General features: G+C 46.1%; 2 protein-coding genes and 1 pseudogene across 3 annotated transcripts; 1 reads left to right on the top strand and 2 right to left on the bottom strand.

Moving 5' to 3' along the window:
• Positions 1-22037: 22037 nt before the first annotated feature.
• Positions 22038-32435, bottom strand: LOC308163827 (tudor domain-containing protein 5-like; the record flags this gene model as incomplete). The annotated part of the gene is made up of 10 exons (XM_080538014.1): positions 22038-22220; positions 25713-25802; positions 26189-26293; positions 26469-26573; positions 26695-26895; positions 27135-27201; positions 27712-27921; positions 28339-28532; positions 31587-32086; positions 32207-32435. 10 exons carry the CDS (start codon positions 32433-32435, stop codon positions 22038-22040), a joined length of 1884 nt encoding a protein of 627 aa, XP_080394140.1.
• Positions 32436-38430: 5995 nt separating this feature from the next.
• On the top strand, positions 38431-46839 carry LOC308163826 (lysine-specific demethylase 4A-like; annotated as a pseudogene). The gene is made up of 10 exons: positions 38431-38469; positions 40900-41093; positions 41988-42102; positions 42266-42459; positions 42573-42622; positions 42741-42845; positions 43001-43138; positions 43230-43462; positions 43565-43702; positions 46710-46839. The product of its transcript is annotated as a lysine-specific demethylase 4A-like (transcript).
• A 6990-nt stretch (positions 46840-53829) lies between these two features.
• LOC308163653 (elastase-1-like) lies at positions 53830-58902 on the bottom strand. The gene is made up of 8 exons (XM_080537828.1): positions 58854-58902; positions 58632-58741; positions 58225-58331; positions 55299-55427; positions 54995-55131; positions 54663-54808; positions 54313-54462; positions 53830-53883 (listed from the first exon to the last, which is right to left on the bottom strand). The coding sequence occupies exons 1-8, from the start codon at positions 58885-58887 to the stop codon at positions 53866-53868; spliced, it is 831 nt and encodes a 276-aa protein (XP_080393954.1). The 5' UTR covers positions 58888-58902; the 3' UTR covers positions 53830-53865.
• Between the last annotated feature and the right edge of the window lie 13187 nt (positions 58903-72089).

Raw genomic sequence — 72089 nt, 5'->3', positions numbered from 1 at the left:
CGACTACATGCCGAGTGCATTATCCCGCTAATAGAATACAGTTCCAGTAATAACACTTTTATCTCTATATTGTAATCATTCTCTTCATCTGTTTTTAAATGTTGATCTACTTATATCGATCTATTCTTGCCAATTCCTTATTACCAGTGGAAAGGGGGAAGGCTAAAACACTTTGAATGGAATAGATAGGACTTTCCGTTCAACGGAGGAATTTATGGAACACATGAGCATGATACTCGCACATGAGAGTTCATCTCGCATTTCCCCCGTTGATGTGACGCTATAGCGGCACGTATTAAACGAAAACAACCCGCAATCTAATCCAAGCAGTTGTTATTATGTAATATTATCGATGGGTGTGCCATTTTTGATGGAGAGCAGTGAGCGGATGACTGGATGTGAGCATGTTGACTAATGCCATGAACGCCATAAAAATACATCTGCGCTAGAACTAGAACTACTAGATCGACTAGAACTGAAAGCGACAAGTAACAGGCAATTAACGTTACATGTTTTAAGGCTGATCTGTGCATGATAGTGCTGCATTTTGACATAATTCTTAGCGCATTTCCCCCCGTTGAGCTGTATAACGGCACTTATTACAGTGAAGTGCTCTAATGACACGTAACTCCTCCTACAGTCCCGGGTCGCTCCGGGTCTGTTGTGTATAGTGGAGAACGTATCCTACCCGAACCTATATGGAACTTTTCAAATGCATGCCGAAGCGAGCCGAGCCGAGCCGAGCCGAACCGGTCTGGTCAATGGAAAAGCGCCATTCAAGAGACTTCTCACCTCAGAGCTGCCTCTCCCGCCGGGCCACACAGAGCCTCTTCCTGCCAGACAAAGAGCCCAGTATCCCTGGATAACAGGCCTGACAGGCCTAACCCTAACCCTGACACAGGATCAAGGCCAGGCTTTGTGTCAGAGCCACACAGAGTCAACACACACAGCATGAGTCCTCTCCCGACCCAGAGAGAGAGAGAGAGAGATGGGGAGAGAGAGACGGAGAGAAAGAGAGAGACAGAAAGATAGAGAGAGAGAGAGACACAGAGAGAGAGAGACAGAGAGAGAGAGAGAGACAGAGAGAGAGAGAGAGAGATAGAGAGAGAGAGACAGATAGAAAGAGCTGGGGGTTTCCTCCTCAGCACTGAAGCCATCCAGGACGTGTGAGAGTAATCACATAGACAAACGGAGAGAACAGACTAACTAATTAACTTAGTTAGACCCTGAGAGAGAGAATAGACAAACTCTCCTAACTCGGTTAGACCCTGAGAGAGAGAATAGACAAACTAACTAACTCAGTTAGACCCTGAGAGAGAGAACAGACAAACTAACTAACTTAGTTAGGCTGAGAGAGAGAGAGAACAGGCAGCTCAGTCAGTCAGTCAGATGGTTTTGACGAAGGCAGTAAAATTAGAAGGTTTCTAGAAGCTTTACTTCCCTGGTTGACTGTTTCAACTGGTGTTCTGTTCTCATCTCCTTCACTGAGGAAGCAAGAGTCTTCACGCCTCCCTCCCTCCCTCCGTCCATTGTCTTCACGCCTCCCTCCCTCTCCCCCTCCCTCCATCCATTGTCTTCACGCCTCCCTCCCTCCCTCCCTCAATAGTCTTCACGCCTCCCTCCCTCCCTCCCAGGGATAAACATGTATTAGGGTGCAAGAGAACTAGGGAGGGAGAGAATGGCCGAGTGAAGGATGAGGGAGAGAGGGAAAGAAAGTATGGAGAGAGAGGGACGAGGAGAGAGAGAGGGGGGGGAGAGAGAGAGAGAGAGAGAGAGAGGGAGGGAGGGAGAGAGAGAGAGAGAGAGAGAGAGAGAGGGAGAGAGAGAGAGAGAGAGACAGAGGGAGGGAGAGGGAGGGAGAGAGAGAGAGAGAGAGGGAGAGAGAGAGAGAGAGAGAGAGAGAGAGAGAGAGAGAGTCTTCTCTGTGTGCCACTCACCCAGAGGGTCTGCCTTGCCATCCTTGTCTGGCACGGTGAACACGCCCACCACCTTGTGACCCTGCTTCCGGAGGCTGGAGTACACTTCCTGTCCAAACAGGCTCTGGCCAATCAGAGCGAGCTTCAGCTTGTTCTGGTAATAACGCTGTAACGAGAAGACAGGAGAGGACGGAGCGTGTGAGTTAGGATGGCAGGAGTCACACTCTCTGTCATATAAAACAGTTAATGTAACCAGGGAGTAGCTAAAGGACTGTAGAATTTTAGGAAGGGCTGGTTATCTAACTAACTCTGAGCTAAATCGGCAGTGTAGGAGGATAGAGGCAGGGGGCGCCAGCAACCCTTTAGACTAGCATATCACAGTTATATATATATCATATATTATAATACAAGCTATAACTCAGTTAATCACACTATAAGACAATACTTAAACCCAATACTAGATTTGCTGTTAAACTAAACAATACAGACAACTAAACACACAGCGATGTATCAAATATAAACAAACACATTTATTGATACAAATTATATATACATCCCAATATACTCCCTCCCCGCCGGCCACACACACACTCACTCACTCACTCACACACAGTACCTGGCCTGAAAAGGCTTAGAGTCCCGGACTGAAAATGAGCGCGTTGAGGCCTGGTTGGAGCTCGGATGTGATTCGAGGAAGGCAGCAGATAAGGGGGGGGAGTGACGTTGCAATTTGAAGGGAAAGGGGGGTCTTCGTAGCAAACGACGAGGTGTGAATGGTTCAGGTCCGGTGGTCCACGGTCAGCTCCGGTGGCGTTAGCGGTCGGTCGCAATCCACCTCGGAGGCGACGGCTCTGTTTGGCTTTGGTCTCGCTATGCGCCAACGTTAGCAGCCGGCGGCTAGCAAGGCTGGCTAACGGTGACACAGCTAAACTGGGCTAGCGCTGCTAACCCACTAAACTCCGAACTCCCGCGGTGATGCGGGTAGCTAGTGATTTAACTATTAACAGTCGATGTTAAAGGCAGGTCTCCTAGACAGCATCACACAGTACACAGTAATGAGTTCACCTTGACGAGGCTGAATTCAGCTATGCTTGGTCGACTTCGTGACCGACAGGAGTAACCTCTCATTCCTCTTCACTCCAACGCACAGACCACTTCCGTAGCTATAGATACCAACCGGACATACATCAAGTCACGTACGCCAATCAAAACCACGCCCACTAATCTGGCGCTTGCACAATACTGAACAAATCTAAGACAGAACTTATACAATTACAATAACAATACATACACATTCATGAAAACGTACATGAATAGTATGGAAAATAATTAAGGAAATAACAGGGGCAAAATAGGGCTGATTTGGGGAAACTAACTGGCTCTAAATTGTGGGCCTTCATAACAGCCGCCCCATGAAACCCTCGGTTTCATTTAACTATGGAAGGCACACTGGCTAGGCTGCTCTAGCAGCGTGAGGTATGAGGTGATAGTGTCCTTTGTAATTTGAGGGAGCTCAATCAGGCGTGCCACAGGTCGGGTGTAAGTGCGACCACCAACGTCCACGATGGCCGTCCGCACCCTTCCATCCGGACCCGGCAGGACCTTGGTCACTCTGCCTGTCTGCCAGGCGGCGCGTGGAAGGGACTGGTCGATCACCAGTACCACGGCACCTTCGGACAAGTTGTCTCTCTCCCTCGTCCACTTCTGCCTGACTTGCAGGGTCGGCAGGTAGTGCAGTATGAACTGCCTCCAAAACTGGTCCGCGAGCACCTGGCTGTGCCTCCACCATCTTCTTCCGGTGAGCTCTGCAGGGTCGTAGACTACCTGAGGCAGTGCAGAGTCTCGCCGCCCCATCAGCAAGAAGTTGGGCGTAATGGGATCCAGATCTGCTACATCACTGGAGGTATAGCCTAGGGGCCGGGAGTTCAAGATGCCCTCAATCTCTGCTAGTACAGTCTCGAGCACCTCATCGGTAGGCACCTTCTGTCCGAGAATGGTACGTAGGACGTTCTTTACTGAGCGAATCTCCCGCTCCCAGGCTCCCCCGAAGTGTGGAGCATTTGGGGGGTTGAACTCAAACTTCACTTGCTGGGAGGCGAGTCTGTCACGGGCCTCCTCAGTCATCGCAGCGTAGCTCGCCCTCAGCTCGGCCTCACCACCGACGAAGTTGGTGCCTCTGTCCGACCGGAGGGTCTTAGGGGTCCCTCGCCTGGAGGTGAACCTCTTGAAGGACATGAGGAAGCTGTCGCTTGTGAGCTGGTGCAGAACTTCAAGGTGCATTGCTCTCGTCGTCAGGCACGTGTAGATGATGCCCCACCGCTTTTCGGAGGCTCGCCGGTTTCGGACTAGGAGTGGCCCGAAACAGTCGACCCCAGTAGAGTGGAACGGAGCCTGTCTCAGTCGCAGCCGGTCCTCGGGCAGATCGGACATCATGGGCTGCGGCGGCGTGGCTCGCCACCTCTGGCAGTCCGAGCAGGACCTTTGATATCTCCGTACCGCCTCCCGTCCATGGAGTATCCAGAATCTCCGTCGTACCTCCGCGAAGACACGCTCTCCACCCGCGTGCTGCACTTTGTCATCATGGTGCTTGATGACCAATCTGGTGACCTGATGCTTAGTGGGAAGCACGATGGGATGCTTCGTGTCTAGGTCTAGATCTTGAGCGCGGCGCAGTCTGCCACCCACGCGAATGAGAACACCGTCGAGCTCTGGAGCTAAGCCGCGGAGTCTACTGTCAGAGGGGATCGGCTTCCCTTTCTCGAGACACTCCAGCTCTCGGGAGAAGGCATCCTGTTGGGCACTCTGCAGCACCAGGAGCTCCGCCGCGGTGTAATCTTCGGCGCTGAGCGTAGTATCTAGGGGTAGACCGGCCTTGGAGCAGAACATCCTCTTCTGCAGCTCTTCGAGCGTCTCACACTCCTCTCCCGGAGTAGTCTCAGGGTCTACGACCTGGGTGGCTCCGCAGAACAACGTCTTACGCAGCTCTTTGTCCTCTCTGTCTTCTGCTAACGCCGGCGTGGCTGGCCACTCTGACTCCCGCTCCTGTAGGAAGTCTGGTCCCGTGTGATACAGGTGGGGCTCAGCCAGATCCTGGAGAGTTGCCCCTCTCGTGATGACGTCAGCAGGGTTCCTCTTGGTGTCTACATAACGCCAGCAGTTCACCTCAGTCAACTCCAGAATCTCTGCGACTCGGGTGCCCACGAACACCTTATACCGACATGAGCTGGACTTCAACCACTGGAGGACGGTAGTTGAGTCTGACCACATGGTGACGCTCATCAGAGGTAGCTGGAGCTCGTCGAGCAGGAACCTTCCCAGTTGCGCGCCGTTCAGGGCAGCACACAGCTCCAGTCTTGGGATGGACTGTTGCTTTTTCGGCGCCACTCGGGAACGTGCCAGGACAAACGAGACGTGGACTTCACCTCCAAGCTCTGCCGCTCTGACGTATGCCACGGACCCGTACGCCATCTCCGAGGCGTCGCAGAATACATGTAGCGTGATGACACTCCTCTCTAGGTCCGTGGAGGGAGGGAAGTAGCTCCGCTGCAGCTTGATGTGCTGGAGAGTGGGAAGTTCCTGCTCCCAGGCCTTCCACTTCTCTTCTAGGTGACGAGGCAGAGGATCGTCCCATCCTCGTTCTTGGGCCCACAGCTCCCGGACAAGCACCTTGGCCATCGTCGTGAAGGGAGCGATATATCCCAGTGGGTCGTACTGGCTCGCTAGAGTGCTGTATATCGTTCTCATCGTGACGCGTTGGGGCTTGGCAGGCTTATTGCGATAGCGTAGAGTGTCGGTCTGGAACTGCCAGATAAGTCCGAGCGTCATCTCCTGAGCATCATCTGGTGAGTGAGAGACCCAAGCCTCGCTGCTGGTCGAGGTGGCCTCCTCCGGGAGGTCTCTGATGACTTGCGGGTCGTTGCTGGCCCACTGGCAGATCTCAAATCCACCCTCCTGGAGATGAGCACGCAGGTCCTGGACTAGCTGGCGGGCTTCCGTGGCTGTCTTCGAACTGTGGAGGCAGTTGTCCACGTAAAAGCTCTTATGGACGGCGTCAAACACTCCAGGAGGTGCCGTCTCCTGCGCGGCGTGAGTCTGTAGCGCATAGGTGGCGCAACAGGGGCTGCAGGTTGTCCCGAAGGGTAGCACCTCCCACTGGTAGATAGAGGGGTCGGGGTCGCTCGGGTCCTCTCTCCAGAGAAACCTCATGAGTGGCTTGTCTTCCTCCAACATCCTGACCTGGTGAAACATTCGCTTAATGTCACCACTGACTGCGATCGGCTGCTGACGGAATCGCACCAGAACTCCCAAGAGGGCTGGGGTCAAGGTTGGACCAGGGAGAAGATAGTGGTTGAGGTTGAGCTTCCCCACCTGGTAGCTACAGTTGAAGACCACTCGGTTCTTCCCGTTGTGGTGAACATTGTGGTGCGGGAGGTACCAAGACTCGGCACTCTGGTTCGCCTCGGCTGGCTCAAGCTTCTTCACCAGACCGGACTCCGTCAGTTTCTTCATCTCCGCTCTGTAAGAAGCAGCAAGGACCTCGTCCTTCCTCATACGCTTCTCAGTGCTGGTCAGACACTGTAGGACGGTTCGAGGGGATACTCGAAACTCTGGCATGGGTTCTCTTCGGAGTAGTGGTGTGACGTATCTCTTCACGCCCTGGACTTCGATACGCACTGTCTTTGCTTTAAGGAGGTCTATGGCGTAGACGTCCTCCTTTGACCGTACGTAGAGCTTCTCATTCTTGTAGGGCGCAACGTCTAGCGTCCACAGCTTCTGGACGTTGTCTAGTAGCGCCGCATTCATGGAGTCCACACTGGTGTGAAGGCAGTTGATGGTCTGCACTTCTTCGGTTCGGACATGGAGGGATGACGTAGCTCTCCCGTCTCTATCTCTCCACTCGGTAGCGCCTTGGAGGGCCCACCCAAGCGCAGTCTTAACAGCCATCGGGCAGCCTCGTGGTCCTCTCAGCGGAGGACGGAGCGACACGATCAGTGCAGCGTTGTCCGAGCCGATGAGAAGGGTTGGCTCCGCTCCTTCTATCGGATGTAGGTCTACTCGCCGTAGGTGGGAATATCTTGCGCGTAATCTCTCCAGGGGGTAGTCGTAGCGGGAGAGCGCTAGCTGGTCTGCGGTGAAGACATTCTGAAGCCGATATCTGTCCGACGGCCGCCCCGCCGGGGAGATAGAGAAGTTGATTCTCGCCCCGGTGACCTCTTTAAGGTCGCGACGTATCGTGCGCAGAGTCAGCTTCTCCTCAGTCCCTTGGAGCCCCAACTGGCGCACTGCCTCCTGGAGAAGGATGGTCCGTTCCGACCCGTCGTCTAGAACGGCGTACGTGTCGTACACAGCGTTGTTGTGGTGAAGTCGGACCTTCACCACCTTCAGTAGGACCTTGGAGCCGCTGCTCTGGGTTGGGTCTAGGTAGTAGACAGGTGTTTCCTCTTCCGGTGCGCTACCGGACCTAGGGCTTCTGGTGCCCTCCGTGGACCTGGCGAGGGAGACCTCGTGTAGGATGTTGAGGTGGACCTCCTCACAGCGGTTGCACTTTCTCCTCAAGGTGCAGTTCTTAGCCAGATGGTCGCGCCCACAGTTCCAGCACCTCTTGTTCTCCTCGAGCCACCTCTGCTTGGCCTCGGTACTCAGGTTGTTGAAGTCACTGCACTCATTGAACCAGTGCTCGCTGGTGCAGTACGGACATGGCGGTGGACCTCTCCGTCCCTTTTGAGGGGGTTGAGAGGAATCCTTTCCCTCAGGTCGGGCTTTCCTCTCTCTCCGAGGCTCCTCCTCCGTGTGCAGCACTCCTACTGGGCGTCCTCTGTTCGAGCTCGGCCTGTCCCAGCGGTCTCCCTTCTCCCTCTCCTCCTTCGGCTCAGCGTAACCCATGGCGTCTACGTTGGTGTCATGCACTTCCTCCAGTAGGAACTCCGCGAAGGCAGCCATGCTCAGACCCAACTTCCCGGGGTTACGAACGCGCTGCTGTCGCCGGAACCTCTCCTGCCGGAAGCGTGGGATCTTGCGGAGCAGCCGCTCTACGTTGGAGGTGCTGTTGATCTCGCTGGCGCCAGCTGGGCCCTGCGTCTTCAGCATTCCAACCAAGGTGTGCACGCGGAGCGCGAAGTCATCCAGCGCCCGTTCATCCTTGATGGGGGCCTGCTGTTCGAGGGCTTGCAGTTCAGCAAGGGCGTGGTTCCAGGGACGACCGTAGCGGGCATCCAAGTCGGCGAGCGCTCTGGTGTAAGGTGTCGGTGCGGAGGCATGGGCCAGAACCATGTTGTGGGCTCTGGGGTTCCTCACATGCTGAAGGAGAATCGCATATTTGTAGGACTCTGAGCAGGAGTCGTCCAAGAGCGTGTCTAGGCAGATGCGTAGTTCCACATACTGGCTCCTGTCCTCGTCCTTGAAGAAGGGGAACTTGGGTCCCTCCACCTGGGGAAACATCCTGTAGTGGATGATCGGGGCTGGAGTGACGGTCTGGGTGTCCGGCCTGCATGCCTTTTGGTTCACTGGAGGACCTAGGGGTGTGCTACGCTCTTGGGGAATGGCTCCCCTCCCGGGCAGCGACGCTGGCTCCCTCTGGGCCGCGTAGCGGTCGGGTCCCTGGTCCTCTTCCTTCAAGGTGGTCAGCTGGGCCTGTAGTTGGACAGTCATGGCGGGGGTCATGGAGCCATCGGCGGGGGGTTCAGGAGATGGCACTCGAGAGGGCCGTGCGGATGATGCTCTGGAGCTACGGGCCGACGGAGCTCTGCTGATGCACACGTCGCGCATGGTCTGCATCACTGCCTCCATCTTCTCCGCGTGCAGTTGCTCTCTCTCCATCTGGAGGCGGTCGCGCTCCATCTGGAGGCGTTCACGTTCTAGCGCCTCCTGGCGCTGCCTCTCCGCCGCGCGTTCCGCCCCCTCCATCTGGAGGCGCTCGCGCTCGAACTGGATGCGTTCCCTCTCTAACGCCTCCTGGCGCTGTCTCTCCGCCGCACGTTCCGCTCCTTCCATCTGGAGGCGTTCACGCTCGAACTGGAGGCGTTCCCGCTCTAACGCCATCTCGGCCTGTTGGCGCATACATTCTGACAGCGCGGCACTACTCCCTCTGGAGTGCATGCTATCCGCCCCAGAGGCAGAACTGCCCACGGAAATCCTGGACCGGGAGGAAGCCACTGAACGGCAGGAGCTAGGTCTCGAGCGCGCCGTACTGGGAGGCAGATCGTTAAGGCTGAGGCCCTCCCTCTTCCGCCCGCAGGCGCTGTGAGACCGGGCCTCTCCTTCCTGCTCTTCCGTTTCTACGGCAAAACCCTGCTGTTCTGCCATCTCATCCTCAGGCTGGTGCTCTTTGATGGCTGTCTCGGTGCTAGCCACCCGCGCGCCGGCGGACACCTCGGCCTCTCCGACCACTGTATCCCGTGGAGTGCGCTCCTCACTACCACTCAGTGAGCTTTCGAGCTCAAGCTCATACTCTTGTAACCTCTGAGGCAACCGCGGGACTCTCTGTGGTCGTGGCTCTGGCTCAGGGGGCGGAGAAGGGGGGGTAACTGTCTTGTCTGGTTGGCTGCGCTCAGCCATGCTATCACTACACAACCTATCCGGCTCGAAGGACCAAATTGTAACCAGGGAGTAGCTAAAGGACTGTAGAATTTTAGGAAGGGCTGGTTATCTAACTAACTCTGAGCTAAATCGGCAGTGTAGGAGGATAGAGGCAGGGGGCGCCAGCAACCCTTTAGACTAGCATATCACAGTTATATATATATCATATATTATAATACAAGCTATAACTCAGTTAATCACACTATAAGACAATACTTAAACCCAATACTAGATTTGCTGTTAAACTAAACAATACAGACAACTAAACACACAGCGATGTATCAAATATAAACAAACACATTTATTGATACAAATTATATATACATCCCAATATACTCCCTCCCCGCCGGCCACACACACACTCACTCACTCACTCACACACAGTACCTGGCCTGAAAAGGCTTAGAGTCCCGGACTGAAAATGAGCGCGTTGAGGCCTGGTTGGAGCTCGGATGTGATTCGAGGAAGGCAGCAGATAAGGGGGGGGAGTGACGTTGCAATTTGAAGGGAAAGGGGGGTCTTCGTAGCAAACGACGAGGTGTGAATGGTTCAGGTCCGGTGGTCCACGGTCAGCTCCGGTGGCGTTAGCGGTCGGTCGCAATCCACCTCGGAGGCGACGGCTCTGTTTGGCTTTGGTCTCGCTATGCGCCAACGTTAGCAGCCGGCGGCTAGCAAGGCTGGCTAACGGTGACACAGCTAAACTGGGCTAGCGCTGCTAACCCACTAAACTCCGAACTCCCGCGGTGATGCGGGTAGCTAGTGATTTAACTATTAACAGTCGATGTTAAAGGCAGGTCTCCTAGACAGCATCACACAGTACACAGTAATGAGTTCACCTTGACGAGGCTGAATTCAGCTATGCTTGGTCGACTTCGTGACCGACAGGAGTAACCTCTCATTCCTCTTCACTCCAACGCACAGACCACTTCCGTAGCTATAGATACCAACCGGACATACATCAAGTCACGTACGCCAATCAAAACCACGCCCACTAATCTGGCGCTTGCACAATACTGAACAAATCTAAGACAGAACTTATACAATTACAATAACAATACATACACATTCATGAAAACGTACATGAATAGTATGGAAAATAATTAAGGAAATAACAGGGGCAAAATAGGGCTGATTTGGGGAAACTAACTGGCTCTAAATTGTGGGCCTTCATAACAGTTAATAATAATAATAATAATAATAATAATAACAACTTTTTATTTGTATAGTGCTTTTCCTGCAAACGTTGCAGCTCAAAGTGCTCCAATCACTATATAATCATGATTTCATTATTTAGTCATTTAAAGGCAATATTAAAAAGATGGGTTTTTAGTCTTGACTTGAACATGTGCTGAGGTTGCATCCATAATGTAGTTAGACAAGGACCAGTCTATACTGGGCTAAACACACACACGTTTTCGAAGACCCATGACTAGTTCAGAGCCTCTAGTCCACATGGCTGTCTGCCATGGTGTAAAGCGTTTACGCTACTCTGTCCCTCCCCCTCCCTCTCTCAATGGCTTAACACCTCACTGTCTGTGAGAACTTCAACTCCCTGTTACAGAGTCAAATAGAAACATTCATCCCGAAGGTAGGACTTGTCATATTCTTATCCTGTTCGTTGTTTTTATTTGTTAAAAAAATCTGTTCTTAGATGTGGTCATCTTGTGGTCATCTTGTGGTCACGTTGTGGTCATGTTGTGGTCATGTTTTGGTCACCTTGTGGTCATGTTGTGGTCACCTTTTGGGCATGTCATGGTCATGTTGTGGTCACCTTGTGGTCATGTTGTGGTCATGTCATGGTCACCTTATGGTCATGTCGTGGTCATGTCGTGGTCATTTCGTGGTCACCTTGTGGTCATGTTGTGTTCATGTTGTGGTCATGTTGTAGTCACCTTGTGGTCATGTTGTGGTCATGTTGTAGTCACCTTGTGGTCATGTCCCTTCCCTGTCCCCCTCTTCTCCTGTCCGAGATCCAGCCCCTGCTCATCGACGGAGAGAGCGTGGAGAGTCTCAACCCTCCGATTCCTGGGACATCACATGCGGGATGACCTGACCTGGAAGGACAACACAAAAGGCACCATCAAGAGGGCACAACAGCGGCTATACACCCTGAGATGCCTCAGGAAAGAACACAACAAGCAGGAGATACTGGTGGCCTTCTACCGCGGCGCAGTGGAGAGCATCCTCACCTACGGCATCTGCAACTGGTTCTACAGCTGCACAACAGCGGAGAGAAATGCGCTACAGAGAGTCGTGAGAACAGCACAGAAGATCACCGGCGCCCCCCTCCCCTCTCTGGAAGAGCTGTACAACACACGCTGTCTCAGGAAGGCCTCCAAGATCTCCAGGGACCCGACCCACCCTGGGCACGTACACTTTATCAGGCTGCCCTCGAAAAGGAGGTACAGGACCCCGGCCGCTAAGACAAACAGACTGAAGAACTGCTTCTACCACAGGGCCGTCAAGGCCCTGAACACAGCAAAGGCCTAAGTTCTGGGCCCAGGACAGTCTGGACGGATTGTATGGCAGCTAGTGCTGAGGCACAAACATGTACATTTCAAGCCTGCAAACTGTGACACTTTAAATAACGTGAAAAAATACTTTTGTGCAATATGACAACCCTAGTTGACTATCTGTGCAGTATAGTACAGTGGATTGTGTACATAGCCTTTATTTATGTAAACCAGCTCCTTACCTTCTTGTGATTTTATTCTTTTTCTAAAAGTGTTTTTTTTTTCCCTTTCCTAACACCAGGGGAGCCACCCCTCCTAAATTTCGTTGTTTGGTACCTGTACTGTAGCAATGACAATAAAGTCCATTCATTCATTCATTCATTCATTCCTCCTCCCTCCCCATCACTCCCCCCTTCTCTTTTCTCCTCCTCCGTCAACCCCCTCCTGTCTTCCTGTCCCTGGGGGGGCGGGGGCGGGGGCGGGGCCTCGGGGGGCGGGGCCTGGGGGGCTGGTTAATGATCCAACACTCTGGAGCTGCTGAGAGATAGACAGATAAGGAGAGAGAGATAAGGAGAGAACAAGCCTGAGAAAGAGTACTGAGGTGGAGAGAGAGACAGAGAGGTAGAGAGAGGTAGAGAGGTAGAGAGAGAGAGAGAAAGATAGAGAGATAGAGAGATAGAGAGAGAGAGAGAGAGAGAGAGAGAGATAGAGAGAGGTAGAGAGAGAGAGACAGAGAGGCAGAGAGAGGTAGAGAGAGGTAGAGAGAGAGAGAGACAGAGAGGCAGAGAGAGGTAGAGAGAGGGAGACAGAGAGAGAGAGAGGTAGAGAGAGGTAGAGAGGTAGAGAGAGAGAGAGGTAGAGAGAGGTAGAGAGAGGTAGAGAGAGAGAGACAGAGAGAGAAAGAGAGAGAGAGAGAGAGAGAGAGAGAGAGAGAGAGAGAGAGAACAGCAGGAGTAGTGAGGTGGAGAGGAAGGTCAGAAGGCAGAGCAAGGTAAGACTTGTACTCCTTGTGAGGCAGAAAGACTGGCTTGCTGGGTTTGTGTGTGTGGTGTGTGTACTGGTGTGTGTACTGGTGTGTGTGGTGTGTGTAGTGTGTGTACTGGTGTGTGTGGTGTGTGTACTGGTGTGTGTGGTGTGTGTACTGGTGTGTGTACTGGTGTGTGTAGTGTGTGTGGTGTGTGTACTGGTGTGTGTGGTGTGTGTGGTGTGTGTGTAGTGTGTGTACTGGTGTGTGTGGTGTGTGTACTGGTGTGTGTGTGGTGTGTGTACTGGTGTGTGTGGTGTGTGTACTGGTGTGTGTACTGGTGTGTGTGGTGTGTGTACTGGTGTGTGTGGTGTGTGTGGTGTGTGTGGTGTGTGTAGTGTGTGTACTGGTGTGTGTACTGGTGTGTGTGGTGTGTGTGGTGTCTTCTGGTGTGTGTGGTGTGTGTAGTGTGTGTACTGGTGTGTGTGGTGTGTGTACTGGTGTGTGTGGTGTGTGTAGTGTGTGTGGTGTCTACTGGTGTGTGTAGTGTGTGTGTGGTGTGTGTACTGGTGTGTGTACTGGTGTGTGTGGTGTGTGTGTGTGGTGCGTGTAGTGTGTGTACTGGTGTGTGTACTGGTGTGTGTACTGGTGTGTGTGTGTGTGTGTGTACTGGTGTGTGTAGTGTGTGTAGTGTGTGTGGTGTGTGTAGTGTGTGTACTGGTGTGTGTACTGGTGTGTGGTGTGTGTAGTGTGTGTGGTGTGTGTGGTGTGTGTCTACTGGTGTGTGTAGTGTGTGTGGTGTGTGTAGTGTGTGTGGTGTGTGTGGTGTGTGTCTACTGGTGTGTGTGGTGTGTGTGGTGTGTGTCTACTGGTGTGTGTGTGGGGTGTGTGTACTGGTGTGTGTGGTGTGTGTGGTGTGTGTACTGGTGTGTGTGTGTGGTGTGTGTGTGGTGCGCCTACACTGCCAGGGCTAAACCCCCGTTAGGTAACTCCGACCACAATGTTGTCCAGCTAATTCCCACGTATAAATCTCTGCTTAAAAGTAGCAAACCCCAAGTTAAAACAGTTCATGTCTGGAATGATGATGGCATTGAAACCCTAAAAGGCTGCTTTTCCTGTACCGACTGGGACCTCTTTCACGGTCTGGACCTTGAAGAGGCTACTGACACTATTACAGATTATATAAAGTTTTGCAGAGATAACGTGTTACCCCTGAAATCTATAACTGTGTACCCTAACAACAAATCCCATATCACGAAGGAAATCAAAAAGTGCATAGTTCAGAAGAGAATTGCATTCAGGAATAAGGATCTTTTGGCCATGAGGAACATCCAAAAAGAACTGAATCACAAATTAAGGGGGGCCAAGAGGAAACAGAAAGAGACATTTGAATCCCACTGCTCTTCTATGAACACTAAAAAAACTATGGGACTCCATGAAACATATGACTAACATGGCCCCAGCTAAAAGGTGCCTTAGTGTCCTAAACGAGGGTGAAAAAGCCAATGAACTTAACCATTTTTATGCCAGGTTTGAGACTGCCGACTTCTCGATGGAGCAAACAGTGGCTCTTCAGGCGCTGCCTGAGTTGGAAGCAAGTATCACCATTGAGCAGCGCGAGGTACAGAGACTGTTCGCTAACACCCGCCCTAGAAAGTCCTCTGGACCGGATGGCATCTCTGGGCTCATGCTAAAGTCCTGCAGTGAGGAGCTGGCTGAGGCCTGGTGTCCTATCTTCCAGAAGTCTCTGGACTCTCACACTGTTCCGTTCATCTGGAAAGACGCTATCATTATTCCTGTTCCTAAGAAGGCTAGCTGCAAGGAAAATAATGACCTGCGACCAGTCGCTTTGACATCTGTTGTAATGAAATGCTTTGAAAAATTCATTATATGTAAAGTGAAAAATGCAGTCAGTTGCTCTCTGGATCCTTTTCAGTTTGCGTATAGATGTAATACAGGCACAGATGATGCAACCTCAGCCATGGTGCACTTCATATCTAAGCACTTAGAGGACCCTACCTACTATGTCCGACTCCTATTTGTTGATTTCAGTTCTGCTTTTAACACGATACAGCCGCACCTTTTAATTGAGAAGTTAAATGGGCTTAATGTCCCCCCCCTCATTATAAAATGGTATCACTCCTTTTTAACTAACCGCACACAGCGGGTCAGTGTTAATGGCACTCTTTCGGAACCCAGAACCATAAGCACTGGTGCTCCTCAGGGTATAGTCAGTTCCCCTGTGCTCTTTACTTTATACACAAACGAGTGCAGAAGCACCTACCCTAGCAACCGCATCATAACATTTTCGGATGACACTGCCATCCTTGCTTTAATAAAAAAGGACAGTGACCTAAATGACTATTATTCTGAAATCCAGAGGTTTGTTAAATGGTGTGATGTTAACTGCCTGGCTTAAGAAAACTGAGGAGATGGTGTTCGACCCCAGAGGTGTTGGGGACCACAGGCCTGTGGTCATCCACAAACAATCCATCTCTCAGGTCGCCTCCTACAAATATCTTGGGGTTTTCATTGATAACTCACTCACCTGGAGCACTCATGTAGACAGCCTGTGTAGCAGATTACAACAACGACTACACTTCCTACGCCGCCTTAGAGTTCATGGTGTTGACCCAAAATGTATGCTACTTTTCTACCAGTCTGTCTTAGAGAGTCTCATCAGATACGGCATTACATCTTGGTTTGGTAACCTATCTGTAAAACTAAGGTCCAAACTGGTCCGACTGATACAGACTGCATGGAAGATCATAGGGGTGAAAGACCACTCATCCCTGCAGTATATTTTTGAACAGGCTACTCTCAGACAGGCTAATAGAATTCTCATGAATCCCTCCATGTCCTACATGCAGAGTATGAACTGCTGCCCTCTGGGAGGAGGTTCAGAGTCCCTCGCGCTAGATTAAATAGATTTAAAAATTCTTTTATTCCCGTTTCTGTTAAACTTTTAAACTGCACCAGATTAATGTAACTTATCTTGCTATCATTTTTATTTCACTCTTGTTTTAATCAGGTCCGCCTTCTGTTTGTGTGCTAATATCCTGTATTGTCTGTTGCTCTTTGTTGGCTGCTGTGGGGTGTAAGCCCAATACAAATTTCCCAGTGATGGGACAATAAAGTGACTCTTGACTCTTGACTTGTGTGTGTACTGGTGTGTGTGGTGTGTGTGGTGTGTGGGTGTGTGTAGTGTGTGTGGTATGTGTACTGGTGTGTGTGGTGTGTGTAGTGTGTGTAGTGTGTGTAGTGTGTGTACTGGTGTGTGTACTGGTGTGTGTACTGAGTGTGTGTACTGGTGTGTGGTGTGTGTCTACTGGTGTGTGTGTGTGTGTACTGGTGTGTGTGGTGTCTACTGGTGTGTGTGGTGTGTGTACTGGTGTGTGTGGTGTCTACTGGTGTGTGTACTGGTGTGTGTAGTGTGTGTGGTGTGTGTACTGGTGTGTGGGGTGTGTGTACTAGTGTGTCATCTTTTGTATCACCTTTGCCACACAGTACCAGGGCAGAGTACCAGTACCAGGGTACCAGAGGTGATTCTGATATCAGACGTCATAAAACTGAACTTTCCTCCGAGCCGCGACCTTCTGCAGTCTACAGGTGAGTCTTACTTCCCTGATGCCCTGTAGCCTCAACCTACCCTACCCTACCCTACCCTACTGAGAGAGGAGGGAGAAAAGAGAGAGAGGGAGCAAAAGAGAGGAGGTAGGAAGGGAGAGAGAGAGAGAGAAAAGAGAGAGAGAGAGAAGGAGCGAAAGGGAGAGAATTTGAATTGACACCAGTCAATACAGAAAATGCATGCACCACAATTACATGATATTTAAAACATTTATAAGATAAAACCAATGACTCGATCACATGCTAAAATCCAAAAGATTCAGCACTAGCGGGAGAGAGAGGGATGGGAAGGTAGGCAAGCAGAAAGGAAGGAGCGTTTGGAAATTATTGTGTACATGAGAGTTTGGTGTTTGAATATTTGCGTAGTTTGTGTGAGTGAAAGGAGAGTCAGTGTGTAAGAGTTTATTCCCCCAGCAGCTTGCTGTTAGGGGGGATATTTTTGTTTTTTTGTTTTGTTTGTACACGGACGGCTCAACATGGTAAAAGAACTCGGAACGACAGACGATACGACTAAGAAAACGGACACCGGCATGGCGAAAGAAGGAGAGAGAGAGAGAGGAGATGGAGAGACAGAGGGAGAGATGAAGTGAGAGAGGAGAGAGAGAGAATAGCGAGGAAGCAGGCGGCGGAAGCGAGGGCGAATGCGGAGAGAGAGGAGAGAGTACCCCGGTGCAAGACATGATGGTAGGTGAGCGCTGATTGTTTATCTGGACTAGCTGATTTCTGTCACTGAGATATGAGTCCAACCATTTAAGGGCTGATGGCAAGAAGTTAAAGGCAGACAGCTTGGTGATAAGGACCTGGTGATTGACTGTGTCTAAGGCTTTGCGGAGATCTAAAAACACAGCACCTACAACACCTCCTCTATCAACCATACCTTTGACCTTTTCTAGGAAGTAGCAGTTGGCCGTTTCTGTAGAGTGTAGGGTCCTAAAGCCAAACTGCAGTTATTCTAGTTGGGCCATCTAGAAGTTGTTTAAACTCCAGACCGTCTGTGAGCTGCTTAAGAGGTTTCCTAATTGACTTGTCTAGCCACTTACAATTCAGGTCACCCCCCCAAGAGTAGTGGGGGGTGAGGAGGTCTGTACAGCAATAACATAATAACTTGCCTTCTTCTGCTTGTTAAAACTGTTTCCCCCCAAAGATACGTATACATATACTAGATAACATGAAATTAAGGGTTAGAGATTAAAATGTTTTGGCATTTAGCAGATGCCTTTATCCAAAGCGATTCACGACAAATACGCTTGTCTAAGCGTAAGTGAATCATCTATCTGTCAAGTCATCGCAAGAAAAGTAATCTCTCCTTGGGCCTGGGTTCCATTGGCAGTCATAATGCTGGAAGAAGGAAGAATTACTTTGTTTTCTTTGTTTGTTTTTTTACAGTAGAGAAACGGTACAGGGGGGGTAGAGGGGATGAAGAGGTCTGAAGGCCGGTTTAAAGTTCTGCGTAAAGTCGACGCCGTAGCCTTGCGTAGTCCCGCGTGGGCCCGCCTTGCCTACGGAGAGGGTTGACGTGCACATCTCCAAAATTTTAAGAACGCGTTCAGCGCGGTCAGTTTCTACGCAACAGTAAGCTCTGTGATTGGTCCGCTTGGTAGCACATGATTCCGACTCTCTCGTAGGCCAAAATGCGGAAGTCATGACAGAAATGTCATTCACTTTTTCTGTAATTACTTATTAATAAAGATTTGAAAAATTATGATAACCATCGTATTATCTTAGTTTAATGTCATTTCAATGCATCATAGAACTTTTATTTACAACAAGCATAACAACAAAAAGATCGCTATTATGCCGCTTTGAGCTTTGAGCTCCGTTGCGTTCCTAACCGGAAGAGGCACAGCACAGGGGCATAGAAAACACACTGCCACCTACGGTGTAATTGCAGCGCGGCCTACGCAGAAGTGTAAAGTGCGAGAGCCCTTACGTAGGGAACGTAAGCTACGCACGTAAATTCGATGCAGAACTTTAAATCGGCCTTTACTCTGCTTATATGGACGGCACGTCCCTGATTGGCTCAAAGAACTTTGAGAACCTGCTGCTTTTGCGGCTGAACAAAGCTTATTGGTAACTCTGATGCTGATGTAGATTGTGTGTATGTGTGTGTTTTTTCAGGAAATATTGAATCACTACTTTGTTATGGTTTGTATGGTTTTGCCCTCACAGTTCCAATAAAGGCTATTGACTTTTGACTTTTGACGTTTGACTTTTGACGTTTGACTTTTTGCACCATTACAATACTTAGGCAACTAGTCATCATATCTTCCGTGTTCACATGTTAATGCTCAGTAGTACACATATATGGTTCTTTAATGTATTTGCATTGTACTAAAATGTGTTCATTTTCAATGGGCATAAATGCGTCTGAAACAAGTGCATCCCAAATTTTTCAACATTAACATTTTAATAATAACATAATAGTCATTATGGCCTTTAGAAAGTTTTCTAATTTTTTTTAAAAATTTGGGGGGAGGTGGGGTAGTGCACTATAGGCCCCTCTGGCGTGGCCTAAGCTTTTGTCCTTAATGGCATTTTTTCCCCCTTACATTACTTTTACTTTTATACTTTAAGTAGTTTTGAAACCAGTACTTTTATACTTTTACTTGAGTAAAAAGCTTGAGTTGATACTTCAACTTCTACAGAAGTCTTTTTAAACCATAGTATCTATACTTCTACTTGAGTAATGAATGTGAATACTTTTGACACCTCTGAGACCAGACCTGTGTTTACCGTACAGTACAAGGAAGTGATGGTACATGCCTTTGAGAGGGCTGCATTCAAGGACCTCTCTCACGTTACTTCTGTTTCTAGCCCACAGATAAACAGTGCAAGCCTGTTGAACTTTTGAATACATGAAAGTGAAATATGAAATATCACGGTATGATCAAATATACATTCACTTTATTAGGAACACTATACTAACTATACACTATACTGGGTAGGGCCTCCCTTTGCTTTCAAAACAGCCCCAATTATTTGTTCCATTGATTCCACAAGCTGTTGGATACATTCCTTTGAGACTGGTCCATGTTGACATTCATGCAATTCTTACAGTCTTTTTCAGGTGCATATTCAAGCTGTGAATCTCCTGTTCTACCACATCCCAAAGGTGTTCTATTGGATTGAGATCTGGTGACTGGGAAGGCCACTGAAGAACACTGAACTCATTGTCATGTTGAAACCAGTTTGAGACAACTTTTGCAGTGTGAAATGGTGCATTATCATGCTGGAGGTATCCATTAGAAGATGTTACATTGTGGCTATGAAGGGATGCACAAGGTCAGCAACAATACTTAAATAGGGTGTGGCATTCAAGCGATGAATGATGGGCCCAAAGTGTGCCATGAAAACATTCACCACACTATTACACCACCTCCACCAGCTCGGACTGTTGACAGGTATAATAGATGTGTTCCTAATAAAGTGTTCAGTGGGTGTATGTTATAGCAAATGTTATGAATTTAAAAGATGGCTTCATGCAGTATTTTCATTAAAAACAACTGATATTCCAAAGTATTTTGTCAAATTGAATTGTACCCAGATAAATTCCACATATTTCATGGATCTTTCTGCTTTAAGGCATAATATTGTGATGATAATGTGATATGATAGTTCAATATATTCTTTTATTTGTTATATATTTTATTATGTCACAATGTGAGACTGAGCAGTGAATCTATTTCACAACGTAAAACAGGTACCTTACACAGGCGCTAAAGATACTAATCATACGAATGGGAAGAGAAAGTAAACAGAAATAATTTATGGAAATAAATAGATACTACATAATAGTGATCATAATGTCTACATATATAAACAGAGAAACATGTAGCCTCCTTTGCAAAAATGAATATGAATAAAGGAAATAATACACAAATACTACTACTACAAAAAAACTTTAATAGTTCTAAGTAAGATGTTATCTCTAAATCAAAGCTGTTGTTGTGAATAACAAGTGGATGTAGTGGATCGTGTGTCACATGTGGAGTTAACACTTTGAACCAAACCACTGATCACGTTTTATGGCGATGCCAGCCCCTTAGTCTGAGGAGTAACTTCTCTATAAAAAGAAATGGAGGAGAGAAGAGAGCATCAGTTTTGTGACTCGACCTTGAAGGCGAGGCTATACAACATACATCTATAGATATTGAGTTTAAGTTGTTAGACTTATCATTAAGATTGAGTGTTTCAATTCTTACATTTAGCAAGAAAAGGGGAAACATCGGTGAGTTACTTATACTGTACTGTATGTGTTTGCAATAAGAGAACAGTGATCAACATGTTTGATTGATAACTGATATGGTATCATGACAAGGTGCATATGTGGCTGTACAATGAGTATACTGCACTCTCTACTGAGACTTGTTTCAAGGGCCACATTAGTTGCTGTTTTTTCACTCCAGCAATGTCCACATCCCCATTTTACACCCAAAATAATATCTTCATTTAATCCTAACTTTTCATATACACAGTGTGTGAGGCATTCATGAGAAACGTCTCCTTATTATGCTCTGTAAGTCACGCCCACAGCATCTGGAATGAATTGGAAATAAGGGGAACATGCTCACATTTGTCTCTAGCGATCCTTTATTACTCCAGAACAACTGGTTCCATATGGTTCCTTCCTCTCATTCTAGCCTCAGTCCCCCACCCTCCCATTCTGGGAATGCTGTAGCTGCAGGCTGTAGGGTGATCCTATAACCAAACATGGATCAGCCAGAAAAGCCAGTAGATCAGGGGTGTTCAAACTACGACCCACGGGCCAACTGTGGCCCCTTGCCTGTTTTCTGAGGCCTGAATTTAAAAAAATAAAATGGATATGGCCGTTAGAAAATAGTCTTGCGGAAAACAAAATAAAAAAACCTTGATCAAAAAGAAAATAGTCTGAAAATGAGAATGAGAAACCTGGTATTCAAGACCAAATGTGGCCCCTGAGCCAAAAGGTTTGCCCACGCCTTCTGTAGGGTGATCCTATAAGCAAACACGTATCAGCCAGCAAAGCCGTACAGTAGATAATCTGGCTCAGTGGTTTAATATGTAGTATCAATTATTTCAAATTAGGAGCAGTTTGGAGATGCAATACATTTGATCATATGTATCTTCTCTAATAACATGCAGAGAATAAATCACATGAACACAATCTCTTTGTCATGGTTAGACCTGCAGCATGACATTGATACAACATTACCACCCAAACAGTCTCTATGCGTAATAGAAATCATGAACATTACAAACTCTTACCTGATTTTTATTACATTTTTATTAACATTATAATAAATTTAACAGAACTGGTTCCATGTGGTTCCTTCCTCTCATTCTAGCCTCAGAGTCGTCTACCTCACCCAGCTCTGTCTCTAATCTTCACTAGATGGGCCAGGCAGTCAGATGTGAGGCTAGATGGGACAGGCAGTCAGAAGATGTGAGGCTGGTCTAGATGGGCCAGGCAGTCAGATGCAGTGGATGCAGATGCAGTGGAGCGCTGCGTGTGCGGGGGGGGGTTCAGTCCATTTTGTAGGGGGACCAGTGGAGGAGGTGGGCCCCGGCCGCCAGGCGGGCAGATGGGCCCAGGCTGAAATGCCAGGGGTGACGGACATGGAGCACTTCCCCCGACCCGAAGAGAGGGAAGATGAAGCTGGATGAAGCTGGAGGCTGCCCAGAAGGCTGGGGCGGACACACACACACCTGGACAGGACATAAAAACCCCTTAGAGAGGACAGATCTCTTCAGTGTTAACATCAGTGGTAACCATCTACCACTGGGTTTGCAGGGTTGACATGTACATGCCCTTCATGAGGCTAACTTCAATGGGGTTTTCTAGCATCATTATGAATGAATGAATGGTCTTAATTGTCATTGCTATAGTACAGGTACCAAACAACGAAATTTGGGAGGGGTGGCTCCCCTGGTGCTAGGAAAGAAAAAAAAAAAAACTAAAAAGACAAGAAGGGAAAGGAGCACAGCAACAGTTGGCTATGCCAGCCTTTATTCAAGCAACAAAAACAGTACTCTGCAGTACTCAGTGACCAACTGGTTAAAACAATTTAGACAGCAGCATTCAGCATTGTAGAAAAAAAGAGTTACTGTCTGATTTCTAGTTTTAGTGCCTTCAGGTTTTTATTCTATTTATCTTCCCTTACAAATGGCAAATCAATTATAGGACCCTTTTTAAAAGTGTAGCCTAGTGACGCTGCTGGTGAGACCAGAAATCGAAGGGGTGTCAACAATGTCTGTTTTTCTTTTTTTTCAACTCAAGTACCCAGTCCATATAATAAAAAACAGTTATAATCTGTGGATTGGATTAACTATTCTCGTTTTTCGGAGGCTACCAGTAAGTGATAATGACTCTCGTTTTAGGACGTGTTCAAAAGCAAGGACTGTGTGTTCATCTAGTTATGTGTAGTTATGTGTTTTTAGCATGTCCATGTTCTCTCAGTATGTTGTGTGCTGATATAAAAACGCAGTTAGACGTTTGTAGCGATGTACCACTGTTAGCCGCTAGCAGCGTTTGTTGTTGTGGTTTGATCAGTCACTTTTCTCCTGTCGCATTCCCATTCGGTGCACCAACATTCAAATACTCATGTCACCTTGATTTTTTTCCCGATTTCAATGTATGACGCATCATTTGAAAGCTTACCATCTGTAGTTTCAGACTATGTAAATAACCGAAAAATTACTTAAGCAAATGGTTTATGATTTCACCAGCTAGCATCATGACATTGTCAGACTCATTACAAACAGGTAGCTACTAGCCAACTCTCCTGCATGTGACCACTGACTACTACTGTTGTCATCACGTGAGTGACACGCCAGATCGGCCATGCAGATCGAAGCCTATTTTTTTTCTGGTGCGATCTGCAATCCAGCATTCAGGACCAATATCGCAGCGATATGCCATATCGATATCGGATCGGGACATCCCTAGTTTTCAGCTGTGCTAACGTAATTGCCCAAGGGTTTTCAAGGTTTTTCTAATCTATTAGCTTTTTAACGCGATTAGCAAACACAATGTACCATTAGAACACTGGAGTGACGGTTGCTGGAAATGGGCCTCTGTAGATATTCCATTAAAAAACAGATGTTTGCAGCAGGGTTTCCGTTAGAAAAAATTGCCGTCGGACATCGTGTCCGGGAAGATTTCGATTTACCGGACAAACGTGATATATTCCGGTCATCATATTAAAATATAATAAAAAAACAATTTTCAAAATCATATATTTTTTCCCTTCAAATCTAATATAGCTGTTTGTCGCGGTGATTACTGTTGTGTAGCGGCCTATATATGCCATTTAATGTCTATTTCTCATCCGATACGATTAGATGCGAGCTATAATAATATAACATGATTCGCATGCGCGCTATGCCATTATGTCCAGCGCTGAACGGGCGCCTCACTGGGAACTGAACAGACAGCATCGATCAATGAACGGACTCCACATTACGTTAACTGAAGTTTGTTAAATTGTTTGGGATTAATGTGAGTTTTCTATTTTCTCTTTCCAGTTTTACCCTTTTTTTTATCAATAAAACAACGTCATTTCTATAACCAGGGGGGTGTTCCATCGACGTCGCTGGAGGAGGGTCTGGGCTTATTTCGTTAAGTCTCGCGAGACTCTTAAAAAGATCCAGGCATACCTTGATAGATCTCGCGAGACTTGTCGGGGTGAGCCTGGATTTTCATTTGGCGACGTTGATGGAATACCCCCCAGGTCTCGCTGGTTGGGAAGGCATTTCGTTTAGCTGCCTGTCAAATCATACTGTAGCGAACGGAGACTGGTAGTGTAACTCGCCCCATGCGGGAATCGAACCCAGATCTCCCGCATAACCGACGGCCGCGCTAACCATTAGACAGCTGTTAACGGGGCCTCATACAGGATCGTTACAATACTTAGGGGATAGCCCTGTAAGCTCATACGGGTCTGTATGTCGTCCTGAAGACCGGCTGTTAGATCATATCGCTGAAGTTTGTCTCCATCTTAGTGTAAATGTTGTCCGTTTCGTTTGTTATCCTTGTTATTGTGCGTTAAAGTTAAACCGAAGCTCCACTTCGGTTTACATCTCGCTTTCTTGATTTCCCATCTATGGGTGCGTTCGTAAACACGCTCTGGAAATCCGATCAGCACTCGCGGAACGCCTCTCGTCCAATCGAACGACTCGGTCGCTCTGTGACATCGAAGCCAGCGTGCGCTCCGGCGCTCTCAGAGCGTGTTTACGAACGCACCCCTAGAAGTTTCTAGCCAGCTAGCTGAAGCTGCTACACACACCAGAGCCATGGCGACCGAACGGCGAGTTAAACATACTATAAAAGTGACATTGTTTTACTCATTACTCATACATTTGTTGTCATTCAGCGGTGCTAATAGTCGCTTTCTTTTTAAATTTATTTTATTTATTTTATTTGAGCAGTTTCCCCGATATCTTCATAGAAGATAGCTTCCGCTCCGCTTCGCTTTACTTATAGGCTGGCTGGAGGGGGCGGGTCCTTCTCTCTCAGGCGGTGTTGTGTGTGTGTGTGTGGGTGTGTGTGTGTTTGGTGCTCAGCTGAAGATGGTGGCCCGAAGCCAATTTGAATACAAAATGTGAACTTTGCGAATTGTGTTCAAATTGTGCTTAGAGGGAATTATTTTCACCGGACATTTTGTCCGACGAGTTTTCAGTTTGTCGGACTTCAACTAATTTTACCGGACAAAGTCCGGGAATTACCAGTTAACGGAAACCCTGGTTTGCAGCTAGAATAATCATTTTCCACATTAACAATGTATAGAGTGTATTTCTGATTAATTTAATGTTATCTTCATTGAAAAAAACAGTGCTTTAAAAAAAAAAAAAAAAAGGACATTTCTAAGTGACCCCAAACGTTTGAACGGTAGTGTACATGCATAGACTGGGACAACTAAATGAGCTTTCTCATAACGACTGTTTGGAACTGGCTGGATTTAGTCTTGTTCAAAGAAAACCGAGAGAAATAGTGAAACCAGTCCATACACAAACCCTCAAATAAAAGCTGAGAATCTCTACTGTAACTTCATGGTTATTGTTTTTGATTTCCAATCCAAACTTTTGGAGTGTAGAGTCAAGAGACTAAAAAACACTTGACTGTCCCATTACTTAGGCAGGGAACGGTGTGTTTCATTTTAGGATATCACAGACTAAACACAGTCAAGCCTGTGTCCTTACCTCAGTTGTGTCTCCATGGTAACCCAGGTCTTGGGCTGCCTTGGGCTGTACCACCTCTGGGGTGGGGGGGTCCGGGGTCCACCCCTGGTCCTATTAACAAAATTAAAACATTACACACAATAGAACAGTTAAGGCATTGGATATGACGTCTGATAAGCCATCAGATACGCTACTGAGAAACAAGAGTAAAGGTATAATGCTATAATGGTAACTATAAAAAAAACGTTGTTCTAATTCACGTGAGCCAGTGTTTCCACGGCAATGCCAAGTATAAAACAGGGCAAACAATACCGAAAAAGTACTGTTGGGATTACTTTTTGTGCATTAAACAATACAACACCCTTTTAGAAGGTCGGAGTAATATTATAAAACTATAATAATCAAATTGATTTACTTTTAATAGACATGCATTATCTATTGTACACATTCACACTCTTGTTCAATCTGAGGGCGTGATACAGGGTCAGTGGTCCTACTTGGGCCTTGACGTTGACCTGTGTCACCTCGATGTACTCCAGCTCTGGGAGGTCAAGTAGCTCCTCCACTTCATCTTTGATCCCGACAGCAGGGTGGGTTGCAGCCTAAAACACACGTATCGCTCACCACATGCACCCTCACAGAAATAGCACATCTAACAATGATATGTTATATGAAGAAAGCTTGTATCTATTGTACGTGTGTGTGTGTGTGTGTGTGTGTGTGTGTGTGTGTGTGTGGTGTGAGTATTGTTAGAATGGGGAAAGGGGAGCTCTTCACCTGGGGTGTGTCAGGGGTTTGGTCCATGTCCATGTCTACTTCCATTCCTTCATCAAACACACCTTCTCCCAGATAGAGGGTCACAGCGTTGAACTGGTCACACAGCTGAAAGGAGAGATAAGAATATATCAGAATAAATGGATGAATGCAATGGATCATTGTTGTTGAATGGATATATAGAGTATGTGTATGCAAGTGTGTGTGTGTGTGTGTGTGCCTTACTGACCTCTGAGTTGACTGCAGGGGGACAGGAGATCCCGTGGCCCTGGCTCTGCAGGACACTGTGAATGTACACGTCCTCCTCTGTGTTTGTGTCACACAGGAAGACCTGCAGAAAGTCTGTGTGATAGCTGTCCAGGGCTCCCACCAGGGGGCGCTCACAGCACAGCTTCTGGAAGGAGCTGGTGGCGTTCTCACTCCAACTGCCCTGGAACACCAAAACACTGGCTTTTAATATTGTTAAGTAAGTAAAGTAAAGTAAAACTTTATTTATATGGCGCCTTTCGTACATGAATGCAACTCAAAGCGCTTTGAATGGGAGAGTGCTATCCTGAATGTAAATGTGGGTTATGGAAGTCAATGGGACTCTATGGGAACAGTACAGTGTTAAAAGCTTGGGGAGATTGGTGGTCAATAAGAGTGATATGAGATTGTGTGGAGCCTTACACCCATTGGCTTGATTCCAGTGAGCGATGAGGGGACTGCTTGTGCCGGGAGCTCAGAGTAACAAGACCTTGGGGTGAGAAACCAGAGAGATGGAGGGAGACGACAGCAACACAGACAAGGAGGTCTAAACACTTGTCATCAAAATGACCGTCACATTTACGCAACATTTACTTTACACTACAGTATGTGGCAAGAAGCAGTCTCCCACACTATGGTGTCGACCCAAACCATACGGACACAGTACGACATCGTTACGGGCCAGACTGCTTTCTTGTCACATACAGCTTCTCAACATCAGCTTTATTTTAGAGAGCCAAGCTACAATGAAACACAGAGTGAACACCTACACACAGAGCTGCCAAGTCTCACGCTTTGGTCGTGAGACACACGCATTCAGGACTGAAGCCGTAAGCCTTGTCTGTGAAACCGGCCCATTGACTTTCATTGATGCATACTGTCTGAACTGGACCAGAAGAACCCTACTTGTCTACATTGCTGTCTGTCTGTCTGAACTGGACCAGAACAAGCCTACTTGTCTACATTGCTGTCTGTCTGAACTGGACCAGAAGAAGCCTACTTGAGGAACTTGAGACTGGTCCTGTCCACAGTGGTGAGGTCCCCATAGTCCACGTAGTAGACCTCCACCTGGGTCTGGCTGAGGATGCGGTGGACGACGACGCGGTAGAACCACATGTCTCCGGGATCCACGCAGCACACCTGGCCCTGACGCACGAAGCCTGAGGGAAGGGCGTAGCGCTCCGCCACCTCAGGACAGGTGTAGCAGCTCCTAGGAGGAAGACATGGTCCCACAAACTCTGACAGCATAGGGCTACTTTACACCTCTATCCAAAGTGACTTCAAACAAATACATTTAAGTAAGTGAATAATCTATCCATCAGTCATTGTAAGAAAAAATCATCTATGCTAAGATCTATGCTAGGCCATTGGCAGTCGCAATGCTAGAAGAAGGAAGAATTATTATAATTAAATGTTTTATTCTATTCATGGTTCTATTTGACCAGTGAAGATGCAGTACTCTGATCTAACCATAGGGTTACGTTCCAGCTACTATGTCATTCATGTGGTTACCTGAGATATTAGACCTGATAAGAGATCTGATCATCTGCAGCATGACTACAACCAAGGCAACCATTAATTTCCTGTTCATGTTTCCTTCCCGGTCTGAGTGGCACCGTCTCCTCACCTCATCTTCATCATCATGTCCACCAGGGCGCGGGCCTCCTGGGTCTCGTTGAAGTGGATGTAGAAGTTGCTGGGTGACTCCACATGCTCCACCAGCACAGATATCAGCTCCCGGGGGCCCCTGCGCGTGGGAGCCCTCAAGCGCTGACCCCGCAGGGCGTCCAGAGGAACCACCTTCCCAGGACTGGACCGGACCTGGACACACACACACACACACACACACACACACTTGTGTTTTTACTTGTGTCACCACAAAGAGGCTTTGAGGACTGAATGAAGGTTCTCTAAGATTTACAATCTCTAAAGAAGATGTACAGGTGATCAGACATACAGGTGATCAGACAGACAGGTGATCAGACATACAGGTGATCAGACAGACAGGTGATCAGACATACAGGTGATCAGACATACAGGTGATCAGACAGACAGGTGATCAGACAGACAGGTGATCAGACATACAGGTGATCACAGACAGGTGATCACATCTATTCTTGTGAATGCATTTTGGTTTCAGCCTCAATTGTCTATGAATTTGTCCAGCTTTCATTGCAGAAGCTATGGATTACACCTTGAACAAAAGGGCAAGTAGGACATACCAGCTGCCCATGTCTTCTTAGACCGGAGTCAGACATACCAGCTGCCCATGTCTTCTTAGACCAGAAGAAGTCCATCTTAGAGTCAGATGGGTCTCTTCTCTCACCTGTTGGAAGGTCTTGGTGGTGAAGCGGAGGTCTGTCTCTGACTTCAAGTCTGTGTCATTGGAGGCAGAGTCCTCCTCCTCCTCGCCCTCCTCCTCCTCCTCCTCGCCGCCCTCCTCCTCCTCCTCCTCTCTCCGGCCCTCCCAGGGCAACGCCCCACAGCTGAGATGGCAGCCTTGGCTGGAGGGGTTCAGACCTTCACCCTGCTCAGCATCTGTGGGGCTGTCGGCCTCTACAGTCCCTGGCCAAAAACAGGGTGCTGCGTTTCTACAAGACCATGAGCTAGAAGATACAGTACTCAGTTCTGCTATAAGATACAGTACTCAGTTCTGCTATAAGATACAGTCCTCAGTTCAGCTATAAGATACAGTCCTCAGTTCAGCTATAAGATACAGTACTCAGTTCTGCTATAAGATACAGTACTCAGTTCTGCTATAAGATACAGAAGATACAGAACTCAGTTCTGCTATAAGATACAGTCCTCAGTTCAGCTATAAGATACAGTACTCAGTTCTGCTATAAGATACAGTCCTCAGTTCAGCTATAAGATACAGTACTCAGTTCTGCTATAAGATACAGTACTCAGTTCTGCTATAAGATACAGTACTCAGTTCTGCCCCTATCTTCACATGACCCTTCCCCCCGATGGGACACATGGCTCTCAAGAATGTGAGAATGCAGTGGGATTAGCTGAACAGAATCGATAGGATGCATTTTACTTTTTAACTATTTAGCAGACGCTTTTATCCAAAGCGACTTACAATTACAGATTATAGAGACACAGTAAATTAGGGCTAAGTGCCTTACTCAAGGGCCTACTAGTGGTGGTGTTCCCAGGTCTTACTCAAGGGCCTACTAGTGGTGGTGTTCCCAGGTGGGATTTGAACTCATGACCTTCTGATCACCAATCCAACTCACCATCCACTAAAACACCACACCCTCATGGCCATGTATAGTTAACGGTAGAAAACAGGGACACTGAATGAGCAGTATGGACACAAGTGCTAAACAATTGCAATATTGATAATTAGTGTTGTTCCGATACCGATACTAGTATCGGCATGGCCACCGATACGCACAAAAATGCTGGTATCGGTATCGGCGAGTACTAACAAATAATAACACCCGATACCAAACTTGTGATGCGCGTTTTGCACAGGCTGCATTCGTAATTCGCTCTTAGAACGCTGGAGCGCACAGTGGTATCAACGTCATAAAGGGACCAAGCAATTTGATTGGACAAGAGGCATTCCTTGAGTGGTGATCAGATTTCCAGAGCGAATTTACGAACGCACCCACAGCGTCCCGCAACTCGGTGAATGAATTGTCTCCGGTGACGGTGTGAAGACACGAGAAACATTCCATTTTTAAAGTTGAGCAAAGAAAATAGGATTTTACAAGTCCCGTTAACAAGTATATCATCACCTGTGATCGGCAAGCATGGCCCCTAAGGATTATGTGGCAGAGAAAGGTACGTTTTGTTTTACCGGCGTTACTCATACAGACAGTGTGTGGTTGAGTTGCTGCTACTGTTCAATGAACAGAACATGCAAAGCGACAGGCACTGCTGGGGATGAAGAGCTATGTAATGTTATACGCGTAACTAATAACTAGCTATCGTTCTTGACTTTTGATTTCAACAAGGGTGCCACGTTTGCCCACTTTTCACCAGGGTAACTAATTCTGTTGGCCAATGCATGGTAGCTAAAAAACCAACCCCGTTTCATGAAGCACACACCGGACTGTCAAAGTTATAAAAACCAGTGTCTAGAACTTTTAAGTCTACTTGCGTTTAGCTAGAAACTTTGCTAGGAGTCTCCGACTAGAATGTTTAAACCCTAGCAGCATTCTTTGCTTGTCAGGCTTCAAAACTACCCGGATGGAATAACTCGGAAGAAGTCCGGGCCAGTCTCCGTGTCAAACCTAGTCGAATATGGAAGTGATTTCACAAATTCATTGAACTGCACTTTGACAAATCGTGTGCCTTCACATATATTAGTACCTGGCCACATTCTTCTTTTGATGGGCGACACCGCCTTCACTCCCCAGTCCCACAGGCCGGCCCTGCTGTTATGATTAGTTACAGAACCAAATGGTACCTTGATTGAGTTGGTTAATTGATTTTTGTTGATACTTTTCACGATACCAAACACCCGATGCCAGACTAAGTGTTAGCAATAATTTTACATCGAGGTGAGTATGCGGCTCAAAAAACATGTTTTTTTGTTTTGTTTTTTTCAAACGCTGTGGTATCGGATCGGTACTCGGTATCGGCAAGTACTGCACGGTCAGGTATCGGTATCGGTATCAAAAAATGGTAGCGGAACAACACTATTGATAATGTATTCCTGCTTTCACATCAGGTGCTTGAAACGGATACATTGAGAGATGTTTTAAGAAATGTGAAGAAAAACCAATGTTGAACAGAAAACATACCATCTTATCTGTCTACACAGATATTCTGCACTATACTATACTACACTACACTATATATATACTATACTACACTATACTATATCCACTGCAGCATCAACCCACCTGTGTCTCCTACCGGCCTCCCTGGTGTGTCTGTTGAGGGGTTCTGCTGTGGTGGAGGTGGCTTTATCTGTCCCGTTCTCCCTGGTGTCACCCGTGGCGCCATCGACACCCCGACCTGCCCCGCCAGCGGCCCCTTGGCAGGCACCACCTTTAGGGTCAGCAGGAAGCCCGTCCGGTTCTGCTTGATCGCCACCAGGTCAGCCGCCGCCGCCAGCATCTCCGTGACGGAGAAGAAGCCGTAGTCGGTGACGCGCAGCGGGCGGCCGAAGCGTCGGGCGAAGCCAGCCTCCAGCTCTGACAGGCCAACGGGCCCCTGGGTGAGCAGCTGGCCGAGCTGGGCCCGGAGCTGAGCAGGCAGGGCCGGGGGCGCGGGGGCCCGCCGGGGCGGCGCCATGGAGGACGGCTTTCTGTAGCGCGGGGAGAAGAAGCCGCCCCTGCAGGGTTTCTTCATCTTGAGGTTGCGCTGCCTGGCCACCAGCTCCCCCATGCCTCTGGTGCTGTCGTCCACAACCGCTGCAGAGGGACCACGGGATGGGAGGAAAAAGAGAAGCAAAGGGATTGGATGGAATGAAGTCATTGTTTTTCATTTCATCCATGTGCTCTGTGCAGGTCAAAGTATAAGACTGGGCTTACCTTTCAACACCAAGCTGCCGTCTCTCAAATACCTCACGTTCACCACGTCAGGCATCGCCATCACCATGTCCAGCACATTGCTGAAGCCCAGGGCCTTCAGAGGCAGAGGGTGGCCCATCATGTTGATGTAGTCCTGTTTCAGTTGGTCCAGGGACCGGCCTAGCTTGCTTGATATGAGCAGGGAGCGCACATCCTTCTTCAGCCTCGAGACCTTCTGGTCTTGGGTCATCCTGCCTGTCAACTGTCAGACCAAGGAGAGATGAGGAGAACAGATACTTTAGTACAAACCTAACAACATTTCAAAATGTTATAGTGACAATCAAATTAAACCCATGTTTCTTAGGCTGCTAGTTACTCACGACCTGTTCTTTTCTTTTCTTTTTTAAGGTATTCTTTTTTAAGTCCAACCAAGTCAACTCGAATCTGCAAAGCAATTTAGAGAAGAAAGTTATCTATCCATTTTGTTGGCCAATAGTGTCTTCTATGGATGCAAAGCAACTTACTCACTACTTGAATAACAGTTCAGCCAAGTCGATTCACGAGAGAAAAGTCAAATAAAGACACGTATTGGCAGTGTTTTTTAAGTCGCTGTTCTCACACTTCAGCGAGTAACCTTATAACCGTAACCCTAACTAACCTAGGTTAACTAACCCTAACCAACCTAACCTAGGTTAACTAACCCTAACCAACCCTAACCAACCTAACCTAGGTTAACTAACCCTAACCAACCTAACCTAGGTTAACTAACCCTAACCAACCTAACCTAGGTTAACTAACCCTAACCCAGCATTGACATTGACTTCATAGCTAGCTAGCGACCATGGTACATCTGTCTTATCAACATTGTTGCACGACAGTTGCAGCTTCCAGAATATAATATAATAATATAATCTTTACCAGCCTCTATTCAGACACGGTTGTCCATGAGGGTTTGTGCACGTTCAAATAAGATTATTATTATTATTCATGAAACAGTACGTTCAAATAAGATTTTTTAAATGTTATGAAACAGTCCTCAGTCTTGAATCAGCAACGTGCAGGTGTTAATGAGACAGACAGCTGGCGTCATTATCACACTGACTTCAGTCATGAGTCATGACAGAATAACTATACTTATTATAACTATATATATATATATATATATTAACTACTATAACTTTGAGAATCACCTAAAAGGTTGCATCTGAAGGATATTAGATATTACTTACTAAAGGAAGGTCCTGAAGAAACTTTGTGGGCAAGCCTTATTTTGGTAGTTAGAGGGGAGATGGATAGATTCATAGATAGAGTGCTTAATGTTTAAAGAGCCTCAATAGTATCAAAAATATGTTTAGAAGTGGGGTCAGTCAGTACACATTTTAAAGTTGGATTGAGATTTCACCCTCAATAAACTGGTTAGGCTTCTGCTAGGCCTCAACCCTAGGACACATCTAACCGCTGCTCATTTTTTGAGCCTTGATTGGCTACGAGTAGTTGACAGAGTGCAGCAGCTTGCACTGGGCCTGGTCTTCAAGATACGCTACACCACAAAGACACCCAAGTACCTGTCAACATACTTCCAAAAAGTGAACAACGTCCACACATACAACACCAGAGGAAGCTCCACGAACCACGTTCAACCGCGTTGCACCACAAACAAGGGGTTAAACTCGTTTGCAAACTATGCAGTAAAAATGTGGAACGCCCTTCCTATAATCTTAAAGGAGTGCAAAACACTGCCCACCTTCAAAACCACTCTCAAAAAACATTTACAGGAGGCTGCAATCCGTAACTGGACCCTCTAAATCAAAAATCAGATTAAAAGACCCGAACTACCCACTGTACATACTTTGTGTTTTGTCCCCCGCCCCCACCTGTGGTGTATGTCCCCACCTGTCCTACCCGCTGTACATACCATATGTTTTGTTGTATTGTTCTTCCCATGATGGATGTGTGTTTATCTTGTAGATAGTAATAGTTATTTGTCTGTATTATCTTGTAGATAGTACTAGCTTTTTTGTCTGTCTTACATGTAACGATGAATTGAGAATCAAGGACCCCAATTGAAATAAGCCAGTGGCTTTCTTGGGTTTTTATCCTGTTAGTTGACCTTGTATGTAATATGTACTTTCATGTACCTACTTCTGCAAATCTTCTAATAAAGTTTTCAATCAATCAATCAATCAATGCATTGACCGATGAATGATCAGCACTAGCAGTAGCACCCTCTGGTGGTATTCAGCTGTAAATGTAGGAGTATGTTCTATTCAAGTGGTGTCAATGAAGCACACTGGTAATGTCCATGATTAAATCCAACTGGGAAATAAGAAAAGGAGGTCTTGAAGGGGTTACACAGCCCTGACAGCTGACACCCTCCAACTGAAGAGGGCTGCTAAAGACACACAGAGAGAAAGAGAGAGATTAAGAGATTAACTATATATAAACCCCTCAAAAAAAGTTCGGAAATGCTTTTTTGGTTGATTATTCCTCCCCTTTAATAATACCAATTGGTATTGTATTTTATATCGTTGGAAAGCCTGATTGGTCACCTTTACAATGAGGTACAACTTGTAAGGATCATACATTCATGGAATGAGTAACACAGCTAAACGTGTGGGTAGCGGCCCCAAAAAATGTGCCAACCGATCAACAACCATGACGTGCGCCGACACCCACCATCGTTTGTTCGGGAGGGGGGAAAGCTGAGGACTAGAATTTCAAGTCCTGATCTGGGCCCACTGAATGTGTGACCGATGACAGGACGCTGATGTGTACTTTAGGCACTTTTAATCTGTACAATGCACACAAAAATAATGCTGTAATGAAACGTCAATGTAGGTGTCTTCTCAGCACGAGTCAACCTAGCACAAAAAAGGACAACTGAAGCATTTCAGCTAACTGACGCGGAGAACAGTGATAAGCGCTAGCATACAGAAAAATGAACCACGAGGTTAGCTAAATTAAAGTCTCTAAAACGCTCATAACACCTATGTTTTCGATACAACATGACAGAATGTATGTGCACTCATTCTTAAATGCATGTACAACTTCTCATGTGCACTCAAATTAAAGTTATGACAAGTATATTACAAGTTTACATTGCACTGCTGTAGACACGTACCTCTCTCCGTCTCATAGAATGCAGAATGAGAGAGAAACGCGGAAATTAGGCAGAGGGTTGATTGGGAGTGGAGACAGGTGTGCTGGTTTGGCTGATAATCCAATTAGCGGGGACAAGCCTCACCTGCGGCGGAGAGCACGCTGTGCTCGAGCTGTGGGGGCGGGGGAGGGTGTGTGTGGAGGCCCAGCCGTAACACTCTGTCTCTCTGTCTCTCTCTCTCTTTCTGGTCCAGTGGTGGGCATGTTGCTGTATTCTGTGGTCCTGTTTTGGTCTTGTCTGACATGGTGGCGTCTAGGCTACTCTGATACAACTGTTGGCTCTATCATGTGGTTGCTGTGTCATTTGGAGCACTGCAGCTTGATTTGCATTGAGTGTGCCTCACAGGTGCACACGCACACACACACACACACACACACACACACACACACACACACACACACACACGCACACGCACACGCACACACTCACACTCACACACACACACACACACACACACACACACTATATGCTCTTCACTACTCTAGCATGGACTATATGCTCTTCACTACACTAGCAAGGTAGGAACAAGAGTTTTCATTCATTCATGCTGGTTGGAATGAAGCTTTGGCCCTAAAGCTGTTAGACACTCTCTCTCTCTCTCTCTCTCTCTCTCTCTCTCTCTCTCTCTCTCTCTCTCTCTCTCACTTTGGTCCAGTGGTGGGCATATTGCTGTATTCTGTGGCCCTGTTTTGGTCTTGTCTGGCATGGTGGCGTCTAGGCTACTCTGATACAACTAGGGGTGTAACGGATCACCTAACTCACGGATCGGATCGTGTCACGGATTTTGAGTCACGGATCGGATCATTTTTCGGATCAACACAAAACATATATATTTTTTAATAAAAACAACATTTTCCTTGAATTCTGTAAAAACACCACTTTTAATGTGTGAAACAAAAAAACAACATTCAAGATGTCAAAACTGATATATATCACATATATATATAACAACATATATATATAACATCACTGCTGCAAAGTAACTGAGTACTTTTTTTGTGTGTTTACACAATCACCCAGGCTGCTTAGCGGGTGATATGACGTGATATAATTGGAACAGAGATGAGTGAATGAATGTTGTTGTCAACTCAGTACACATGCAGAGAGTGAGAATAAAGCGCACATGATTGTTTTTCTACCGGTTACATTTGAATGAATGAATGGTCTTTATTGTCATTGCTACAGTACAGGTACCAAACAACGAAATTTAGGAGGGGTGGCTCCCCTGGTGTTAGGAAAGCAAACAAAAAAAAAAAAAAAAAAAAAAATTTTTGCTATTGATCCGCGGTACACATGCGTTCCGAACCGTGGAGGGCGATCCGAACGGATCACGGATTATCCGTGATCCGTTACACCCCTAGATACAACTGTTGGCTCTATCATGTGGTTGCTGTGTCATTAGGAGCACTGCAGCTTGATTTGCATTGAGTGTGCCTCACAGGTGCACACGCACACACACACACACACACACACACACACAGTCACACACACACACACACACACACACACACACACAACGGATGTTATCAAAATGATGTAATGTCCTGCTAATTTGTACAGTATTGTACACAGCAAATATTCAAGTTTTGTCTATCTGTCAGTGTCAAATGTAGCTGTCTGTCTTGCTACTGACATAGACAAGCTACTGTGTTGCTAACATAGACAAGCTACTGTGTTATTAACATAGACAAGCTGCTGTTACTAACATAGACAAGCTACTGTGTTACTAACATAAACAAGCACCTGTGTTAACATAGACAAGCTACTGTGTTACTAATATAGACAAGCTACTGTGTTACTAACATAAACAAGCACCTGTGTTAACATAGACAAGCTACTGTGTTACTAACATAAACAAGCACCTGTGTTAACATAGACAAGCTACTGTGTTACTAATATAGACAAGCTACTGTGTTACTAACATAAACAAGCACCTGTGTTAACATAGACAAGCTACTGTGTTACTAATATAGACAAGCTACTGTGTTACTAAAATAAACAAGCACCTGTGTTAACATAGACAAGCTACTGTGTTATTAACATAAACAAGCACCTGTGTTAATATAGACAAGCTACTGTGTTACTAACATAAACAAGCACCTGTGTTAACATAGACAAGCTACTGTGTTATTAACATAAACAAGCACCTGTGTTAATATAGACAAGCTACTGTGTTACTAACATAAACAAGCACCTGTGTTAACATAGACAAGCTACTGTGTTACTAACATAAACAAGCACCTGTGTTAACATAGACAAGCTACTGTGTTACTAATATAGACAAGCTACTGTGTTACTAAAATAAACAAGCACCTGTGTTAACATAGACAAGCTACTGTGTTATTAACATAAACAAGCACCTGTGTTAACATAGACAAGCTACTGTGTTACTAACATAAACAAGCACCTGTGTTAACATAGACAAGCTACTGTGTTATTAACATAAACAAGCACCTTTATTAACGTAGACAAATTACTGTGTTTTTAACAAAAACAAGCACCTGTGTTAATATAGACTAGCTACTGTGTTATTAAGTTATTAACATAAACAGCACCTGTATTAACATAGACAAGCTACTGTGTTATTAACATAAACAAGCACCTGTGTTGACATAGACAAGCTACTGTGTTACTAACATAAACAAGCACCTGTGTTAACATGGACAAGCTACTGTGTTACTACAGTTTTTTACGGTCGCTAAGTCACCATGTTCAATACTGAAACCACAGTTTCACAACTCTTCATACAGTCAGCAGAGCAGAAACCCATGTGAACAAAACTGTGACTCTTTCTCTGTGATTTGTGCATTGCTTTCATACAGAATGCATTCAATGACTACGTTCTGCAAATGCCATAACACTTCTCTCATTCAAACTCCCCCACTTGCAAAATACTATGTATTTGTAACACATATTTTCATTGCTAACATACTGTGTTCAAAACTCTGAAGAACACATTCAAAACTGAATTATTTGGTGCAATTTTGCAGTAATCATATTCCTATCATATATGATAGAAAGCTCGCAATAAACAGTTTTTTTGCACAGTGTTTGAGTGTGCAGATGCTGTTATTTTGCACTCTACATGGAATCACAGGGAGCACATAAAGCTGGGATGGCAAAGGTGGGTGATCTTTAATCCGTTACATTTATACATTACGCATTTTATATTACTATTATTATTATTAGGGCTGTCAATGTTAAGGCGTTAACGATCACGGTTAATTTGAAAATGAAACAATTGGCACGAATTAATCTTATTAGCATACATTCATATTACCATGAATCAGAACTTCTACTGACATGCGTGTCAAACGCATGTAGAGGGGTTTCAAGAGACAAACCTGTGTGTAGGCTGCTGAAGTAGAATGATTAGACAGTGGTTGGTTACATTCCTGACCACTTGTCATGTTAACATGTGTATAAACGCTAATCACCACCACTTTACAAGTGTTCTGTCCGTTGTCACAGATGAACGAACACCCTGTTTGTGATCAAATCGACACCCCTTTTTTCCCCCTTATACAGTATGGTGAATGAAGGCTTCATTATGTGGACCAATAATATATTTTCCCCTATATTACAGAGACTGGGACAGCGACACTAGCTTCAATAACAATAATTGATGAATTGAGTAGAGAGCTAGCTAGCCAGTCCTGAGCAAGGTCCAAAAGACAGACAGAGTTCTGATACACAGCCAGCCAGCTGTCATCCCTGCTACGGTGGTTAGATCCAGAACAGATCTGCCCCAGACAAGGTCCCGTGTTACAAACCAGTGTGAATAGGGAGTAGAACAACAAGATAGATAGATAGATAGACTTTATTTGTCATTGCTACAGTACAGGTACCAAACAACGAAATTTAGGAGGGGAGGCTCCCCTGGTGTTTAGGAAAGGAAAAAGAAACACATTTTAGAAAAAGCATAGATGCATAAAATCACAAGAAGGTAAGGAGCTGGTTTACATCAATAGAGGCTATGTACATAATCCACTGTACTATACTGCACAGATAGTCAACTAGGGTTGTCATATTTCACAAGAAAGTATTTTTTCACATTATTTTAAAGTGTCACAGTTTGCAGGCTTGAAAATGTACATGTTTGTGCCTCAGCACTAGCTGCCATACAATCCGTCCGGACTGTCCTGGGCCCAGAACTTAGGCCTTTTCTGTGTTCAGGGCCTTGACGGCCCTGTGGTAGAAGCTGTCCTTCAGTCTGTTTGTCTTAGCGGCCGGGGTCCTGTACCTCCAGCTTAAACAAGCAATTCAACCTGCAATTCAACCTGCTACTGTCGGTGTATAATAATGTTTATTGAAAGTAACAATCAGCACTTTGAAAAAGTTCAATTAACAAAGGTTAAGGCACAGATCGGTTTGAAGAAAGAAACTGTCATAAGCAAGACAAATTGTCAAACTCGAGCGCTTGGAGATGACTCTGTTTTTCTCTGCTTGTTGAACTGTAGTGAAAGTTGGAACAGCGCCACAAAACTAACCAGTGGACGAAGATATAATACATCATAGTATTTTCATTAGTGTATCTGTGCAGTCTGAGGTTTGGCAGTTAAGTGACTGCATAGCTTGAGACTCTTTGTACTTTGACAAATTAAGAGATTCTAATCTTATTCTGAAATAATAATGAATTCAATTCAATTCAATGATACTTTATTTATCCCCGTGGGGAAATTCATTTTGCCACGCAACTCCACTAAAAACAACACATAACAACACAACATAAAGGACAGACAATAATACTGGGCCAGCCATGTATGGTATATAAAAAACTGTGTGATCATGATAAAAAAGGGGATAAAAAAGATGGCTATAGTTATTATATTAAAATACTAAAAAGTGATGATGATGATTAAAATAAATAATAAATACAAATTCAGGAGCCTTGACCCCGACTACAACTTTAGTTGCCATTGAACAGTCTTAGTGCAGCCGGGATAAATGATTTTTTATATCGCTCCGTCCGGGAGCGTATCGTAATGAACCGCCCTCTGCGGCGGCTGCTGGTTTGCCCAGCGAGGACATGATGGAGGGGGTGGTTGGGGTTGTCCCTGATGGACAGCAGCTTACTCCTAGTCCTTCTCTCCACCACCGTCCCCAGAGAGTCCAGGCTCCTTCCCACCACTGAACCCGCCTTTTTTACGAGCTTGTCCAGCCGTCCGGTATCCCTCTTGGTGATGTTTCCCCCCCAGCAGACTGCAGCGTAGAAGAGAATGCTGGCCATGACAGACTGGTAAAACATGTCTGGATTTAAAACATGAAGTAAGGATTTAAGTAAATAATAGTATTTTAAACTAATACTAGTATTTTAAACATGATTCATCTGAATATTATTGTGATTAACTTGAGTACCGTAGGCCTAAATATTGTAATCGATTGACGGCACTAATTATTATACATGATATGATGTATATTTTATATATAAAGATTTGAACTTCTTTGGGGAGCATATGCATTCGTTGTTGAATTAGTAGAACAATATACAGTTAAAGATGTCACAGTGTACAGTCTGATGAGTTCTGTCCTGTGTCATGTTTGTATTGTGCAGGTTGTTCCACCGAAAGACTGGAAGCCCCGCCGTTCCTATGACGACATAGACGACCTGGTGATTCCTGCACCCATCCAGCAGGTGGTGCAGGTGGTGACTGGCCGGTTTGGTCTCTTTGGTCTCTTTACCCAGTCCAACATTCCGAAGAAGCCCATGACTGTCCGGGAGTTCCGCAAGACCGCTAACACAGACAAGTGAGCAACACGCAACAAGCAATGACGAAACAAATGAGAAATGAGCAATCATTTACATTTACATTTTTGGCATTTAGCAGACGCCTTATTCCAAAGCGACTTACAATCAATACATTTGAATACTAAGCATGTGAATCAGCAATCCACCATTCGTTGCAGGAAGAGTAATCTAGCTCGGGCCCGGGGCCACTGATAGGAGGAAAAACCTTCTCCCTATCGCCTTCTACTAAACATTTTTTTTTTTTTTTTTTTTTTTTTTTTTTTTTATTACTGGAGAAACTGAGAAACAGTACAAGGGGGGCAATAGATGTTCTTAGGGACACAGTAGAGGGGAAAGTGGGTGTCTTTAGGAGACGTAGTGGTGAGGGTCAGAAGATTTCTCAGGAGGAGCAGTTAAGATGTAACCTGAAGAGATGGGTCTTCAGTCTACGACGGAAGATGGGTAGTGACTCTGCCGTTCTGACAGCCGTGGGGAGCTCATTCCACCAGCGGGGAGCCAGTGTTGTGAAGAGACGTGGTCGGGCAGCCCGACTGCTGTGTAGAGGAGGTGGGGCCAGTCAGCCAGCCGAGGTGGAGGAGCGGAGTGAGCGGGCAGGGGTTTGGGGGGTTACCATTTCCTTCAGGTAGGCAGGGGCTGTCCCTTTAGCTGCCTGGTATGCAAGCACCAGGGTCTTGAATCTGATGCGAGCTGCTATCGGGAGCCAGTGCAGGGTGCGAAGGAGAGGGGTGACATGCGAGTATTTGGGGAGGTTGAATACCAGCCGGGCAGCAGCATTCTGGATGAGCTGCAGAGGTCTAATGGCTGATCAATCAGCGATGAGAAAACCTCAAAACATTGGTCCTACTCAAAACACTCCCAATGTATCTAATCACCCATTACCATTGTCGTTCTAGGTTTTGTAATCCCCGATATGTTGATTTTGAGGAGCTAGAGAGAAAGTATTGGAAAAACCTGACTTTTAACCCACCTCTCTATGGAGCAGATGTCGATGGGACACTGTATGATCCGGTAAGTGGGATTTATCTAACTAGGGTTAATCACTATTCATTTATTGTTATCACCTTTTCCTTTTATTCTCCCCCCATTGTTCCTCATTTGTCTCTATACCATACTGCTTTACATATGAATGACCTTGGCATTGACAACATTGCTTCTCATCTATCTCTCATAGGATGTGACCGAGTGGAACATCGGACATCTGAACACCATCCTAGACACAGTGGAGCGGGAAAGTGGGATCAAGATTAAAGGGGTGAACACACCGTACCTGTATTTTGGCATGTGGAAAAGCACCTTTGCCTGGCACACTGAGGACATGGATCTCTATAGCATCAACTACCTTCACTTTGGAGAGCCCAAGTCCTGGTAAAGTCACACCCATATTCACAGACTACAGAATGCTTAACTTACTAATGGGATTAGTGTCATTAGCTTGTTAGGTGCTTCTAACCAGAGGGTTGTTATGTCATCCTTTCCAGGTATGTTGTTCCCCCAGAACATGGGAAACGATTGGAGCGCCTTGCTAAGGGTATGTGCGAAGGCATTTGCACATTTTGGGCCATATGTCTACGTATGAAGGTTCTTTATGTCAAATGTTAACGTAAATATTCTTTATATCATGTTGTGCGCAATGCTTTTTCACACAGGGTTTTTCCCTGGAAGTGCTCAAAGCTGCGAGGCGTTCCTGCGACACAAGATGACTTTAATTTCACCCTCGATCCTGAAAAAAATACGGCATACCGTTTGAGAAGGTGACCTCTCTTTTAATGGCAAAGAAAAAACGTTTAAAAAATGCGATGCAGACTCTTAACCTTTACTTTATCTGTTTTGGATTGTAGTTCTTTTTAAAAAGGTTGTTTTCCCACCTAGATCAGCTAGTCTGAGTGTTTGTCTGTTTTGTGGTTAGGTCACCCAGGAAGCAGGACAGTTCGCCGTGACGTTTCCTTTCGGCTACCATGCTGGTTTCAACCACGGCTTCAACTGTGCAGAGTCCACTAACTTTGCTACTCAGCGATGGATCGATTATGGCAAACAAGCCACATTGCTTTCATAATCTCAATAGGAAATGTTTTTTTTTAGGGGTTTCAACTGCCTGCTTTATTCTCGTAACTGATCCTCTTTTTCCCTTGCCTCAGTGCTCCTGTCGTAAGGACATGGTGAAGATCTCCATGGACGTGTTTGTGCGAAAGTTCCAGCCGGATCGCTACAAACTATGGATGGCCGGGAAGGACAATGCACCTATCGACCACTCCAAGCCCACCCCAGAGGCAGCCGTGTTCCTGAGAGGAGAGAAGCCCGACCTTGGCACGGAGGGTTCGAGTGAGGCCGTAGACGAGGACACCCCAGGCACGGCTCAGCAGCAGAATAGGTCTGTACTTTTCACGTCACTGAGTGGGGCTTCGGTGACCCCATGACATATTCACGTGCTTATTATAACATATTCACACTATTTGTCTTAACTCTGCCGCAGCCCAAAGCCGAAGATCGGGACGAAGCGGCAGCAGGGTGTGGAGGCTTCAGAGGACCGGGACACGGGTCAGGCTGGGGGAGACGGGGGGGAGGTGGAGCAGAAGAAAGCAGTCACAGCCACAGTCTTGCCAGCCGCACGGTTGGATGAAGCAGCAACCCCGGCCTACCAGGCTCAGCCCCAAGGCGTGGAGCCGAATCAAAAACATCATCTTGGGTTGAATGTCTGCAGCAGACTGTAGAAGATGATTTCCTGTTGTCACACACAACAGAACCAGTTTCTCTACTTGAAGCTTGACATGGGCTAAGACAATGGACACATTTAAATGATTACAAAGACCTGATTGCCCTCTTTTGTCCCGGAGTGGACCAAACCATCTAGAGCAGTTTGGACCTTTATGTTGCCCCAGACCCAGTACTCTAAGACCAGACTGAACCAGTTGTGGCCATTGTGTTACGTTTTCACCTTTTGTCTCCTGGGAGAAAGTGGGGGCCACTTCCCCCCTAGCCTTCATCAGAATCATCTTCATCAATGTACAAGTCCACACCCATTTGCTCATGATTGGTCTAAACCTCACCTGAGGGCGGACCCCTTACCTGTGGAAACCTGAATTGTATAAATGCTGTCCTGTAATGAATGATCATCACTTTTGGGAGGAACTTTGAAACGTTCAGACTCGTCTGACGGACCTGTAAACTTCCTCTTTCTGCAGAAGAATATTAAATATATTTTCTTATACATCTTGAAACGAAACAGGCTGCCATTATTGAATAATTTACTCTAACAACTTGGCGACGAGGAAACAAGGGGAGCGGCTGCGGAGGTATCCTGTTCTGTCCGTTCTCAGCCATTTCAGCTGACGAGCTGTTTTTGAGACGGAGCTCTCCCGTTTCACCTAGCAAGTGACGCGGTCAGGTGATCCCCTCTATTTTTTTGGGATTGGCTGAGAGCGGATGATCAGGGCCTTAGCACGCTGTCTACGTACTACACGAACAAGGGTAAGCCTGTCGATTTTCATTTGTATTAGAACGGTATTTAATCGGAGAAAGATACCCGATTGGAGAGGTCTTTGTTTCCGGGTGCACTTTGTGATGCATGACTTGTGGCGTTTTTAGACGATTTACATGTTATCGTGGCTATAATTGCGCCTGGCAAAATCATAAGACTACTTTTTTTGTGTATATGATATATATATATACGTGTATCTGTCGACGTTGCTGTTATCTGGTTACAGTAAAAGTATTAACCAGAGGGAGTGGCTGCTGACCTGATTGCAGACAGGGACTAATCAGGGGGAGTTGCTGTTCACCTGGTTACAGAGAGGGCCTAACCAGGGAGTCTAACCGATCGTGAACAGTGGTTAACTAGTGCCATTTGATTGTGCAGTAAATTGGTTAACTAAGGTCCAACATCAACATATTGGTTAAACATATTGGTTAAAAATAATCCTAGGTTGATCTAGGATTGGGTTTTTTATTACACAGAGGTTAGTTCTGTGTAAAAGTGGGGAGGTGGTACTTATCCATAAAATCCATTGAGCCAACCAGGTGTTCTGAATTTTCCATGTATGAATATAGAGTTTCATTGAGCTAACCAAAGTTCTGAACTCCAGTTTTAATTCAGTGTTAATACTTCAGTTTTTCTGTTGACTCAGTGCATATGTAAAAGACCTACCAGCCACCCCTCCCCTGAAGCCCAGAGTCTAATCTCCACAGACCAAGTTTGTTTGTGTATTGTATTGTAATTTTCTTATTTGTGATAAGACATTACAGCTGTTTTCTTTGTATATAAAATCAAGTCGTTCAGAGAGAGTGACACCACTTCTTGGTCCTGCTAAGATAATGGCAGACAAACGGGGTTTATCTGCTGTTATGAAGGACAAGAGAAACGTTCTAGAGAACAGCATGGCCAGCCACAAACAAATTTCAGACAGTGGGGTGATAAGGGTTTTGCATGTTATAATTGTGGGGGCAACCATTCCTACAAATTCTGCCCGACACCACAACAGCAATTTTAGGAAATAGTCTATAATTGTTGTTTCTCCATGTACAGTTGTATATCTTTGATGGTTTAAGAATGTTCTTGTTTTCCGACACTTTTAGGAAAATTGTTGAGTTTTGAATTTTCTTGTTGTGAAAAGAGACCCTTTTTGAGTTTCTGTTTTTCTATTTTAAAAAACTTTTTTTTTGCATTAGGCAAGGTTTTATATGTTCTAACCCAAGTCATGGGGAGCTGCTTTCTTGCGCAGAAAGACCCTGAGAGTTATTTATATTCTCAAGAAGGTAGGTTTATGTGTGAAACTCTGGGAGAACTGATCACTCTCCACTTTGAGTTTTTTGCATAAACCTGTCCAAAATTATATAGATCTGTTTGGTATTCATGCATTGTTCAGACCATGATGTATTGAAAAAAGAACCATGTGGCCTGTCGTATCAGAGGCTCATAAAATACTATATTTTTGATTGCTAACTCCCACTAACTCATTAACAATTAACCCTGGGTTTTCTTGTTTTTGAATGATTTTTCAGTAAGTATATTTTGACATCATAAAACATGACACATTTGTTTATGATTTTCAAATCACACGAAAATGTTCTACCGTTTCCTATTTCAATATTAAGATGTTGGTTTGATTAGACATAAAATTCTGTTGCAGTTTTTTTATTTGTTAACTGTCTCCTCAGACAGACCAGTGGTGGCCCTGTATTATTGCAGATACACTTGATTTTTGCCACGGCAATGATATATATTTCAGAGTGGAAGCCGTTTTACCAGAATCCAGAGACGGCGTGCTACGCAATATCCAGCCGGATGACTGAGGGATGAACCAGGGCCACCAGAGAGGGAAACGACGACCAGGGATACCAGGCCCACCAGAGAACACCGAGGAGATGACGATAAGGGTGCCAGGCCCGACAGAGGAGGAACCAGAGCCACCAGGGTGCCAGGCCCGACAGAGGAGGAACCAGAGCCACCAGGGTGCCAGACCCGCCAGAGAGGGAAACAACACCAGGGTGCCAGGCCCGACAGAGAACTACCAAACGACCATCGACGACAGTGTTCTGTCAACAGATACCTGTGAGTCCAGCCAGGGTCCAAAGTGTGGACACCTGTACTAGTGAAGATGCTGGTGAATGCCACTCCCCAGACCATGTCCAACATGGAAGGAGACAGACGACTGCCTGAACCTCAATGACACTGACAGACAACGACCGATTAGGAAGAGGTTGAAGAGCAAGCAAATCCTCCAACTGGGGTCAAGTGCTAGTAACCTCTGACCCTGAAGATGCAAGAATCAAGAAGGCGTCGGTCGTTTGGATTTATTTTTATTTATTTTTTGTCTTATGTATGATGTACTGTGCTTAATTTTAAGCTTGGTTGTTAATTTTAGGATTTTTGGGTTGTGATGAATTTTTATTATTCTTTCTCCAAAAATGTTTTGACCCTTATTTTTCAAAAATGTTTTGAACCATATTTTTCAAATTGTTCTTGTTTTAAGAGTTTACATCTTAAAAAAGTGTGGAATGTGAGAGAAAATTATTATATGTAATAAGCTACATTTAAGAATCAAAAACATCATCTTGGGTTGAATGTCTGCAGCAGACTGTAGAAGATGATTTCCTGTTGTCACACACAACAGAACCAGTTTCTGTGGCTGCACCAGAGCCACGTCTGGTTCGAGCACGCAACAGGCCCGATCACTTGCGTGACTACATGACTGAATATCACACCTAGGTTGTGTGAGGGGGGGGGAAATGTTACGTCTGTAGTTTTACGACAGTTTGGACTTTACTACAGTGCCGTATTCAGATTCAGATTCAGATTCAGATAACGTTTATTGCCATTATGCTTGACACATATAGGAATTTGCTTTGGCATTACAGAAGGTGCATTTATGCTTTTTTCACATATATATGAACAAAACAAGTACAATACAAATGCAAAAACAGGCAAAAACAGGACAGACAGTGCATGGATAGTGCTGTAAATAAAGTGCAGTGCAGAGTTATACAAGGTCTAGTGCATGTTCAGTCCTGGGCAGACTTGGAGGCGGGGGGGAGGGGGAAGCCAGAGTCATTTAGCAGCCTGGCGGCTGAGGGGAAGAAACTGAGCCTGTGGCGGGCCTTCAGTGCCTTAGGCAGCCGCAACCTTCTTCCAGAGGGAAGCAGGGTGAGGAGGCCGTGGCCGGGGTGGAAGGGGTCGGCCATGATCTTTCTTGCGTATTACGTTATGTGTGACACACGTTGATGAATAAATGGAGTACCAGCTCCGACTAGAAGCTCTGAGTTCAGGCTCCGTTATTGAACATAACACTGACATACTGCAACATCTGGGGCCTCATTTATAAAAAAGTACTTGAACGTCATCTTTGACTTGCACGTAAGCACATTTTTCTAAATGGACATAAGCATTATTTAACGGGCTGCGCTTGTTTTTGCGTACGTACTTCCGTCTATAAATACCAAATATACTTAGCGGGGTGCGGACACCAGTGACCACTCGGTGAGTTTCCCGTCTTTGAAAACGAGTCTATAGCCTCTTTCACACATAGTTCCCTGTAATTTGCTGCGGGCTATGGTGTTTTTTTAAGGATTTTCTGTATGCCCATCCAGATCTATTGTGTATATCAAAATCTTCCATATGATTGTAAATAACCTTATAACAGGCCTTATAATGCTAAATACAGAGGAATCCTGGGGAATCACCTGGGGAAATACAATCATAAACATCAGTTCCCTTCAAATCTTGAATTCAACTAATTTTTCCTCACCCACGTTCACTTTGCATTAATTACAGTAGGCAACGTGTTCGAGTGCGGCTCACATGCCTGTAATAACTCCGCATAACCAGTAGGTAATGTGCGTACGTCAAGTCAATACCTGACGTAGAGCTACGATCGTTTCCACGGTCAAATTGACTCAAGTTGACATTTTATAAATCACTACTTTTAAGTGGTTTTCTACGTACGACACGGGTAAGATCAAATTTGATCCAAAGTACTTTCTATAAATGAGGCCCCATCTGTCCTCGTCTGTATTGTGTGTGTGTGTGTGTGTGTGTGTGTGTGTACTGTCCGTTCTGGCTGATCGGAAGGTTGTGAGTTCAAATCCCCCCTGAAACCACACCACTACTAGTGTGCCCTTGAGTAAGGCACTTAGCCCTCAGTTACTCCAGGGGGAATGTCCCTGTAATTTGTAATTGTAAGTCGCTTTGGATTAAAAGCGTCTGCTAAATGGCAAAATTAAAATTAAAAATAAAAAAAAAATAAGGAGGAAGTCCCCCTTGCGAAGCTCCTGGTTGGTACTGATCCAACTCATGGTTCTGAAGAAGATATTGATACCCTATTCATACCCTATTGATACCCTATTTAACTCAAATAAACATCTGTGCAATCGTCATATGGTGAAACACGCTCTGCAGATGTATAATCATTAACCTCAACCTTTTTAGAGAAAGCTATAGAGCTTTTCCGAGGCTCAAAGACGCTGACAATATGGGAAAAACAGAAAACACATAAACAACAAGCAACAGATAACATGAGCACATAGAACACAGAGTTAACGAACAGGGAACACAGTATACACACCCAGCTATAAAGCTACATGTATATCTATCCTAAGACCCTGAGGTGAGTTACATTTCGTTGTTTATTCTTTTTTTTTTTACTATTATTAAACAACGATTCTTAATAGATTGGTCTGTGTGGTCTCACCTTCTGAACTCTTCAGCGGCTCGTTCAAACACTTTCCTTGTTTTCAGAGGTCTCTCCGTATACCTTCTCTCTGTCCTCTCCTCCTTTTTATTGACCATCCCAACTCCTCCCTCTCTACTCATCCCTCCCTAACCAGTCACCCCCCCCTCAGGTCAGGTCAGGTGAGGTGGGGGTGCTGCAGGTAAGCTAGACTAGCCATCATAGAAGAATGAAAGGAAACTGATCTGACTGGGGACAGCTGTCAAAGTACATCAAAACATCATGAGATAACTAGCTAATTAATCAAATATTAAGTTAGCTAACTGGGATTTGTCCCCAATCCCCAAAGGGTCAATCCTTGGCCCCCTTCTATTCAATCTCTACATGCTTCCATTGGGACACATCATAAAAAAGAACAAAATTGCCTACCACAACTATGCGGATGGCACTCAAATCTACATAGCCCTCTCACCGAACGACTATAATCCCATCGACAATCTCTGTAATTGCATTGAGCAAATAAACGCCTGGATGACACAAAACTTACAACAACAAAACAAGGACAAAACAGAGATAATTGTATTCGGTGAACCTGACAAAAGATCCTGACCTGTTTTTTAGTTTGAAGAGAGAGAGAATCAAGTTTTGCACTGACTTAAAAAACTTGATTCTCTCTCTCTTCAAACTAAAAAACAGGTCAGGAATGTTGGTGTAATTCTTGACTCCGATCTAAACTCTAAGTAAATCAGCCTACTATCACCTGAAAAACATAAGAAGAATGAGAGGTTTCATGTCCAAACAAGACCTTGAAAAACTCATCCATGCATTTGTTTCGAGTAGACTTGATTATTGTAATGGTCTGACAGTCTAGTCAGAAACATGTCAGGTCAGAAACATGCACACCAGTAGCCCGCTGGAGGTCATTTTGTAGGGCTCTGGCAGTGCTCCTCCTGTTCCTCCTCACACAAAGGAGCAGATACCGGTCCTGCTGCTGGGTTGTCGTCCTTCAACAGCCCGGCCCGGTACTTCCTCTACAACGAAGACCAGGGTGTACAGTAAATAAACAGTATTTACTGAAAACAACATGATCCACATAATTGTTTTAGATTAGATCGGATTCAACTTCATTGTCATTGCAGAGTACAAGTACTAGACAAGGAAATGTAGTAATGTAATGTAATGAGTAATGAAATGTATTGGGTCACTTTAAGAATCACATTCTCCAGTTATGGGAATTGAGGTATCTGTTCTCATGTTAAGCTGTCCCTAACCCTAACCCTAACAGGTCTGACCTACTGTTCTCATGTTAAGCTGTCCCTAACCCTAACAGGTCTGACCTACTGTTCTCATGTTAAGCTGTCCCTAACCCTAACCCTAACAGGTCTGACCTACTGTTCTCATGTTAAGCTGTCCCTAACCCTAACAGGTCTGACCTACTGTTCTCATGTTAAGCTGTCCCTAACCCTAACAGGTCTAACCTACTGTTCTCATGTTAAGCTGTCCCTAACCCTAACAGGTCTGACCTACTGTTCTCATGTTAAGCTGTCCCTAACCCTAACCCTAACAGGTCTAACCTACTATTCTCATGTTAAGCTGTCCCTAACCCTAACAGGTCTGACCTACTGTTCTCATGTTAAGCTGTCCCTAACCCTAACCCTAACAGGTCTGACCTACTGTTCTCATGTTAAGCTGTCCCTAACCCTAACAGGTCTAACCTACTGTTCTCATGTTAAGCTGTCCCTAACCCTAACAGGTCTGACCTACTGTTCTCATGTTAAGCTGTCCCTAACCCTAACAGGTCTGAATAAGTAGCCATGTGCGTGTGGACCTGCTTGTGGATGGATGCTGAAGCTGTCGCTAATGCTATCAACAGAATTTCAAAAGCAGGCAGAAATATTGACAGTGGGCAATTAATGAACTCCTTAATATTGGACTACTATACATAATGGGAACTCCGAACGGGAACTCCGAACTCCGAATCTGACGATGACAAAGAAGACAATGGAATTTCAGACATTGATCTCCACATCAGTTCACTATTCATGGGACAGTCCAGACCTTCTGCTGTGTTCTTGGGTAAGTTTTAGTGAGTTACATGTGTTGTTTACTAGGATTTTGTGTTGTTTAGTTAGGATAGCCAAACAGTTATTTGTTGTTTTATGAGTACGGTAGATAACGCCTTTGTTAGCATCAGTTATCAAACCACTGAAACTGCTCACCACGATCATGCCACCCCTCTACAAAACTAATAGGAGATGGTGGGAGGTAGAAATAGGTTGTCAAAGATAAAACATAATGAATAAATACATTTGTTGCAGACCTACTAAACATGCAACATACTGTAATATGTTTCATGCACCATTTTAGTGTGTTTGTGTGTACCAGCTAGCCAAACAAGTGTTAGCTTGTTAGCTAGCTAGCTAGCTTTGTTAGAGATATAATAGATTATAGAAAAAGTAAATGCTTTTGTAATGAACGGTAATCTTGTGTGGAATCAATAATAATGATTAATTCATTTATATGTAGATTTGCTGTAGAATAATACTGTGGATTTAAATGATTTTACTAGCCTACTGCTTACAGTTGTACAGTACACTGAGTCTATGGAAAACCTACACTATAGAAGTGTCCACACCTCTGACCTGACATCTGTGTTACAGAATGACGAGGTGAGAGGATCTGAGAGTTGACACCTTGATGAGTCACCAGCACTTCAGGTATTTGTCATTGTCATTGTATAAGCAATTCTATTTTATGAAGATAGTAGTATTTCGTAAAAGTGGTGTGTTGGTAACAGTGGGCATTTTAAATGTACTGTCTTCTTTTTTTATTAGGCCTACAGCTTTGATGCCCAGATGGGAATGGGATGGGAAGGAACTACACTGAAGTCCCACTAGATGCTTTACGGGCTATAATGATAAATGCATACACACAGACACAACATTATTATTTTTTACCATTTTTTCTATTATTGTATTGCTCAATTGTATCTTGCCTAATTGTTTCCATTGCCATGAATTTTACTCTCTTGTACTTGTAATGGGATGTAATAAACTTTTGTCACACATGGCAATAAATAAAAAATCATGAATCTTGAATTATTATTATTATTATTATTATTTAGCAATTTAAACATGTCAGCCCTGTAATTTTGTTTCCTGAGGGTTAGCTGACAACCCCACTGACAGATGACAGGTAGATAATGACAGGTAGTGTAATGGGGGAGTGGTTGTCTTGAGGGAGTGATTAGGGTGGAGTTAACCAGCTATTGTTCCCACCCATTACCTCTGTCAAAAAACTCTGTGAAGACTTTGAGCCTGGTTTTCCTCAAAATGGTCATTTGGAGGGTATCAACATTCAAATATCCATGACTTCTTCAACTTGTTTCACATTTCAATGTATGACACATCATTTTAAAGCTTACAATCTAGCCTTTCATAATCTGGAAAAAACAAAACAATGATTTTGCCCTACTTGCGGATTTTTTTTTTTTTTTTTAACCATGCCCTGTCGCATTTAGTCAGTCTGCCTGGTCAGTCATAGGGTCACGAGAGTGGAACTTAATTCCAACCCACATCAAAGAACTGAACACCTACAGGTCGTTCAGCCATCAGTTAAAACAATGGATGATTGGAGTTATGCATGCAGGTCCCTTTTGTATGTTATTCTGATTATTGTATACTTTGAAAAGTGCACATTGGAAATGTATTACTGGCTTTTGCCTTCATTTGCTTACTTTGAAATCCATCAGATATGCCAACAGAAGGGCAAGTAAAATGTAGATTCTCTTGTATGAGTGCATCACTTCTCATGAAGAAATGGCAAATGGCAATAGTTATTTATTTAACTTATTAATTAATTATTATAAATTATTTCTTCATGTAATGTACCATGGCATTTTTAAAAGAACATTTCTTACTTTTGCCTTCTATGTTGTCCATATTTGTCCATATCTGTTTGAATGGTACACCAGAGCAAACAAAGCTACTTCATTTATTTTTTTACATTTTCACTCTTTAACACTACAACAGCCGTGCCTATTTTACCTACTAGTAGAGCCGCCTTGGGGGTCAAATAGACCCCCTTTTTAGAATGTAAATCTGCTATTTACACACAGAGATCACTAGAGGGCGCTTATTTTTTTTATCCTGAAGTGATTTTGAAAATGTAAGGATACTGGGTGGTAGAACGCACATATCTAGGAAAAGTCATGAAAGGAGGGTCCTGAGTGCAAAGATAGATTTTTTGTTTTGTTCTAGTGTTAACAGACTGTTCAAATAAGAGACGGGTAGACTATGAAGAGAGCATGCTGTAGATTTCAAACATGAAGAAATACCCCTACCCTTTGGTTTTAAAGAGAACAATAATCATACCCATAACATACACAGAGACACACTTTACTTTTCATATCAGGGGGGTATTCCATCAATGTCGCTAAAGGACAATCCAGGCTTATTTTGATAAGTCTCGCGGAGAAAAAAGCCTGGATTTTCCATTAGCGACGTTGCTGGTATACCCCCCAGGTCTTCTGACAATAAGAGATGAGGTTAAATTAGAAAGAACAGACAACCATGTTTTGTCATATCATATTTTCCTTTTATTTCAGATGGCTTTACTGATCCCTGGTGACCTGTAAGAAAAAGGGATTATCATGAATAAAGATGCATATTTTATATACCATATGCATGTTGTGACTTTTAAATTCATGGTATATAGCCATTGGTTCTTAAGGAATATAACTGATAAATGCCTCATGAGCTTAATTACCCATCAGAACCCAAAATATAAGCTTGTTTCACTCCTTTGTTTGTAAAGAATGTAATTATAAACAAACACTGTACAACTTATAGATATGGTTAAAACGTTGATCTCCTGGATGGTCAGTCCTTGCATCAACAGCACCGTCTATGCATGTGGTTCCATTTCTCCAGCTCATCCCTCAGCCGTTTACAAAAAAAGTGTTAGGATGACCTCTTTGTTGTTGTTTGAATCCCAGACTGTCCCTTTAAGTGACACATGACAGTAACTCTCATGGGGAAGTAAGAGAGGGAAGACTTACAGAGTGTATCCAGTCTATGAAGGAGGACACGCGGGTGTAGACGGTGGGTTTGTACACCTCGCTGCAGGAATAAGCTGAGACGAAGCTGGCCACGCCATGGACCCGCCAGGCGCCATCTGTGTAACAGTTCACTGGTCCGCCAGAGTCACCCTGTCATGAACCAAGACAGCAAAGAGTTTAACATCACCTTGATGAATCAAGACAGGGACGAGTTTAACATCACCTTGATGAATCAAGACAGGGAAGAGTTTAACATCACCTTGATGAATCAAGACAGGGAAGAGTTTAACATCACCTTGATGAATCAAGACAGGGAAGAGTCAAGTTTGAGAGAGCTCTGTTACAAGTACCTGACAGCCAGCCTCAGTGCCTCTTCCTCCAACACACACCATGGTCTCCTTAGCATAGCTGCCCCACCAGGCAGGACTGGAGCAGACAGAGTGCTCTACCACATTGATGGTCGCTTCCTGCAGGATGGCAGGCACACTGCCTCCAGCTGAGAGGAAGCATGAGAATGAGATGAATCATGTATACACAAAGTCAGGGGAAGATATAATCCCCTTGAACACAAAATAATTTCAACAAATAACTCAAGCTTTGAAGGTACTTCAAGTGTGTGTGTGTGTGTGTGTGTGTGTGTGTGTGTGTGTGTGTGTGTGTGTGTGTGCATGCGTGCACTCACTGTACAGAAGTCCCCAGCCACTGATGACGCAGTCGAAGTCGTGAGGCAGCGTTTCGTCAGGGTAGGGCAGATCAGCGATCTTCACATATCCGTTGTCATAAATAGATTCAGACAGTCTCAGCAGAGCAATGTCATTTCTAGCAGACAGGAAAAAACAAAACACTTTCAGCTGCTCACCTCCTCCAAAGAAAAACATTAACTGCTCTCAAAGTGAAAACACAGTACAAAGAGACAGACTATTTGTTACGACTGGTGACTAATTTGTTTTGATTGGGAGGCCCAGCCTTGCTTGCCCCCTCTTTACCCGTTGCCAAGGTCACCAGTCCAGCCAGGATGAATAATGATTTTCTCCACCAGACCAATCTGTTCACTGCCGTCATACTCATACAGGTTGTGTTCCCCAAGAACCACACGGAATTGGCTGCTGGACATGCTGAGGAAAGTTAAAAGGAAAAACAAATTACATTAATGTACTCTGTATCATTTTGAAGTATAAAAGGCCTTGCAATCATATTCACATTTACATTGCAGTGAACATTTTGCTGAGGACTTGATGGCTGAACGAAATGTGAAAAGATTTGGCTTGAAATGAAAACTTCTTGTTTGAGGAACCCCTGGTGAAACAGGTTGAGACACATAGGGCCGGTTTCACAGACAAGGCTTGAACCTAATCCTAGACTAAAAAGTGTCTTCAATGGAGATTGTACATTGCTAGTGTGATTTAGTCTAAGACTAGGCTTAAGCCTTGTCTGTGGAACCGGCCCACAGTGCTACATTCAGATGCAGCGTGCACAATTCATGAAGTACCCGTCAGCGCTATTATATAATATATAAATATTATTTAGGTTTATTTGATAGTATCAGAATCAGAATCAGAATTGCTTTTATTACATCGATGTACGTATACAAGGAGTACAATTCTTGGGTACAGGTTCAAATAGGCATTGGCATTGCAGTAGAAATACAAAATCAAAAATCTAATATAACCGCAAGCGGCAAAGGGGTGTGTTCCTACAGATATGCCCCCATAACGATAAATGTGGTGAGATTGACAGACACGGGGTAGATCTACAGGCAGGTTGTAGATTGACAGATAGGGGGTAAACCTACAGACAGGGGGGTAGACCACTCACCTAATATGGGCCAAGTTGAACTCATGATATACTAAGCTATGATATTATGAAGTACCTTAGGACCACGGGCTTGTAAGGTACCAGTCACCTAATTATGGCCTGATATACATAGGCTACTATGCTATGATGATAATATACACTAAGCGTAAATACGAAAATGCATTGTGGATTAACCTTCTCCAGTTAATGACCATGTTGTATAGTTTATGTCAAGCATTTCACTACTTATAATGTGCTTACACTATATTCTGCAAGCCACCCCCTATGCGACCCCCATCTGACTGAATCAGGTAAAGCGGTCATGAGAAGATGAGATTTAAAGTGCTATATTAGCATTAGCCTTTTAGCTTTTAGTCAAAATGGTCAAATTTCAAAGGCCTGTTTTTTTAGATATCTGGAAATGCTTCAACATGGTAACACATTGTAGTGCCAAGATGAATTGTTAATCAGACATGGGAGGTATATGTTTTCAATATATTTATATAGTATGTTAAGTGATATGAACCAGAGTAAAGTTGTCTGTGTAGGCTATTTGTGAACGATATATGAATGGAATCAATATACAGCATAGAGGCAATGACAAGGTTAGTGAATGAGTGAAGCAACATCAAATAAAGAGTCACTAGAAAGGAGGAAATGTGCTTTTAGTAAGGAAAATGTAGTGATGAACATGGGCAGGAAATAAAGCAGCAAGAGAAAAAACAACAAGGAGCATTCGAGAAAGTAAATGTTTTCAACATATCAAGAGCAAAGGTAAGTAGTATAAAGTATAAAGTAAACACACAGTAAAAAGCTAATAAATGTGCAAAGCTGAAGTTTTGCTATGTACATGGATGTGTTATGAGTAGTAGGCCTACAGGAAGGGAATTTGTGCACAAAGTTATAACTGGGAATGGGATGGAAATGAAGCAGTGAAGTATAAATCTAGTTGCACACATTAAAAAATATTGTTGTTATCAACAAATCAAGAGCAAAGGAAAGTAGTATAAATGATAAAGTAAACACAGCTTAAAGACTGCACTGCAGGCAAAACGATTACCTGGCCTTAATTACCTCACTGCTTCCACCCTAAACACTAAATAGGTCCTTCGACCAAAATACGTTGCGTGTGTTATTGTTTGAACATGAACATTCCATGACAGTCTAGACAGTTATTTATGAAACATTAATTGGACAATGGACAAATGTATATAAAATCACGTCATTTCATTACCTTAACATCTATCCTCTCGTATTCATAAAAGATGGAGGAGGGGAGGAGAATGAAGCGTCATTATGTCACAGAGGTGTCGACATTTTCTAACGTTTCAAACAGTGAACATTTCAAACATCTGGCATGTCCTTGTTTTTGGAGATGTATTCAAATGTTTCGTCATAGTAACACATAGTAGTGCCCTGTATCAGCCTGTCGACTGCCATAAATATTGACGTTGCAGGGCAAATTCTCAGAGCATTGAAAATTCTGGCCCAATTACTTTTAGTTTTCATATAATTTTCTCCGCCATCTTGGAATGGATCTCTTATGCTTGAGCACCCTATATAGAGACGTGCACCACGCATGTTCATATGCAATTTTGGACCAATCAGACTTACAGTTGATTTTAAGTAAATGTTGTAAAGTAAAGTTTGGCCAAAATGTGCACCTGCAGAAAAATCCATCATGGCGGACCTTATGGGTTCTTGAGACAAATATGTTCCCCATGAGGAAAGACACATATGTACCAAGTTTCATACATTTTCATCCAACGGAGTGGAAATGCCAGCATTCTGAAGTTAATTATTTACTTTAGGTTATTATAGCGCCACCTATGGTCTAATCATGGTCATTCTTTCTGCCATAGTTACTGATGCTCTCTAGTTGTGGCATGCAGATTCCTAGCATTTTTGGTCAGGGACTTTTTGAGCTATTTGACCAAAGCCAGGAAAAGAATAAGAATAAGAAGTATACCACCAATAACAATACTGTTATACTACTACGTAGTAGTAGGAACACTAATAATAGAATAAGCAGGATATAAACAACAATCAATAAGAAGAAGCATGATATAGACAACAATCAACCATGGCTGCAAGATAGTATTTAGTATAACTGCTAACCTGAGGATGCAGTGTGCTGCTGTCATGATGTAAAGGGCCTCAACGACAACGCCTCCACAGATGTGGTAGAAATCACCGCTGTTGTACGAGTCATACTGGAGGGAGGCCTGGGAGGAGAGAGATGATAGGATTAATTATGACAGGAGAGTGTGTGTGTGTGTGAGAGAGAGAGAGAGAGAGAGAGAGAGAGAGAGAGAGAGAGAGAGAGAGAGAGAGAGAGAGAGAAAGAGAGATAAAGAGAGAGAGAGAGACAGAATTTTGGATGTTTTATATATTTGTTCGGATGAATTACATACTCTCAGTTTGAACTACTGTCGAAGTTGAGGCTAATTCATTACATTCAAGATAACTTAAGAACAGGCTTCATGCAATCACATTCAAGCACATTGGGGCAGAGAGAGTGTTACCTGCCATGGCCAGGCGTTGCGAGGAACATCATTGCCTCCTACTATCTTCTCTGACAGCCTCTCGTTGTGCACAGCAAGGTTGAGGGGACCCGCCTTGGCGAAGATCACCCCTATGAGACAGTCACACCACCGGATCAGCAACAGTTAACAGCTTCTGCTTCAGGGTGAATGCATCAACACACACAGGACAATGGATTGTATAATACTGTATTTATTTCTTACCAACGCAAGACAAGAGAGCCACAAGCTGAAACATGTTCACCAGTAGAGTGATTAGATGCAGCTGCCAGTTTCCATTTATACCGATGTACGTGTGATGGTCATCAGAAAAGGTATGATGCAACACCTTTGACGTGCCAATACAAATGTTAATATCAAAGAACACTGTATTTCTGGCTAAGCAAACATCACAGTGGTGGGGGGAAGCATTCAAGGGTGTGGGATTCTTACAGGTGTCTGACATTCAAAAGTACAGATAAGCAGGAGATAGCTTGTTAAAGTGAGTATACTACATGTTTCACAGACAATACATGTAAGTGCATTTAATACAATACATGTAAGTTAAAGATTCATTTGATTGTAGACATAATTTTGGGGTGATTGTGACTGAGATCACATAAAATGCATATTTATGAAATTTCTATCTCATTATGCAAAAAGCCTCAAAATACAGCTCTGGAAAAAATGAAGAGACCACTCCAAATATTTCTTAAACCATCATCTCTACATGACAGCCATTCCATTCCAGTGTCTGTTGAATTCCAACACAGGCACACGTCCTTCTACTTAGTGAGGAACTGATTAGGTGATCATCTAAACCGAATGTTATTTAAAAAAGGAAACCAATGCTGTGGTCATCACTATCTTACCAACAGGGGTGTGTCCCCGATATATGGAAAGAGTCAAATGTCTGTCCCATACCCAAAGGCGAAGACCCTGGCTCAATCTCAGACTGGCGTCCCATCTCCCTAACCTCTTGTGTAGGGAAAACAATAGAACGATTTGTCTTGAAAAAGCTCATGCCCACAGTGCTCGACGTGTGTAAAAACCAATATGCATATCTACCCAAGCACAGCACCACAACGGCTTTAGTTAGAGCAATGCACACCTGGCTCACTGAAACCGACTCCAAACCAACAATGGTGAGAGTACTGTTGGCAGATATGTCAAAGGCGTTTGACCAAATTGACCACAGGACCCTGATGCAAAACATACTGGACTTGTTACTGTGCCCATCTCTGACAGCCTGGATACACAGCTACATCACAGGGAGGAGACAAAGAGTGGTGGCAAATGGGGCTCATAGCCCCTGGATCGAAGTAACATCAGGGGTGCTACAAGGGGGGGTAGCTTCCCCATATGTCTTCCTCCTCTATATGGCCACCCGGGATGCTATGTTTGAGGACACTTTTGATGTGGGATATGCAGATGATATGCAGTTGATATGCAGATGACATCGGGCTGTCGAGAGCAATTCCCATATCTAACATCATGTCAGACACATCAATGCCCCTAGAGGCACAAAGGCTGGACGAATGGGCAGCTAAGAACAAAATGACACTCAATGGGAAAAAGTTGGTTGAGCTACGCATATGCTTTGCCCGGGACCCACCACAACCTCCCCCGCTGATGCTGGGGGGACAGGAAGTACCTGTTGTGGAAACAACAAAGTATCTGGGATACCATCTTGTTCAAAAGCTGACTGGAGATGTGCATTGAGAAGGCAATAAAAACTGCCTCCAAGCGGCTGCACTATCTCACGGTCATGGCAAGACACGGTCTACCTGCGGATGACCTCATCACCATCTACACCACTCTCATCAGGCTGTGTCTGGAATACAGCTCAGTGCTCTTGGTGGGCTGCTCTAAAAAACAACAGGCTGAGCTAGAGCGAGTCCAGACACGTGCCTGCAAAATCATCAGAAGGAGAGCTGGTGAGATCTCACAACCCCTACCATCACGCCAGACCAGGAGGGAGGAGGCTGCAGTGAAGCTGGTCAGGAACATGCATGACGAGCAACACCCTCTGCACGACCTGCTACCTCCAACACGAGGCAGCTGCACTGCCAGGACACTAAGGAACCAGCACAAGCTGGCTGAACCAAAGGCCAAGACCAGCAGGCTGAAAAACTCAACCCTTCATACTGCAGTTAGGCTGTACAATGACAGTAGAGTCTAGATTCTAGACCCACAAAAAACACAGCATGCCTACCATGACTGCTACCTGCCCTTGCTTTGCCGCCTTTAAATACATTTTAACCTTAAAATTGTTGTGTACGCTGCTAATATTTTTTCGTCATGTATGAATAATCTTTTGTCATGTAAGTTCTGCAGTTTTTCAGTGGGGCCTTGGCTCCACTGCAAGCATGAATTAATAAAATAAAATAAAATAAAATATCCTCTAGGGACCAGCTGGATGGCAAAAACAGTGATAAAAAATAACTATTGACATGACCATGCCAAAAGAGTTGAATGAATGAATGAATGAATGAATGAATGAATGGTCTTTATAGTCATTGCTATAGTACAGGTACCAAACAACGACATTTAGGAGGGGTGGCTCCCCTGGTGCTAGGAAAGAAAGAAAAAAAACACAAGAAGGGCAGGAGCTGGTTTACATAAATAAAGGCTATGTACACTATCCACTATACTATACTGTACAGATAGACGACTAGGGTTGTCATATTGCACATAGTGTTATTGCACATTCATTTAAAGTGTCACAGTTTGCAGGCTTGAAATGTACATATTTGTGCCTCAGCACTACACCTGATTTTTTCAGTCCAGCAGCTGCAAAAGTTGAAAAGTAAGTTTTGAGTGAGGAAAATAAGGGTTCAATTCTGGCTTTACTGGCAGAGGGATACAATGAGTGGCTGGTTTGCTTCCATACTTCAAATTTCCAAGACAGCGGCTCATAAGGACAAGGTCAAGCAGCAGACGTTGGGGACAACAAAGCTACTGACCAGCAGAGGGCGAAAATGACCGGGATGACCGCCAAGTCTTTCGAATGTCACTCAACAACTGTAGGATGACATCACTCAACAACTGTAGGACGACATCAAGTCACCTCCAAAAATGGCAAACGGCAGCTGGGGTGAAGTGCATGGCGAGGACGGTTCAAAACAGAACAGGCTGTGTGGTGGCCTGGGAAAACCCTTCACATGGTGGCATTTTGACTGTAGCAGTTTCTAGGCACAGAGGGAGATCAACACAGAGGAATGGTGCAGAATAATAGTTTTATTTAGTCCAACACTGCTCAGCACCGTCCCTGACGTGCTGAGCCAGTCTTTCCCCCACTCCCGCTGTCTCTCCCTTTCGGGACCCGCTAGTCCGCTCCTTGGCTGAGCCCTCGCTCCCGCCCCGCTAGTCCGCTCCTTGGCTGAGCCCTCGCTCTCGCCCCGCTATTCCGCTCCTTGGCTGAGCCCTCGCTCCCGCCCGCTAGTCCGCTCCTTGGCTGAGCCCTCGCTCCCGCCACGCTAGTCCGCTCCTTGGCTGAGCCCTCGCTCTCGCCCCGCTATTCCGCTCCTTGGCTGAGCCCTCGCTCCCGCCCCGCTAGTCCGCTCCTTGGCTGAGCCCTCGCTCCCGCCCCGCTAGTCCGCTCCTTGGCTGAGCCCTCGCTCTCGCCCCGCTATTCCGCTCCTTGGCTGAGCCCTCGCTCCCGCCCCGCTAGTCTGCTCCTTGGCTGAGCCCTCGCTCCCGCCCCGCTAGTCCTCCCTTTCGGGACCCGCTCCGTCCGTCCGGCTCCCTGCACCTCACCCCCTTTCGGGGTCTCGTGCTGGCTCGCCGCGGCTCTCTCTGTGTCTCCGTGCGGCAGGTACTTCCTGCCCTACTCATCTCCCGAGGGAACAAACACACACAGGTTAAATAGACCAGTGGAACAATGAGTCTGATCACTGACACCTGTCCGTAATCAGCCCATCATAACGAGCCTGATCACTGACACCTGTCCGTAATCAACCCATCATTCCCCTCCAATGGCAGTCTGGCTCCCTCTGCAGGCCAGAACGCGCCATGTTCCCCACATTGACATTTTCATTTTTTTATATTTCCATAAATTAGAAGTTCTCAGCTATTCATAACTGGTTGAATGACTGAGATAGCCCTTTATTTTTAAAAGTTATGAGCATTTTAATGTATCATGTCAAAAAAAGTGAAAGGTCATTACTACCCCTTTCTCCTCCGGGTCGGGGGAGGAGCCTATGCAGATCGGCCGGTCTCGTTTGTCTGCTTGTGATGCGTGTTCTATATCGTGGAGCTCCGCCCCATAGGGGAGCTCTGCTCCTATTGGTTTACCCGCTACCTAAAGTAGCCAATGACTGAATTTTTCAATGTCTGCGCCCGCCCTGGGGTGCTATATAAAGGGGCGTCCTTCGCACCCTCATTCTCCCAAAAAGTTCAGCACGGGTTGAATCTGAAGACTGAGAAGGACGACTACTAGACTGGAGGACCCGCCAGCCTTTCCCTTCGAGATGGATCGTCCGCCGCCGCCGATAAAGAAGTTTTTCCGGGACTCCTGCCGCTGCCGCTCACTAGCAGCGGAGGACGGACACGACTACTGCCACGTCTGCCTCGGCCCCGAACATGCCGAGGCGGCGTTGGTCGCCTCCCCCAGCTGCCTCCCCTGCTCTCTCCTTTCCGTCGAGGACAGGAGTAGGAGGATGGCCTGGTTCAAGGAGAGCGTTCCCCTGACGGGCGCTATCTCGGAGATGCTATCCGACTCGGATAACTCTGCCGATGATACGTCCGGACAGGCCCCAGAGCGGCGTTCTGGGCGGGCGACTCCCCGAGTAGGGATGGTCCCGCCCGCTCAGCCAGCCCTGATACCAAACCGCCCTCAGCCAGCTGTGTGGTCGGCGTCGGTGTCAGGGTCAGAGAGCTCTGATGAGGGCGAGCGGCAGGTAGAGGCTCACGAGCTCCCCGCCATCGCCCCCCCATCACTCCTCCACGACTTCCAGGGCCTCCTGGAAGCTGCGGCGGATGTGTTGGGGATCCCCCGTCCTGCCTCCCCTCCCCCAACGACGGAGTCCTTCTGGGAGAAGGAGTTGTTTTACGGGGGGAGGGCGAAACGACAGGACCAACCTCCTAACGCTGTCCTCCCAGGCTTGGATAAGTTTGTGGAGGACACGTGGAGGGAACCACTCACAAGCAGGGCGCCGGTAAAGGCGTTCCTGCCCTTTACTAGAGTGGAGGGACTCGCGGAGGGGATGACCAATGGCTCCCCACCGCTCGAACCAGCGCTGGCGGCCTACTTGGTGCCGGGGTCCAGCGCTTGGTCGGTGCCCAAGAAACCCACGCTGCCTAACCAGCGTGACAAATTTAACGCCGCCCTGGTGGACAAGAGCTACGCTCTCGGTGCCCAGGCGGCAGCGGCGGCAAATAACATCGCCATGTTTACCGCTGCCATTGCGAAGCTCACCGCAGACCGACCCGACGGTCTGTCTGCGGCGGAGACGGAGCTCCTGAGCAAGCTCAGTGCAGCGACGATGCACCTGGCCCAGGGCGTCGCGACCTGTGGAGGTCGCCTGATGGCAAATGCGGTGGTACAGCAGCGGCAAATGTGGCTGTCTCTTACCACCATGACCGGGGCGGACCGGATGGCCCTGCTGAATGCTCCAATAGAGCGACAAGGGCTATTCGGTCCCGCCATGGATACCATGACGAAGCGCCTGGCCGCGATGGAGGAGGCTAAAAAGCACCTGGCCAGACACCTCCCTCTTCAGCGACCTTCCACCTCTTCTTCTTCTTCCGCAGGTAGACCGTCAGTGACGGCGACTGCGAAACGGAGGGCGCGGCGTAATGCAGGGTGGGCTCCGCCTCTGCCGACGGCGCCATACCCTACTCAGGCTTCCCAGCCTCCGCCGCCGACCACCGAGGGTGCCCGCTTCGGCCCCCCACGGCAGCGTAACCCCCCCACAGCATGGCGTGGGGGTAAACGCAAGAGGAATGCGTGACTGGCGGGGGTTCGGTAATGACCCCGCCACCGCTTTCACTGGCGGGAGGGTCGGTGATGACCCCCACCAGTTGTTCCTACCTCAAAAAATAAAGAGGCAAAAGAGGGTAAATCCCCACATTACTTTTTCAGTAAAGGTGGCTTTTTCCATGCAATCTACCAGAGCGGAGACCCACCTGCCTTGTCAGAGTGTGGTCGGATCGCTACCGATTAGAAACAAGACGGAGACTGGCCCAGCTTACCGGCGTGTGGCCAGTTTTCTGCATAACAGTAGAGACGGGCCCAGCTTACCGGCGTGTGACCAGTTCTCTGCCTAACAGGCTACCCCTATCACGACACGAAGCGGGTTAAACACCCCTGTATGTCGCCGTATAGAGGGACTGTTATCTACCAGAGCGGTGACCCACCTGCCTTGTCAGGGCGTGGTCCAATCGCTACCGGTCAGAAACAAGGGCGGAGACTGGACCAGCTTACTAGCGTGTGACCAGCTCTCTGCCTAACGTTTTTACCCCTATCACGACACAATAGAGGTTAAACACCCCTGTCTGTAGCCGTATAGAGGGGTCGTTATGTACATCAAAAACCCCTCCATGTCTATCAGGACCTGGCCCAGCTCGTGAGCGTGCGGCCGGTTCTTTGATTATCAGGCATACTAAACCTGCGTCAATAAAGAGCATTGTTACATAACAAACACTCTTTACAGACGGCAGCCCATCCCTTCGAAATGACCCCGCCTTGGGCTGTGCCACCTCCTCGGTGTACAGCGGCGGCTGGGATCATACAGAAATTCTAGTTTTTTCTGTCGACTGCACCACAACAGACGGTCCAGCCGCTGTTGTTGCGTTATGCAGAATGGCTAGAAGGGACAGGTATTCTGTCGGGCTGACTAGACAGGACATTGAGGAGGGGATATGCACTACAGTTCATTCAGCCTCCTCCGCCCTTCAGGGGCATGAGAGAGACTGTTTGTTGTCCTGCCCGATAAAGACAGGTGCGCTCCAGGAGGTGATTACGAATCTCCTACCAAAGGGCGCAGTGACATTGGTTCCGAGGGACCAGTGAGACATGAGGTGGTACTCCTCATATTTCCTTGTCCCAAAGAATTCGGGAGACATGAGACCCAGACTAGATTTAGGGTCCTCAACGAGAGAGTGGCGAAACGCCCCTTTCGTAGATACCTGAGGGTCGCGTATTTCGTGTGCCAATCACAGAGTGGCACAGGAAATTCCTACGTTTTTACTTTCCAAGGGAAGGTTTACGAGTACACGCGCCTGCCCTTCGGGTACACGCTTGCTCCTCGAATTTTCTCCGAATGCGTGCAGACAGCACTCGAATCACTGAGGCGAAACGAGATACGCATATTAGCATATCTCGACGACCTACTGGTCTTGGCCCAATGCCCAAATCGAGCCATTCGGGACGCAACCTCACTGGTGCAGCACCTCACTCAGCTGGGGTTAGCTGTAAACTGGACAGAGAGTGCTCCGTGGCCGGTTCAACAGTTTTCCTATCAAGGCATTCAGTTGGATACTGCCGAGATGAAGGCCAGTTTATCGGCACCACGGAGAGCGACACTGACGTCAGCTCTCCGGGTGTGTCGAGTGACAAATACGATCACCGCTCTGTCAAGGAGGTCTTTACTAGGACTGATGTCTACAGCCCATGTAGTGGTCCCCTTAGGCCTGTTACACATGCGCGGACTGCAGAGGCGGTTCGCAGGACTGCGACTGATTCCAGTGAGACGCCGTCGCAGGTTGATTGTAATACAGAGATCGGTTAAAACCGACCTGAGCTACTGGAGAGACCCGCGCGCCATCGCGCGCGGAGTCGCCTGAGTTCGCTGAAAGCTCTCCACATTCCAGGTCTGCTCAACGAAGGAGCAGATCTGTTATCACGGGGAGGCCCGAGGGGCGACGACTGGAGGTTAGCACCCTCCATTGTGTCGCTGATTTGGGCATGGTTCGGGCAAGCAGAAGTGGTTCTGTTTGCGTCACGGACGAATGCGCAGTGTCACCTTTGGTTCTCCCTGCGGCCTGCGCGAACAGGACAACCCGCCATTGGGAGTCGATACATTCGCACACCACCCATGGCCGAGGGTCCTGTTATACGCGTTCCCACCCCTGACATCTATCCTCCCACTGTTGGCACGAGTGAGGTCAGAGAGGCTAGAGTTAATTCTTGTAGCCCCGGACCGTCCCGGAGCCCCGTGGTTTCCGGAACTGATGGAGATGTTGGTAGAGGGCCCATGGCCCATACCTCATCGACAAGATGCACTCTCTCAAGCCGGAGGCTCGGTGAAGGGGCCGCCTATGAGGGGGGGCCCCTCATGGCCTGGTTACTGAGAGGGATTGTTAGAACGCAGGGGTCTGACAGACACGGTCATTCAGACCATTCAGAGTGCGCGCGCGCAATCCACTGCAAAGGGATATGCGGCGCGCTGGCGAGTTTTACACAGTGGTGTGAGGGACAGGACGTTGACCCTGTCTGTTGTCGGGTCGAAACGTTCTTGTGCTTCTTACAGTCGCTGTTGACAAGAGATTGGCGGCAGGAACTATTAAGTTTTACGCTGCCATCTCAGCTTGTCATGAGGGTTGCGTTTTATTGTCTCTCAAGACGAGTCTACTCCTCGCCTTGACTACGGCTGAGCGAGCGAGTGTTTGTGCGCTCTCTCGTCACGGGCAGATTGTTTGATCATGTCTGATGACGAAACAAAAGCTGGATTACGCCCTAACCCGGTTTTTATCCCTACGGATAATCGTGTTTTTTAGGGTTCAGAGCTGTGCTCTGAGCGCCTTTTTGTCCTCCTCCTCACGACGGAGAGAGGGAGAGGCGTTTTACATTGTATTGTCCGGTGCGCGCGTTGGCACAATAATGTGAAGCGCACGACAGGACTGAGATCTTCTCCCCGGCTTCTGATCTGCTATGGCGGACAGAAAGCTGGGACACCACTCTCAAAGCAGAGGCTGTCCCTTTGATTTTGCGAGGCTATTAGCCTCGCATACGAATCGAAGGGGCAGTCCTTGCCGACACAGGGGCATGGCCACATCAGTGGCCATTCTCGGGGGAGTGGGAGTGGAGGAGATATGTGTGGCGGCGTCTTGGTCGTCGCCATCACTTTTATATGGTATTACTTGGAAGATATTTCTTCCTCATCCTTTTCTCATTCTGTCCTCAGTTTTGCTGATGACTGATGTAGTGGGGAAGGCACTTGGATTACCCTAGTCATGGGGATTCTATTCAAGTGCTGTCAGGATGAATACGGATGTGCCTGGGAAAGGGACCCTCCTCCAGGACATGTTCCGTTAGATCAGCAACCCTACGTGCTCACGTAAGGGTTAGGTCAGTGATATTCTTCCTCAATCCTTTCCCATTCTGTCCTCATTTTGCTGATGACTGATGTTGTGGGAAGGGCACTTGGATTACCCTGGTCATGGGGATTCTATTCAAGTGCTGTCAGGATGAATACGGATGTGCCTGGAGAGGGGACCCTCCTCCAGGACATGTTCGGTTAGATCAACAACCCAACGTAAGGGTTAGGTAAGTGATATTTCTTCGTCATCCTTTTCTCATTCTGTCCTCAGTTTGCTGAGGACTGATGTAGTGGGATGGCACTTGGATTACCCTGGTTGGGGATGCTATTCAAGTGCTGTCAGGATGATTACGGATGTGCCTGGGGAGGGGACCTCCTCCAGGACATGTTCCGTTAGATCTACGACCCTGCGTGCTCACGTAAGGGCTAGATCAGTGGAGCAGACTCGGTGTGGGTTGGGCCAACTTTTTAAGGTTGTCTTGAACCAACATCAGTGGTCAGCTCCGGGTGCCGCTGAGATTGTTTTCGGATTAGTCTCAGTGGGGGTACATTTGGCCTCGCTCGCTCCGCCTAAACCAATAGGAGCAGAGCTCCCCTATGGGGCGGAGCTCCACGATATAGAACGATAGTTATGGAGATAGACTCCAGTTCTATGAGTGGAGCGGAGCCCCATAGGGCTGCTGGCCCACTTCGACTCGTTCAAACCCGGCTGTTTTGTATATGTTTGGGAGAATGAGGGTGCGAAGGACGCCCCTTTATATAGCACCCCAGGGCGGGCGCAGACATTGAAAAATTCAGTCATTGGCTACTTTAGGTAGCGGGTAAACCAATAGGAGCAGAGCTCCCCTATGGGGCTCCGCTCCACTCATAGAACTGGAGTCTATCTCCATAACTATCGTTAGTCTGCTCGCCTCGTCGGTATGCGAGGGACAGATCCATTTGTGTGTCTTCTAGTTAAGATTTTATTACTTTATGCTTATTGTGAGCATCAGTAAACTGGCAATAACACAGGTGGAAGTATCGTCTCTCCTTTCGCTCATGTGTGCGTGCGTTGCTTAACTGAGAATGAGACACGTTCAACGTGACGTTGTTTCTCTAGCAAACTACCCACCACAAAAACATAAAAATAAGTACTTTCTCTTTTGTTTTCTTAAAATGTTTATTCACCATAATGTAGTATGGAGTTCAAAGTACCAGAATACCACATAATATCCAAAATCGCGATTTCCATCTATTTTTGCTCTTTGCCACAAACGAACGCCAGCGACATCCGACGGGTTTTCCCAGGCCACCACACAGGCTCCTTGGGGCAGGGCTGAAACAGGCTCCTGGGGGCAGGGCTGAAACAGGCTCCTTGGGGCAGGGCTGAAACAGGCTCCTTGGGGCAGGGCTGAAACAGGCTCCTTGGGGCAGGGCTGAAACAGGCTCCTGGGGGCAGGGCTGAAACAGGCTCCTTGGGGCAGGGCTGAAACAGGCTCCTGGGGGCAGGGCTGAAACAGGCTCCTTGGGGCAGGGCTGACGGATTGTTAACATAAAAAGTCAGAGGACAGATGCCAAACTACCGACATGTTTGCTGTAATTATATGTATTATCAGTAGGCAGTCATCAGTCAATATCTCTTTCAATAGCCTTTTCACACCGAATGTACTTTTTTGTGCTATTTTCGGCCCAATACATGCGAATTTCGGTGCATTCCTACTTCCAACTACACTTGCTCCCTGCATCCAGTTGTTGCACATTAACTGCATCGCTCTCATCAAATTCCCCCATTCTGAAAATGAAAGCAGTGTAACGTTAACTGCTGTTATAAACGGAATGATGACATGTTGACAGCGTGTCCACTGGCGATATAGAACTGACTACGATAGTTATGGAGATATACTCCAGTTCTACATCGTGGAGCTCCGCCCCATAGGGGAGCTCTGCTCCTATTGGTTTACCCCGCTACCTAAAGCTCTGCTCCTATTGGTTTACCCTGCTACCTAAAGCTCTGCTCCTATTGGTTTACATACTCCAGTTCTACGTCGTGGAGCTCCGCCCTATAGGGGAGCTCTGCTCCTATTGGTTTAGGGCCCTGGGCATCCGCGATGCAGAACTGCGTGGATGGCCCGGCCGATATAAAATGTTTTGGGCCGCGGTCTGCTGAAATAAGTTATTTTCAATGAAAATCACCAGAGACAAAAGTACAAATATATATATATATTTTATATAATACATTCTGAGCGGCCCAGAGTCTCGCGGCCCTCCTGGCATTTGCCAGGCTTGCCCGGTGGCCAGTCCGCCACTGCTTTTAACCGTAAACTCGATGAACCGGGAGGTCACCCGCTGCCGTCCAGCCATTTTCGCCGTTCACTCATGAGTCAAATGCCGGTTTTAACAGGGAATTCGCTCCGCGCTGTGTCCACGGTGATAGGAGTGGAGGATCGACTCCATTCAAAAACTTTTGGATTCCCTGGCTTTTGAATTGTTATCCTAACCCCCGGTAAACCGAAGTTATTAACCCGCAAACGGCACCGTGTTTGTCTGTGAATAACACCGGCTGTGGAGGTGGTACAAACACAATACTCCTTTGCTAACTTCACCATCTGTCTACGGTCATTTTGAGCCCTTAACCACCGCGCTGACACCCCGAGAAGTTATGCTTTTAACCGTAAACTCGATGAACCGGGAGTTCACCCGGCCGCTGCTGCTCGCAGCACCGCTTGTCCAGTTGACAGCGGGGGCAGAGAATATTTCTACCCCGGAATTCCATTCAAATGCCCGCGTCAGTCAGCCTTTTCCGTAGAAATACATCGCTCCGTTATATATCTAACGTTACATGTTTTAAGGCTGATCTGTGCATGATAGTGCTGCATTATGTTGATCTATTTATATCGATCTATAAACGCGGAGATTGGAGCCCCGCACCAGCAAGACAGCGCTGCACTCGTATCTATCAGCCTGTCTGTATAATGATGTCGTTGAATGCCGATGCTGTGGTACTGTGCTGATGAACCATTCGCTGACTGTCTTAATAAATCAAGTACAGAGATTCCAACCCGTGTTGAACATTCTATTTCCTTGTCAAATCGTGTATGCTGTCATTGCTGTGCACCTAATCTATCATGAGATGACAACGCATTTAAGATCACAATCCTCAATAGATTGATTCCATCGTTTTACCGACAAGAAGATTCTACAATCTATCAGCCTTTCCGTAGAAATACATCGCTCCCTGTATAACGATATATATCTAACGTTACATGTGTTAAGGCTGATCTGTGCATGATGGTGCTGCATTTTGACATAATTCTTATCGCATTTCCCTCATCATTTTATCAATGAACGTGGTATTATACATATTTACATATTACATATTTGTTGTTATTTATGGAAGTGTCCGGTTAGTGGAGGAACCAGGACGCCGGCTACACTGCACAGTTTAGCCCGAAATATATAGAGAGAGTGCAGCACCGCAACTCCCGTTGACAGAGAATCGTTTTACCAGGGAATTCGCTCCGCGCTGTGTCGACGGTGATAGGAGAGTAGGATCGACTCCATTCGAATGGTTTTGGATTCCATGTCTTCTCCCCTATCCGGACACGTTTGAATTGTTATCCTAACCCACGGTAAACCGAAGTTATTAACCCACTTTATTAAAACACTTTGAATGGAATAGATAGGACTTTCCATTCAATGAAGCATTGAACTGAAATCGGCAGGTAACAGGCACGTAACATCCATATGCTGTACATACATATATTTGACTACCAGCAAGACACCGGAGCACTCTATAAACGCGGAGATTGGAGATTATGTGTAGAACAACATATGTGCAGAACAAAATCCAATAGAAATGATTCAAACATGCAGACAATCAGGCAGTAGCCATCTCGCGCTGTTATGACGCGTAACTCCGCCTACTCCTCCTACTAGCTCCGGGTCTGTGTGTATAATGGAAAACCAGAAGTGTTCAAAAGCGGGCTAAAGTGGGCTAAAGTGACCCGACCCGAGCTGGGCTGGGCTGGGCTGGGCTGCTGATGGAAAAAGGCCACTAACTGTTCTCATGTTAAGCTGTCCCTAACCCTAACAGGTCTAACCTACTGTTCTCATGTTAAGCTGTCCCTAACCCTAACAGGTCTGACCTACTGTTCTCATGTTAAGCTGTCCCTAACCCTAACCCTAACAGGTCTGACCTACTGTTCTCATGTTAAGCTGT

The sequence above is a fragment of the Nansenia antarctica genome (genome assembly GCF_963989245.1).
Source record: "Nansenia antarctica genome assembly, chromosome: 8".
Classification (NCBI taxonomy): Eukaryota; Metazoa; Chordata; class Actinopteri; order Argentiniformes; family Microstomatidae; genus Nansenia; species Nansenia antarctica.
Note: the sequence above shows the minus strand (reverse complement) of the source record. Positions and strands in the feature narration are given on the sequence as shown.

Coding starts and splice junctions, on each gene's coding strand:
- LOC308163653 (XM_080537828.1), bottom strand. CDS start 58,887: ATGTTTCAGCTTGTGGCTCTCTTGTCTTGCGTTG. Junction 55,428..58,224: donor GCAGCACACTGCATCCTCAG/GTTAGCAGTTAT, acceptor AACTTTCCTCAG/CATGTCCAGCAGCCAATTCC. Junction 54,809..54,994: donor TGGCTGGGGACTTCTGTACA/GTGAGTGCACGC, acceptor GCTTCCTCTCAG/CTGGAGGCAGTGTGCCTGCC.